The sequence below is a fragment of the Serinus canaria genome, chromosome 3 (genome assembly GCF_022539315.1).
Source record: "Serinus canaria isolate serCan28SL12 chromosome 3, serCan2020, whole genome shotgun sequence".
Taxonomy (NCBI): domain Eukaryota; kingdom Metazoa; phylum Chordata; class Aves; order Passeriformes; family Fringillidae; genus Serinus; species Serinus canaria.
Genome location: NC_066316.1, coordinates 40781659 through 40844573, shown reverse-complemented (window position 1 = coordinate 40844573; position 62915 = coordinate 40781659). Strand labels below are relative to the sequence as shown.

The 62915-nt window shown below is 38.5% G+C and overlaps 1 protein-coding gene and 1 long non-coding RNA gene across 3 annotated transcripts; both read left to right on the top strand.

Moving 5' to 3' along the window:
• Positions 1-11071: 11071 nt before the first annotated feature.
• Positions 11072-43821, top strand: THBS2 (thrombospondin 2). 2 transcript variants are annotated; one of them, XM_050972470.1, is made up of 22 exons: positions 11072-11098; positions 12457-12531; positions 13443-13999; positions 15466-15550; positions 19910-20103; positions 20890-21030; positions 21260-21356; positions 22017-22187; positions 23082-23258; positions 24003-24176; positions 24618-24745; positions 24855-25007; positions 25995-26213; positions 29195-29302; positions 30983-31142; positions 32579-32697; positions 33107-33341; positions 36185-36412; positions 36893-37164; positions 38153-38250; positions 40516-40655; positions 41312-43821. In XM_050972470.1, the coding sequence occupies exons 2-22, from the start codon at positions 12462-12464 to the stop codon at positions 41317-41319; spliced, it is 3534 nt and encodes a 1177-aa protein (XP_050828427.1). In that variant the 5' UTR covers positions 11072-11098; positions 12457-12461; the 3' UTR covers positions 41320-43821. The 2 variants fall into 2 exon arrangements, with proteins under 2 accessions (XP_050828427.1, XP_030091982.1); XM_030236122.2 differs by lacking the exon at positions 11072-11098 and adding an exon at positions 11217-11336.
• A 4573-nt stretch (positions 43822-48394) lies between these two features.
• LOC108962431 (uncharacterized) lies at positions 48395-62177 on the top strand. The gene is made up of 3 exons (XR_001991057.3): positions 48395-48820; positions 60905-60954; positions 61663-62177. It is a non-coding gene; the product is annotated as an uncharacterized LOC108962431 (long non-coding RNA).
• The last annotated feature ends 738 nt before the right edge of the window (positions 62178-62915 follow it).

Sequence of the window (62915 nt, the reverse complement as noted above, 5' to 3'; positions counted from 1 at the left end):
GTCATGTATCACTTTTAGAACCTCTAAATAATGAGATGTGGTACAAGAGCTGGAATAATTTGCACTTTCTACCCTTCCAGCCTATCAGTCTTGGTTTATCTTGCTCTAACAGAGCCTAGAAGGTCAATTTCCTTTAATGAAGGAAATTAACTGCCCTTCAGAATCTGAGTCCAGCATTGACTTAATCATCTGAATCTATACCTGAATCTAGAACATTCTCTGCTTCTGTGTTATGGACTTAGTGTCCTCATTCATTCATTCACTCGGGGATTTTAGACATTGCTTCTTTGTTCTTCACTGTTAAATTTCATTAACTGCATTTTTCACATTTGTTCTTTTGGCCAAATGTTGAATTGTGAGAGGAGGTAACGACTTGGTAGTCAAAGAATAAATTATTAACTCAGAGATTAATCAGGAAAGACCCAAAGGGCATTCAAAATGTTGAATACACAGCAACACTAAGGAAAAAATGGTGTTCAGGCTTATCAGAACAATGTGTGAACTCTGACAACTCAGTCATTTACCGTCACTGCAACATTTAAAGTCATGTTTTGTTAATTTTGGTCTTTGGTAAGCATTTTGGATCTTGTTCATTTCAGACTAGCTTTTAAGAGGGGGAAATTCATCCTCTGGAAATGCCTGTGTCTCTCTGTTAACCACAGAAAGACTAGAAGTTGTACAGCTAAGTGTTGTATAACCAGCTTCTGAGTTAACTGAGAAAAAAAAATATATTTTTATAGTTAGGGCAGCTCTCAATACATCACAATTGGAATTTTCCAAAATCTCAGTTTCCTATTTGACATTTTTTCTTTCTCAGCAAGCATAGTCCCATTAGTTTAAAAATTCTCCTTCCATGGTGCTGTGCCATGACCTGCTTACTGCTTTTACAATGCACAGACGTACACCAAATGTGCTTTTTATCATGAAGACAGATGACTAAATGCAGTTGTGAAATAGGTTGCCTATAAAGCAATCCAGTAAAGATCAAAGAAGATCTTGGGCTGGCCTTCTGTTATGAAAATTCTAAAACACATTTCCTTTTGGCTGTGTGTTCAACCTAACACAGACCTCAGTGATGCAGAAATCTGATGACGTTTTAATTATATCTGGGACTGAATTTCTAAGAAAATCAGCATTCTAACCAGCCAAGCCTCAGAAAACAGCTTTGATTGTCTTTTTTCCAGCAATAAATTGAGATAATTTTCTTTTGCGTTCTTGCATAGATTCGACTTTTGGAGACCATATATATAAGGCAGTTAGAAGCTACCGATATTTTGTTAAAACTAATCATTGCAGATTTATACGCCAAAGTCAGACTGTGTCTTACCAGGAGAAGAAAACACTATTGTGTGCTTAAAAGAGAATAGAAACCCTCTTAACTGAGATTGTAGCAATGGTCAATGAGCAACTTAAACACCTCTGGCTACACTTCTCACTTCTCACTTCTCCTGGAATTAGCCAGGATGTCTTTCAAGCTTTTTTGGACTAAAAACTTTTAAGTTTAACTGTTACTGTCTCTCTGGGATGTGTTGAAGCCATCAATGTACAGATCGTATCAGGGCAGTCTTCTAAGCAACACAAAACAACAGAGACATAACTCAAATTTACATCCTATTTACACTGGAGTGCTGCATGCCTCTGAGGAGAAAGGAGGGTGGAAAGACAAATTTACACTTCAGCATAAAAATGCAACCCAGTGAAAGCCACTTAGGACACGTGGTGCAAATAACCTCATCCTCTGGTTATGTGTCATCCATCAGCTCCCCTCAGAAGATGGTTTAAGAGACTGGAAGCAGTATTTGGCTGAATACATCCTACTCCATATAAGGAACCCCAGGCTGGATAAAGAGATTGCACCACTTCCATTTACAGAGTGAAACACATTCTTTTAGAGGTGGTGTCTAGTTTTACTTTTCAACCCAAGAGGCTAAATTACTAATTCTAAACAAAGCTCAGGAAGCTAGATTTTTATTAATTACTAAAAATTTGATTTCCAACAAACAAAGAACCTTAATCTAATTTTGGATTAAAATATGTAGACACAACTAATATTCCACTAACTTACTTATACTGGAAATTATTCTGAGAAAATCACAAGTGTACTGAGAAATTAAGAAAGGACACAAAACAGGACTTAGTTAACCATCTCTGATGGTGTAAAAAATAATCAACTTTTAAATATACTATAAACTGCCATTGAATTTAAAATCATAAACTTTATTACACTTAAAATGGCTCCTCTTAACATGTAAGAATGTGTCTTGAGGGGACTCGGTTATTAGTTATTGAAAATTGTAGCTACAATTCTTAGTGAAAGGTTGATGCAGGGAATATGTCTTAGCGCTTACTTTATATCTGAAGAGAAATGCAGAAACAGTTGTCCAGGAATGTTTCTTCAAGATCAAACCTGAACAGGACTATAGACTATCTGGTAACATCTTCTTAACACAAGTCATATGTTGCAAGCTATAGAAAAAACTGAAATGATAAGGAAAGTCTTAAAAGTCCTTAAGAGGAAGTACCCCAAACAGCCCTGTTGTTTTTCATTTAGTATCCAAAATTCAATGGCAAGAATATCACTTTCTCTGCAGAGTTTTATAAAAAAATTGAAAAACAACCCCTCATAAAAGCCTGTCTCTAATAATTTATAGAATTACATTACCACAGACTTACGCTATAGGAACTAGTGACTGAAGGTGTGTTGAATTGATTAAAAAACAGAGGTTCAGTCACTTGTTTATTCCAATGTGGGAGCCAAAGGCATTTTAGTATGATTTTGAGGGTCTGAAACAATAAATAAAGATATGTAACCAGCCCTATGTAAAAAACACTTCAATACTTCTGGGATGCAGAGGGTGGTAGTTGGGTACCTCCCTCTGCCACCCTCGAGTGCCACAGTAATTCTGGGGCCCAAAGGAAGGAGAAAGTATTTGCAAAATTTTACAAAATAATTGATCAATATTACATTATTTACTTTGGAAGAAAAATATGGTTGACTTTTTCTATCTCAGTTCTAAAAGAGCACTTATTAAGAAATTTAGTAGGAAAGCTAGTACAAAAATAGTTCTCCCAGACAGAAACTTAATTTTCTTTGGAAGCAGGATCAAGAAAATAATTAAAGGCTTTTCTGAGCAAAATTTAAATTCTTCTGCTGACATTTATATTAAGAGTTTGTCATTTATTGTCTCAAGAATCTTTTCACCATAGATCATAGATTAAAAGCAGTAGTAAATAGAGCATAGTAACTCTTTTGGTTGCAGTAACAGTTATAAGGGAAAGATCTTCACTGTGGGTGGCTGAAGAGAGTATTGCAGAGAGGCCCTACAAGGGGCTCTTCTCATTGCAACCACCTTCACTAGTTGCATACACCTGAAACAAAATACCAAAACTGCTGAAGTCTTCAGATTACATAAATATTTGACGTGTATGTCCCTTAAAAACACACAATTTAATCCAATGAAACATGAGAACATAGGAAGCAGTGACTCTAATCTTTGTAAAGGGACATACTGTAATAGTTAATTGAACAATCCATCAAGAACTACAACAGGATTATGAAAAAGCACTTACATCTTGGACACATACATAGGCAAATACCAAGGAGAACAGGGAAAATATTTTTATCACATATTTCACTGGAAAGCTATATCTGCTTCTGGTGTTCATATTTCAAAAATATACATGGATTTGGAAAGCAAGGAGGAAAAAGAAAAGGGAAAAAAAAAGAGAAAAAAATTAAATTAATAAAGGGTATTGAAAAAGAATATAACATCTTAGGTAGAAGAAAAGGCTAAACTCCCTGAGTCAGATATTCCCAAAATTTACAACACCAAATAATTTCTGCATCAGGATTTTGAAGGAATTGGCACCAGAGGTTCCAAATCCAGAATCTGAATCTGTCTTATCTGGGACAGTCTCACAGGAAATGGGTAAAATTAAAAAATAAAGGAGGAGAGCAAATCAGATTTTAGTAAAGCACAGTGAATTTTAAGATGCTGAAACCAAGAGCAAATGAAGATGGGGGAAAAACTGGAAAAAGCAAGATCTATTTGCCAAAAGATGTTCATGGTGGTTTTTATGCTAAGATAGACCTTGTAGAGAAGGAAAATGCAAAATATCTAATTCTGCAGTTGTTAGCGAAACATTAAGGCCCAATGGCACATGAAGAACTATCAGTTAAATTGCAGGAAATGAAGATTGCTACAAGAGCTGGAATTTTGAATGAAGAGTCATCCAGGCTGGCAGATAAGTAGCTAGGAAACTGCCTCAGGCACAACTTTTTCTGATGGCTGGTATTAAGCTGATGGTTTTTGAGTAGAGTTTTATAAACATGCAAAGGATTAGACCTTTAAGTGGGTGCAGAAAAAAGAGGAATAACAGTAAGAATAATTAAAATTAAGTGAAAAATTTCTTGTTTGGTATTTTGTTTTTGAGAAAAAAATGTATTAAATTCAAATTAAAAACATACGAAAGGCATTCTGCTGTATTTGAACAAGGGGTGTCTGATGACAAGATTAACATGTAGTATATATTTTAACAAAACAAAAAGAAGTAAAGCTACATGTTTGCACCCAAGCTGCATCCAAAATTCAGTGCCTTAGCACAACATAGCATAACACAAGGAGCTTACCAGGTTTATGGAATGGACACATCTTTGAACAGTTACACATTTGTGCTCACACAAATGCATTAACAGAACCCCACACAAGCCTCAACAACATGCAGGATTCCACCACCAGTGACATGCGACACAGGATCACCCCAACATCTGCAAATCATTCATCCAATTGCAAAAGAGCCATAATCATCAACCCTACTTCTCTTTTCCTTATTGCTGTGAACCATGCAAATTGCCATGTAAATTTAAGATGCATTATGTGGTTATCTGAAAGACAAATTAGAAGCTTTATGCTCAGCAGAACTTTTCTTGAAGTAGAGCCAGCTTTTTTTTGGGGGCTTCATAGAAGTAAACATTAAGAAACATAAAATAATTAACTAAATAAATGCAAGACAATAATAAACACCAACGTGCCTCTTCATCTGACCAAGTAGTATTCCATTGCTGTGCCCCCCTTTCCACCACCTCGTTGCAAGCATTCATGGAAAGGAAAGTGAAGAAATTCTAAGAAAGCAGTATCACTTCGGAAAAATGCAGTTAATTTCTGTAAGGGAAGTAAACAAGTAAAAATAATGATATCAGTAAACCTTGTATAGGTTGAATTACATCACAGTTGTTTAGCTTATTATTTTCTTATTGTCAGAGAACGAGTATAGAAACAGCAAGAGAATGTTTCCTAGCAAGGGGAACAAATCGCAAGGGGAACAAAGTTTCCTTTTAGTCTATCACTGATGTGAAGGCAATCAATCCTTGAGAAGAGCAAAACATAAAGCTAATCACAAATAAATAAATAAATAAATTAAAGACTAGCAACTTGCAAGAAGTGGCAAATCTGCAATGAATATGTGTGAAAATACATGGCTTTGTTCCTGGTGTATGTTGTGAGGAACACTTTTTCAGCACTCCATTATATGACTACACGAAATTGAGTAGTCTACAGTTATCATCAGAGCAAATTTCTCCCTGTTCCCTCTTCAAGAGCAGAGACAGCTACAGTGGAACACAGAATATAAGAGCAAAACTGACTTTCTTTACCTTTGAACTCTTTCAGAGGATGGTTGAAATTATTTAATTCTACGTGGATGATGTCTGACAGAGATATTTCAGAGCAAAATGGATGTTTGTAAGCATAAGTACCATAAAAGGTCCTACTTTTAACATGCATAGCCAAGTATTTTTTGGTAAGTGATGGTGTGCTAACTGGGGAGCATGAATGCTGCCATCTGACTCTTCTAACCATTTACAGCTAAGCAAGATGAGTTGGATTTTAAATATTTATCAAGAATGCAAGTAACAGCTATATGACCACACCCAGATTATTAATGCGCTAGGGGAAAATGTGGTCTGAGTGTGGATATTCCTAGGAGGGGAAAAGGAGGCAAAAACATATTAGAGTAAAAAAGAAATAATATGGGAATTATTTGTTCAGCTTTAATCTTCATAATCATTATCAGGCCACAGCTTAAGGATGTTCTTTCTCCCAGTTACAGACAGCCAGCAGTAGCAGTTTCATGAATTGCTTTCTTTCATCTCTTCACTTCATCCTGTGGGACTCATGACTCCATCTGTGGGAGTTTTGAACATATGGAGAGATATCAAACCCCCAGACTGTTCTCTGAGGCCTTTCAATTTTTTTACAATCAATTTCAAGTCTTTTCAGTATGATTTTTTTTTCTTGGCCTGATGGAGCATTCAGTTTCTCTACCCAGTTATGTCTCCCAATCTCTCCAGACTCTGTGAATCCCATGTTTCAGGGACACACTGTACCTGGTGAGGCCATATTTTGCTGCCAGCTAGCCAACCTGCTGTACCTATAGACAAATGGGGCCCAGGGGAAGAGTTTGGATACCCAGGCCCCTGCTGGAAGGAGAGAGAAAACATAGCAGAGGCAGCACCCTTGGTCAAGGGACTGCATGTCTGCCAAGAAAAGGGGTCCTCTCCTATGTTTGCACCTCCAGCCCCCAACAGTCACCATGCAGCAGTGGGAATAATCCACATTTCAGAGGGCAGTTATGCAGGTAAGGCAAAGACCCACCATAATTCTGATGAAACCAAGGTGTGAGTCTCATTGCAATAAAAAATTCCTTTTAGACTAAGATCATTCAAACATTTGTTACAGCTCATTGAGCTCTCAGTGAGCATTTGGCATTTTGTTTCTCCTACTAAATGAAAATAAACTAGGTCCAAGCCTTCAAAAGTGGTTTGGCGCTACATCCTCCTGAAATGAATGGCATCCATTCCCCCATACAACTTTTAAAATCCAGCTGGACCACTGAAGTCATAATTTTAGTTGTATTCACTTACTCCTCAGCTAAAGCTACTGTCAACTTCAGCATGTTTTACTTCTAAATACGGATTTAATCCAAATAATTTAAAAGCTTGGAGATTGGGTTGGCTTTGAACATATGCAGATACAACAGAACAAATTCCATTTGACATACAGAAAGCATGGTATTGGAAATATAATAAAAATTATAATATCACAGGCTGTAAGGGTAATCTTAGTTGTTTAAAAGTCAGGGCTTCAGTGACTTTTTCCTGTTGTAACTGAAAACGTCAATACCTCTGTGATAAAATGTGAAACTATGTAACAAAGTTGAATAAAAGCAGGTCTTTGAGTAATAAATCTGTCCTGAATCTGCTAAAAGGTTTGGGGTTTTTTTTAACCCAGAGCAGCAACACGGGATTTACAGAGCATTTCCAGTGCTCAGTTGCACTGCACTTGGTGGAGGAATGTTCCTTTTTGGAGGCTCAAAATACTTGGTACTCTCAATAGGTTCAGCAGCTCACGTGGGGAGAGAGTACAAAAATTCTGTAAAATGTTAAAGGACACAGTTAACTGTTTTTAGATGGATATTTGTTTTGTCATATGTACTGCAAGAACAGGGAATAAAAAGGGTTTCCATATCCAAGTTTCTGACCATGAGTTAAGAGTCTTGGTTTCCACTTACGAAAGGCTCTTTCCATAACTTGCTGTGGGACACCAGTTAAACCATGTAGGAATAAATGTAGTAAAACACTCAGACATGGACTTAGCTTTAAACTCAAAGTCTTCCTGCTGAAACCGCCGCACAATTTTTTGTGTACAGCCCTTTTCAAAGTAAAGATGAAGTTTGCAAATGGGTGGTAGCAGTATTTCCCTCTTTGACAAGTTTATTGTAACAGCAAACCAACTGGGGCTTGTGCAGTTGATGGCCATTTGTTCTGACAGAATGCATTAGCATTTGTATCTGGATATATTTTATACCTGGAAATTACTTAAGGGAAGGTTTAAAACAAGCCCAAAACACTTCTTCCTCTGAAACAAAGAGCAGAAGACTAAGTACCTGATTATGATACCCATTTTTATCTGGCACCAGAACTTAAACTAGAGCATACATAAAGCTTTGTCAAAACTACCACTCTCCCTCATCATAGATGAATTCACTCTCCCTTGTGGATTCCATTCCAGGACTCAAAATATGCATTTAGCTGAAGTTCTTACAACACGTTATCAGAGGAAGCACTCAGGTCTCTCTCCCTGTCCCTACTAGCTCATTCAAAATACTCAGTGACTGAGTCACACGCTAATCTGAAGCTACCTGTCTCAGTTTTGGAACCTCAATACTGTGAATTATGAAAATCAAATTCAACAACAGGAAGAAAAAAAGAAAAATTCTTCATGGATTTTTGACAGCTTTTCTGTGAGAATGATTATCAGGTGAAATCCAGGACTACAGGACAAAACCTGAAGGACCTTATCATGCTCAGGCAACTAGATCTGTTTCAACTAGTGGGGATGCTTTTGTCAGAAAAAGGAAAAAAAAAGAACAGAATTTTACCCAGCAAAAGTCACAGAATTTGTCTTTTGGATCATGCCAAAAGCATGAAGTTTCAATTTTCACAAAAGCAGAAAAAGAAAAAAAAAAAAAAGCATGTAAAGCATATTCCACTTTACTTGGATTCCTTCTAATGTAGGAGAGTTCAAGTCTTCTTCAAAGTCAAGCTAAGCCAGAATGTCAGTGAAAAAGTCCTAGGCAAAACCATGGAATATTTGGTGGACATCCATCAAATCACAGTTCTTTCTGAGACAGTGCCATAACAGAATCCTGACATTCTCCAGTGATTTTCAGTAATGCATGTTACCTTGTACATTGTTTACGCGATCCAAAATGGAAAGTCCCAAGGGCTAGTACAGCAGGAAAACACAAGCCTGAAAAAGGCAAAGGGAGGTGCATAAAGAGATGAGAAGTTAAGAACCTGTGCTCATGTCCGATGTGCCGGTCTGAAGCAGTGAAAGGTAAAATAATACAAAAACCCATCAGTATGAGATCTACTGTTATCTCAGTTGTGTTCCTGATTGTTAGTAAATCTGACTTTACAATCTCTCTAATTACCATTGTTCACTTTCCCTTTGCACTGAAAAATCAGGTAAATTGAGACACGTGAATGTTATTCCAATGTCTGCATGCGTACATTGCCTCACTGTGCAAAGCAGAGCACGTATTTGTTTCTTTGAGACTTTCCATCAGGAATCTTGGAAAGAAGATGTTTACCTCTTCCAAGGTGGCCAGAGGGAAAGTGAGCAAGCAAGCATTTTTATGGTTGTGGAAAACTACAATCAAAACTGTCTTCTAAAAGGTCATCATCCTATATATAAACCACTCAGGTCAAAACAATATGCTATCGATCCTTCATTCCTATAACACTCACAGAGACTGAAAGGAAAGATTTGCTATGAAGCAGCTGGTTAGAAGCTGCCACAATAAAATTTGTCTCTTTATTGTTATTTTATTGACTTAAAATTTTCTATTGTAAAAAGGCTTTCCATATAAATGCACAAATAGTACATGAAACTATCTCAAAGATAGTTTCTTCTTGGTCTCTTAAACACTTTGCTGCATTCTCTTCTCCAGCTGTAATCCCAGACCAGCTTCCTGATGAGAGTTATCCCAGCACAGTTCAATCTAGTGGAAAACACACCACACAGCTACATATATAGATATAAAGACAAAGTCTTAATATAGCAGGGGGAATGAGTAAACCCACTAGAATGTGAGGTTTTGTGAACATCATTAACTATTTTTTTAAATTCTTGAGGTTTTGCAAAACTGAAAACCAAATGTCTTAGGAAGACAAAAAAGCCCTCTCCCTCCTCTCCTGGCTCAGTCCCCTGGACCCTGTGAGAAAGGGGAAGGCTCCTTGGCTCCTGCTACCCTGCAAGGCCAAGGCCAGCCAAGTTGGAAGGAGGTTGCATGGCAAACGGAAAGGGAGGAGTGCTTGCATTGGCATTTTATGCTGTAGTGACAGATTGAGTCTTTTGAAGTCTTCTGAGCTCTGAAATATCAACACCTCTTCCTATTGGAATTTCAAATTGTGATGGGCAAAGTTAATGACTTTCCGGGCTCTGTTTTTTGGTTTTTGTGGGGTTTTTTGTGTGTTTTGTGTGTGTGTGTCGGGGGGGGGGGGGATTTCTTTTGGTTTTGTTTGGGTCTTGTTTTGGTTTTTTGTGCGTCAAGATTTGTGAAGTTTGTCCACCTATGCATTTGACAGGGCTACATTTCTTGGATTCTGCGGGCAACTGAGCCAAATCCATGCCTCTTCACACCAGATGCAGGATTCTTTCACAGCTATTCTGCAACCCCAGTTCAGGACTCAGCAGCCAAGATCATGGTCTTCTCCTTTGACTTCTGAAATGTATCAATGTGCCATGGCAGGTTCTGTGTGTAGACCAACTACAGGGATCCATCTTCCTGCTATCTGTGGAGCGTGCTGCTGGAAGCTACGCTGGCTGCTCCTCAGGACATTGACCTTTAAAATTCAATGGTTGTGACTGGAGTCCTTGCTTGTGGAGATAGTTCCCAGTTCTCCTAGCGATCAGCCTAAGAGAGAGGTTTCTTTCACTAGCCATGGCCAAGGCTCCCTCCTCAAGGAGCACGCCTCAGTGAGCCCTCAACGCCATCCATGGAATGAAAGGGGATGGTGCTTCTTGCGCAGAAGAGCAGGACCGAGGTGCTTGCTCTCACTTGAGGAGCCGCTGGCTGACATCCAGAGAGCACTCTGCCAACTGACCGGGAGACGGGGAAAGTCTCGGCTTTGGGCTGTTGTTCAATTTAAAAATAAAAAGCATAAAAATGAGATAACTGAGCCCTGGAGAAGGTCGGATTTTGCCGCGGTGGCCGCAGGAGCACCGAGAACTCAAGCGACAAGTGTCCCCGGGAGAGCCGGGCCGGCCGGAGGGGCCGCGGACACACTTCTCGCCCGCGGGAGCCCGGCTGGCCCCGACGGCGGGTCCCGGCCGCGCTCCTGCCCCGCCGCGGGGCCTGGCGCCGCCTCCCGGGGGCTCCGCCGCGCTCGGCCCCCGCCCCACCGATCGCGGGCTCCCCTGCCCACCCCTCCTGCTCCTAGCCCGGGGGGAAGGCCGCTGCCGCCCTGCCCGCCCCCCGCACCGCCCCTGCACCGCCCGCCGGGGGCGGGCCCGGGCCGGCGATGGCCCCGCAGGTAGGCGAGGTGGGGAGGGGGCGGCGGGGTTTGTGTCACCGCCGCGGAGGGGCGAGCCGGGGGCGCGCCCCGGCGCCGCTGATTGACAGCGGGGCCCGGCCCGCAGCCCATAAAGGCGCGGGGCGCGGGGCCGTGGAGGGACTTGCGACGGCGTCGGCAGCAGCGCCTCGCATCACGCTCCGCTCCCGGCCGGCCTCGCCCCGCAGAGCCCCAGCGGCCGTCGGCTCCCCGATGCCAGGTGAGGTGCAGGGCGGGGAGGTGCCGTGCCCGCCGCGGGGCCCGCTCGGCGGGCGGAGGAGGCTGTCAGCCCGCTCTGCCGCCGCCGCTCGGAGCTCGCCATGGGCGGTCAGCCCGCTGCCCACGCCGCCGGAACGCGGGGTGCGGGGAGCAGCCACGGGGCAGGCGGTGTGTGGCACCTGCCCGTGGCAGCCCTGCCGCCGCCGCGCCCGCCGCCCGGGCAGGGTCTGTCCCGCCGGGAGCCCCTGGGCTCGAGAGGTGAGAGAGGCATCCTGGCGGCCGCCTCTCGTTGGCCGTAGCGGTGGTACCCCGGAGATGCCAGGTAGTAAGAGCTCCGTGTAGAATAAAGAAAATGTAGACAGCAAGCGCTGGCGGCATCCCTGAGTCTTTGCAATAATGTGCGGAGTTGGCAGTGCTGAAGTTATTTGGCTGTACGCAGAGAACTGGATTTCTGCGCGTTCCGGGGAATGCTTCATTCATTGTGAGCTGAGACACATATGGAGATGCAATTATGTGGTTTATAACTGCAGAGAGCTACAGGGCAAACCCGGCATCACGTTAAGAGTCACTTTATCCAGCTGTGGTTGGGTACAGAGGATTGTACATATTTTTATATGTATGGAAGAGAGTGTTCGTATCCTGGCACTGAAAAAGGTACTGAAAAGTACCCCTATTACTTGGAGCTGTCATCCAGTTTAGATCCCAATATCCTACAAGGATTTTTGGCTGAAAATTGTGCTCCAAAGTAAGGATGTGCTACCAATAAGGTGTATCTCCTGTAGTGTCATACAGTCTCTATGCCAGCTACTGAAATTTCATTAAGAAAATAATGATCTATTTTCTCTATATTTTCTCTATATTTTCCCTTTCCTTTTTATTAGAGACATTTCCATAAAAAGGACCTTCAACTTTTATAATTCCTCTTCCCTTCACCTGATATCACATTTTACTTCTGCCATCAAGAATAGACCCAGAATAAGTGTTACAAGAATCAATCAAAATAAAAATTCTGATTTTATATATATAGTTGCTGTTTATGGCATTTCATGAGGAAAATTGTATTATTTATAGTTGATAAATATAATTTCCCTAATACTTACTACTTTTTGGATTATTCATAGGAGTTATGCTGAAGAGGAGAGAGTTGTTGTGGCTTGCTGTCTTGATAACCCTGTGGGTTTCCTCAAATGCTCAGGGTAAGTTCCAACACCTCTTAACTGCATACAGACTAACTCCAAAAGCTAAAAGTTGTAAAAAGTTGGCTTACCTGAACTACAGTGGGCAAAGTAATCATAAAGGATTTTTTTAGAAGTGCCTGGGATATTTTTAGTAGATATACCTTGCCAGTGCTAAATGAAGATTTCTCAATATATCTCAAACTTGCTTTCTTTAGAAATTACTGATTAAAATGTATATAATCCCAGAAATAATTGATGTTATACTTTTCTGTGTGGTGGAAATGTATGGTGAAAGTAACATAAACAGAATCACTGAGTGTGATCAACATTTTAAAAAGATAAAGGTAGAGAAACAGACATCTACAGACCAATATAGTTAGAATACAAATTGGCACAGTGCCAGACCCTCATTTACATCTGATTTTTTGGTTACAGTCTTAAAAGGAAAATCTCTTTATTTTTGGCATCGTTGTGTAGGCACATGGACTCTCATAATTTGGTTTTCCATTATCTGGTAATCAAAATGTAGAAATTACCTCAAGTTCCTTATTCAATCATATATAAAAAAATATTTAATGAATAAATTGCTGCATGAATCCATGTGTAGGCACATACATGGCCTACAGAATAGATATATATGTACAATATAGTGCTACAAAACATGAAGCTATATGTATAAATGTATAATGAAAAGTGTTTGTACACACAGAAGGAGACAATTTTCATGTAAATGAAAATGCCAGGCAGAAAATATGGTTCACCTACCTTCTTGTAGGAACAGTTCCATTTGTGGAGGCCAGAAAGTACTGGGCTTGCTCTGCTGGTCCTTAAGGTCTGTCATACAATTGCAGTTACTAAGTGTACTGTACTGTGCTGTTTCTTGTAAGACTTCTTGTAGACACATTGTCACATGCTGTTAACTTTTCCAGATGGTGACAAGGAAGAGGAGACCACCTTTGATTTACTTCAAGTCAGTAACATAAACCGCAAGACCGTTGGAGCAAAGGTGTTCCGGGGCCCGGACCCCACGGTGCCAGCGTACCGGTTCATTCGCTTTGACCACATACCTCCATGTAAACCCGAGAAACTAAAAAAGATCCTAAAACTAATACGGCAGAATGAGGGCTTTATCCTCTCAGCCACCCTGAGGCAGGACAGGCAATCCAGAGGCACTCTCCTTGCTTTGGAGGGTCCTGGCATCAGTGAGAGGCAGTTTGAGATCATTTCCAATGGCCGGGCCAACACCCTGGACCTTATCTATTGGGTGGATGGCTTCCAGAATGTGATTTCCCTGGAAGACGTGGACCTTGCTGACTCCCAGTGGAAGAACCTCACCGTGCAGATAACGGGGGAGAACTACAACCTCTATGTTGGCTGTGACCTTATTGACAGCTTCATCCTGGAGGAGCCTTTCTATGAGCAGCTGAAAGCAGAGAGCAGCAGGTTGTATGTGGCGAAAGGGTCCACTCGGGAGAACCATTTCAGGGTAGGTGACCTGCAGAACCTTGGGCCTCTGGTGTGGTAAGAAGGTAACTGCAAGTAGTTTGGGAAGATGCAGTGGGCACAGTTTTGTTGTCCCGGTGCCTCTTGGATTTGATGGGGTCACGGGTGTTCCCAAGCAGACTTTCTTCAGAGTGTGCTTTTATTAACTGCTGGATCTGTGTTGTATGATTTTGAGGTTTCTGAAAGCAAGGGCAAAGCAAAATCTAAATCCAGAAAAGGTGTGCAAAACCAATTTTTGGGTTTCCTGTGCAACCATCCCTTTTCTCTTCAGGATGTAAAACTTCTAGAGATGTTGGGTTTTTGTGGTGATCTGTTGAATTTTTTGCAAATTTCCTGAAGAACTGTTTTTACATTGAACTAATCTATTCAAATCATGAGAACATGTCAATATTTTTATTTTTCTATTTGAAAGAAGAAGAAAACAAAGAATTTTTAATGGAGCTGAAGCATGTGGTGTTGGTCCATCCTGCATCAGAACATCCTGTTTTGCCATTTTGAATGTTTCTTTTCAATTTAAATTTTAAAAAGAGGAAAAATTTGAGAAAAGAAATACAACAAAAAGTTTTGATCAGTCCTGTAAATGAAATTGTTTTCCTTTTTGTGGAAAACATTTGAGATGAAGCAATTACCAGCTTTTTGGTTTTCCTATCAAATGAAAGTGACCTTCTGCCTCATAATCTAGTGATGTGATCTGGTCCAGCTGCTTTAAGGATGGCTTCTTTTCAGTCACAGCTGAAGTCAGACTTGAACTCATGGCTCCAAAAATTTCAAAAAGCCCTTTCTTTCTCATGTTGTGCCATCTAGTTTTCAGCCAGAGCCTGACATTCTGGAGTTTGGCTCCATGGGATGACCAGTTTTGCCAGGGACTTCAAAAGTTCTTGCCCACAGCCTCTCCATTCCTGCCTCCATGACTGTGTTACTCTGGTTCTGAAGCTGTACAGCTAAGTGGCTCACTGAAACAATCTGGGTTTTAATTTATAATTTTTTTTTTCTTTGAGGGTTTTTTCCCAATTGAAATAGATACCAGTCTGGTTTTAGAGTCTTGTCTCAGGATAGAGTCAGCACAATTGAACAGGCAGTGAACTGTGGTGCATGGGAATGATTGGCTAAGGATGGAAGTGTGATGGTGCAGAAAAGTTGGCTTTGACCCTATGACAAATCTAAAATTTACTATGAAAATGGAGATTTGAGCTTGTAGCAGATTACTATCTTTTATAATTACATGTTTCAGAACATATCTTTGTGGCTTGTAATACTGAAATTGTCTATAACAAAGCTATAACCACTTTTTTTTTCCTGTGTGTCAGGTTTAATGCCTTGTAGATTGCTTTTTATGTGTTTGCTTATGTCTGAATCCAGTCAGTAGCATGGAATTGAGATAGATCAGTCATTAGTTACTCAAAAATTGATCTTACTGCTGTTAATTGATTTTTAAAATTATTATTACAGGGTCTTTTGCAAAATATTCAGTTAATCTTTGATACTTCAATAGAGGATGTTCTGCGTAAGAAAGGATGCCAGAGAAGCCAGTCAAGTAAGGCTTTTTTTATTTGGTTAATACTGTTCAGTTGAATATGAAAATTAGAAATGTCAGTTGTGAAATATTATCCTAAAACCAGGCAACAGATCCCTTTGAAATGAAAAGGAGAATAAGTTGCTTTTTTGGTGGTAAGGGGAAGAGCTTATATGTTTATATTATGTCATTTCTACTTTCTAGCCTATTATTTCAATTCAGTTACTTAGGTTTATAACTCTGAACCTCTGTTTTTAAGTTGGGGAAAAAAATCTGTTGAGCAATAAATTAGTAGAAATGAAAGGGAAAAGAGCGCATGTAGGAAAATACATATTTTCTTACATGAGTTTTCTGCAATTTTTTGCACACCAGACAGGTAGTGTTGCTTCTGCTGCTGTCAATGGGCCCACAAACTAGTCTGCCATTTTTAATGATGCTGAATTCTTTGGCAATACCTTTGGCTGAAAGAGGCTTTGGGTTTGATTCCCAAAGTATTGTTAATCAAGACAGCCTCAGGAAAATAAGAAATCAAAGGAAGAGATATGGAAGGCTTGCATGTTATGGGCTGACGTGTTCTTGTTAGTCCAGTTCATGCTTACCCTGGCAGGAGGGGGAGCACTCTGTGTGTAGTGGATTCCCTATAAAAAAATTAGGATTATTTGTTAAATATGTGCTAAGGTTTTCTACTCAAGCTTCTAGGAGGTGCTGACTGTTTTACATCCCAGTGCTTGTAGCTGACAAGAGCTCAGTCAAGAATCAGAGCCAGCTCAATCTGTCAGAGGAATGTTGTGGGTGCACAAGACAGGACTTCAGGGTTTTGTTTGAAACTCCTGCCACCTGAAATGTCATTATTTCTGTTACTTTGCTCAGATATATAGTATATAGAAAATCAGGTAAGTAGATTGAACTCAATTTTTTCCTTGTTTATGCAAAACCCAGAAACTAAATGATAGCAGATCTTGACTTCTTCAAAGGAGTACTAAATGTTTTGAAATATCACCAAGTAGAAATGCAATGTTACTGTTCCTCTGCTATGAAGAAGAAACCAGTGGGAGCCTAAAGGATTAATTGAATTCTTCATGCTAATACATACCTTTGGAGGAATTCTTCTACAGCTGTAAGCTGCTGATAACCAACAGATAATATTTCCTTAATCTATTTTTATCACATCTGTCAATTGCCAAATTTTCAGTGCTATAAATTATACAGATTTGGGGTTTCTGTTTTATCCTTACTGGGGATTATTTAGCAAATAATTCAATTCACAGTATTTCTGCTTTTACTTTGCAACACCAAGAGAATAATACAAGATGGAAATTTCTTGTGCAGTAATAGAAGAGAATGAATAGCATAGTGAGGCCATCAAAATTACTTGAAGTTTTTATGTGCATGTCAGAGTCTGACATTGCCTATCCTGCTTAATTACATACTCATGGAATGGGTCAGGCTGAAAAGGACTGCAGGGCATCATTGGTGTAACTTCCCTGCTCAAGGAGGGTCATCCAAGGGCATGTGGCACAGAGTTGTGTCCAGATAATTCTTGAATATCTCCACTGAGGGAGTCTCCACAATCTCTCTGGGAAGCTGTTCCAGTGCTTGGTCTCCCACACAGTAAAGAAGTTCTTCCTCATATCCAGGTGGAACTTCTTGTGCATCAGTTTGTCCTTTGCCTCTTGTCCTTTTGCTTGGCACCACTGAACAGAGCCTGGCTCCATCCCCTTTAGATATTTATACACCTTGATGAGGTCCCCTTTCAGTTGTCTTTGAGGCTGAACAGGCCCAACTCCTTCAGCTTTTCCTCATAAGATGGAGGCTCCAATCCCTTAATTAACTTTGTAGTCTGTGGTTGGACCCAGTCCAGGGTGGGTATGGATATATTTCTTGTACTGAGGAGCCTAGAATTGGACACAGCACTCCAGCTATGGCTGAGGATGATGAAAAAGGGCAGAATGGCTCTTCTCTGCCTTTGTCTCCAGCCTGCTGAGGTCCTTCTGAAGGTTGGCACAGCCCTCGGGGGTACTGGTCACTCCTCCCAGCTTTGTGTCATCTGTGAACTTGCTGAGGAGGCATCTGTCCCTTCACCTAAGTCGTTGATGGATAAGTTAAACAAGACTGGGCCCAGTATTGAAACTTGGGGCATGCTGCTAATGACAATTACCACAGTTGAAAAGCCATGAATGATCTTACTGACTAAAAGATATTTTCCCATTTTGGTGGCAGACTTGTTGAGCTTAAGTACAGGCATTAAGATGACATATTTGTGTGTTAATGTCCATGACAGCAAGGCTGATGTTACCAATGAAGTTCCCTCAGCCCTAAGAATGCAAAAGGAGACAGGACTGTGTTTTCCCAATGTGTCTTTAAGCCTAATATGGGAATGTGGCATATGGTGAAATGGTGGCTTGTGATTGCTGTTTGGTTGAGGGTAGGAAAGTATGTCTGTAGTGTGGTGACTTCTAATCCTTTAGGCAGGATTTATACACTGCACTGGATAGGAAAGATGACAAAAACACACCTAAGTAGGAACATCAATAAAATCCCTTCTTGAGTTGTATCAACAGAATGATATTTGCATATGTGAGACAATGCACATTTTATTCTTCTGGTTTCTCATTTTAATCATCTGGTCCTTAGGAAATTAGCAGGAAGCCAGCAGCAGAGAACTGATTTCCCAGTGATCCCCAGGCATCTTCTTTCAGTCACTGCCAAGTACCAGTAGGAAGTGAGGATTTAGTTCTTCTAACATAGTTTTGGTTTATGTTTCCTGCTGAGATTGCAACTTTATTAATGTCCTCAGAATGTTCCGGTCAAGGCATACTCCATGTTGGCTTGAAAAATATGAAATTAATGATCTGAGAAGTGCTGTGGGGGGATCTGAGAAATCTAGTGTTCCAATGTGGTAGGAAAATTGCATTCTTTCCAGGGAATCAAAAAGCAGATGAAATAAACTGTTATGACACAGAGTTCTGATCTGCTATGTGGTTTTCTACCATACTGTAAATGAAGCTGGACAATTGCTTCAACTTTGGAAAACTGAGAACAATTTTTTGTAGACCTTGGCTAGTGGCAGATGTTTCATAGCTAATTTAAAAGCACATCAAGCCAATAATTTTAAGTTTGGTTGAGAAGTAATCACTTAATGTCATATTGTGGGTTGGTTCTTTCTTCTTTTATTTTTAGCCTTCCAAATGAACGAAGAATACTTTGCTCCTGTTTTTATTTCCTTTTATATTTATATATAATAATTTACATTGCATGGTAAAGCATCAAATCAAGCTCTTAACAGTTCTGAAGACTTTCTGCCTTTGGTGATTTGTCAACATGGAATGATATTGGGGTTTTGGCACAACTTCCTGTGCTGATTTCTTTTTTTTAAATTGCTATATCCTTTACTTGTCTTCTCTTTGGTAACCTTGAGCTATTCCAGTGTCACTACATCTGGTAAAGAAGTCTTTATGAAGAGATAGGGAAGTATGGATTGCTGTATAGCTGATACCAACTTTGAGTTTCTCATGGAGTCCTTAGAGAAAGTGTCCATTGAATCCATAAGATATTTACCTGATGGAGACTCAAATGCTTAACAGAACATAGACTGTTTAATTTAGTTATCTATGTGCTGTGTGCTTTTTTATTAATTAAAATAATGCATTCTGTTATGTTATTTTTCAGGAATTTACTGTAGACAGGGATGTCTCTTAAAATTTTATTAGAATATGTCCAGTTCTCCCTGTCTAATTCATGCAAAGTTCTGTTTTAATTACAATCTGCCTTTTGGAGGAGTCTTTGGAGTGACAAATTAAATAATCTGTCTGATCTTAGCTTGACCTCCATTTCACTTCAGAATGAAACTGTTTTTATAACAGCTCCTCTGAGCTTAACACTGGGCAGTGCAATATAGAGCAGCCCAGTCTGGTATACATTGCATGACGGTCCAAATTTGATACAACCATGGAATTTATGGAAGAACAAGGACAATGACTTTCTGCAAGGAAACTTTCTCCTGCCTTTTTCTCTGCCTTGAGGAAATGTGATAGGTCATGAAAAAATCTGAAACCTTTTATGTCTGAGTGGATAAAATAGGATTGTTTTTTTGATACTGCATCCTTTTGTTAGCCTTCTTCATAAATGAATGTGTTGCAGTGCCAACAATTTTAAAGTGAGACAGCTTGGTTCTTAATTTTGAAAAGGGAAAGCCTATAATTGGAACCAACTGACATCTAACCCCTCTTTTATTCATGGGTATAATAAGCATGAAGCTGTGCCAAAATAGATGTGTTTAAACCCTACCTATGGGTGCCAGTCTGTGATTTCAGCAGGAATCTATAATCTGTGGAAGAGCTTTGTATATGCTGCTCTTCTCTTTCATTCTCTTGCTACCAGCTGAAGTGAACACCATCAACGAGAGCACTGAAATCCTTCACTTGAGCCCCGCTGTGACAACGGAGTACGTGGGTGAGAAAGCGGAGAAGGCCGAGTTCTGTGACCGCTCCTGTGAGGAGCTGGGATCCATGTTCACAGAGCTCACCGGCCTGCGCATCGTGGTCAACAACTTGGCTGACAACCTCCAGAAAGTGGTAGGTACCTGCAAGTCTGGAGAGCTGATGGAAGTCTGCTGTGCAGTGCTCTTTCCTTCCTTATTTTATGCTGGGGTATTTAATAGAGATTTCTATATTGCATATGAACACCTGTTAGTATATCTATGTAATGTAAAGATGTCCTCTTTTCATTGAGACTACTTTGGTAGTTCTTGAGTACAACTCTTTAATCAAGGCTTGGTTTTAACAGACTGGGTTTAAAAGAGCCCACACACACACAGGGGCTCTTACACAGGAGAAATCCTTCTAAAGGTTTGGAAATTGAAAGCTAGAAATTCCAACCTTGCTTGCATTCTGTTAAAGCCTTATTACCATGTTTACACCATTTATGAATACCTCAGTAAGTGGCTACATGGGGCACCTAAATTGTGAGTAAATGTATGGGATTTTCATAGTTGAAGTATGATGGTGATGTTTTGCTGAAGTCTGCCCCTCTTCTTATTCTGAATCAGCTAATTATTTCTGAAGGAATTTTCTTAGTATGCCATATGTGTCAGGACTAAAATCTTCACACCTAAAGATAAGCTGTAGTAGAAGAAAGCAAAAAGACTAAGAACAGATTTCCCTTAGTATTGTGTGACTGTGTTTGAACCATTGTTACAAGAATAGCTATTCAGGACTGCAGTATTTAAGATCATCTTCCTTATCTACATAAAAATAATTTTTTTGATGGAAGAATTTAGTCTGGTTGTATCTCAGTTTTGTCTATTTAAAACAGTTTGCTTATAAAATACACAGTTTGTTTTCATTAAATTCATCTTCCAGTCTGAAGAGAATCAAATTATGTGGGAACTGATTGGGCCTAACAAAACAACAAAGAACCAACCGGTTTGCTGGCAGGATGGTCGTGTCTTTGCAGATAATGAAAGCTGGATTGTGGATAGCTGCACCAAGTGCATTTGCCAGGTAAGGTTTTGGAAATATTCTTTTCTGCAGAAATGGAGTTCCAGCTCAACTGTCCACGTCAGGTCATATTTACTTAGAGCTTGCCTGGACTTAATGATGTTTATAAAAAGGAGTCCCCATGTCCATGATAGAACAAATCAAAACATTTCCGCATGAAACTTCCCCAGATGCCCACCTTCGTTTACCTCTCTGTGAGCATACATCAGTGAATTGATTTCTTTGCCTGTAGGATTCCAAAATTGTGTGCAATCAAATCACCTGCCCAGCAGTTTCCTGTGCTGATCCAGTTTTTGTTGAAGGCGAATGCTGTCCAGTCTGCTCTCATTGTGAGTATTTAGCTGAGGAGAAAGATAGATAGTCTTTGGCATTATTTAAAATCACTACTAGTGTTTTTGAAAGTTCGAAACAAGATGTCAAGGCAGGTAAGATCAAATATCGAACTTGTATGTATACAAAGATCATACAAAATAACTTGGGTGCTTGAAGTTACCCTCTGAAGGATTTGGTCTGTCTTCATTGATTATATTGGTTACTTAGAATTAAGGTGATAACCTGCTTAGCTACTTTGGGCATAAAATGTTAAAAGCATGCTTCTCCCCAGACATGTTTCACATTTTTTTGCCCATTCAGAGCATAGGGCATATTCTTAAAATGTGCTCTTGATAATGTTCACCATTATGCAGCTTTCAAAGGTGGGGCCAAAATGATTTTCCTTCAAAGATCATTGCTTCTTGCTTCAAAGATCAGTGTGCAAACACACTGCACACACGTTCATGAAGATCCAGGATTCTTATCTGAACTAACCTCTCATTATATTACACCATAATTACATAATGACGGTGGCAGCTAGGGAAAACAAAATTAGGAAAGGAGAGATCTAAATGTTAAAGTACATGTTCTGCAGAAAAAGAGAAGAGAATATCTTCTAAATAGGATAACAGAGCAACTTTCAAAGCTAAGACTTTTTCTTACCTTTTGCTCTGCAGCTGATGACAGTGAGGAGGGCTGGTCACCGTGGTCAGACTGGACAAAGTGCTCAGTTACCTGTGGCTCTGGGACACAGATGCGAGGAAGGTCATGTGATGTCACCAGGAGTGCTTGCACAGGTCCTCACATCCAAACAAGGATGTGCAGCTTTAAGAAATGTGACCATCGCAGTAAGTAATGCATTTATTCCTTTTTAAAAGCTTCTTTGGACATTTCAAAGCAAAACCAAGTTTAGTCAGGACAGGTATGTATAAACGAAATCCTATATGCACTGTTAAAGTAGCTGTCATTAGATGCTTTGCCAATTTTCCCCTTTCAAATATGTCAAATGTCACTTTCCTGACAAATTTTTAGGTATGTACATTCTGGGCTTAATTATGTTAAAAAGAAAAAGGTGACGAATGATCCTTTCTTTAACATTATGACCTAGAGTCTTTTGTTTGAACTCAGTTTGGAGATAACACTTAGTTTGTAAACGTGATATTCAAGGCTGTCTTTACATCTGCCATTCAATGATTGTTGGGCCATTCCATTAACTTAGCTGTGTTTAGGAATACAGTAATCATGGAAGATTTCTGAAAAAATTTCAGAAATTTCTGAAGATTTCTGAAATTTTCTGAAAAATATCAAACTGCTTTTGTTTTTAAGGCACTTACAAGGATGGTATTCCAGAAGTTTAGTTAATGCTGTTGCAAATTACCTGTGATATTCAGGATTATATAGTACCTAAGGCAATATATAGCAGCTGAGACTGCTAGATGTCCAAATGTGCATTTTGAATAAGTTTTTGTTTTATTGGAAATGTTTATTTTTAAGTGAAGTATCTGCCATAATTGTTAGTCATACGGTGGTTACTAAAATTCCTAAGAAAGCTGTTGAGTACCTGAGGTGGCATGCCTCTCACCACATCTGATACATGTCCCATCTCTTTCCCAATGGTGGGAAAGAGATGGGACATATATCAGATGTGGTGAGAGGCTCATTGGAAGGCTGGCCTGACAAGTGAGTTTGTATTACTGCTGCAGGTGGGCTGTTTGCTTCAGTTGTGCTCTTTTCTCTGGCAGTACGTCAGGATGGTGGCTGGAGTCACTGGTCTCCCTGGTCTTCCTGTTCAGTTACCTGTGGAGTGGGAAATATCACCCGCATCCGCCTCTGCAATTCTCCTATTCCCCAGATGGGTGGGAAAAACTGTGTGGGAAATGGTCGGGAAACAGAGAAGTGTGAGAAGGCTCCATGTCCAGGTATGTATGTGGTCTTGAATCAGAAGTAGCACAGTAATATTCCAGCTGAATTCCTTGTCTTTGTTCAGATCTAAACAGCAGTGAATTTCTGTGATGGAAAATACAACTTTATCTTATGACTGAAATAACACACAAGGGTGTTTTGAAAATGAAGACAAAAATGCAGTCAGAGGTTTTGTAAACCTTCCAAGTTATAATTTGGCTTTAAATATTAAGAGTTTGAGAAGCTTCCATTTTACTGATATGTCTCTGCATATCAAAAATAAAGACTTCCTTTCTAAAAGGAAGCTGTCTCTGTACTTGTTAGGAATACACATAGAATGGTCCAGTAGTCAGGTTTCTTTGATATTTGTGAATATTTTTACACATTTAACACAATTGATTGCTATTATAATTATCTGATTCATCTACACTTTTAAACCTTTTTTAGAGACCTTTCATTCCATACACTTTCACTTTCCTTTCATATAATTTTTCCTCCTTTTTTTCTCTTTGCACCTTTAGTGGCCATGGCATGCTATTTTGAATTACTGGCCAAAAAATGCCTATGATGTAGTTGGGTATTTTTCATTCATTGGTTTGTTTCTGAAATATTGCTATCTCAGTGCAAACATCTGCCATAATTTTTCCACATACATAGCAAGGAACTGTCTCTAGTCAGGGATCTGATGAAAGATTGTTGTCATTGGCACCAGATGTCCCCACTTTATTGCCTGTGATTCTCTGCTCTTTTACATATCTCAGTGAATGGCCAGTGGGGTCCTTGGTCCCCGTGGTCTGCCTGCACTGTCACCTGTGGAGGAGGAATTCGTGAGAGGTCTCGCCTCTGCAACAGTCCAGAGCCACAGTATGGAGGAAAGCCATGTGTTGGAGATACCAAGCAACATGATATGTGCAATAAGAAGGATTGCCCAATTGGTTGGTATCCATTCTTTACTCAGTCTGAGTAGCTATTATTGCTGTTATCTTTTTAATGGGTAATTATGAAATGACACTACAGGAATCTGCTAACTTTACCTTTTTTCAGTAGAGGACATTTAACTATTTTGAGTGCTGTTTAGTGGGATTTTATATGTATTTGTGATACCAACTTTCTTGAACAAGTATGCCTTTCTTAAGTAGGGATTGAATATGCTGTAATATATTCAACTAGATGCAGCAATCTGTAGTTTTTTTCATATTAAATCAATAGTAGTTAGGGATTTTAAGTGCATTTAACACTTACTTCAGGAATTTCATAAGAGCCATTCCATCAAGTGTGATTTAAACTAATGATCAGAGAATCCCTCTTTCTTAAATGAAGTTTTATATGACTTTCATGTTCATTACTTAATTTTCAGTTTTGTGTGTCTTTGCCAGATGGGTGTTTGTCAAATCCTTGCTTTCCTGGAGCAGAATGCAACAGTTACCCGGATGGGTCTTGGTCATGTGGGGCATGCCCAGCAGGATACCTTGGCAATGGTACCTTCTGTGAGGATCTTGATGAGGTATTGGCTTTGTTTCCGTTAACATCAGGAAATGACCATGAAAATTCACTATTTGGGAATTACACAGCCATCTAATTGGTTTCTCCTTTTTTTCTTTCTTCACCTGCAGTGTATAGCTGTGTCAGATGTTTGCTTTAAAGTGAATCAGGTCCATCGCTGTGTGAACACAAATCCGGGCTTCCACTGCTTGCCGTGTCCTCCACGCTATAAAGGAAGTCAGCCCTATGGAGTAGGGCTTGAAGTTGCCAAGACAGAGAAGCAAGTAAGTGGTATTGAAGGGAATTTGATGGCTTTGAGTAAGTCTCATCTGAAATGTGTTTGAATAATGGCATAAGATAAACTTGGGTACCAAACAAAAATGGCTTGAAATAACAAACTGTTGTTTCAGCATACTTTTGTTTTGAGTAACAAACACTGAATTTGGGGTTGGCTTTTTTAAGAGGAGCAATCATTTCTCTGCTTTGCATTCCTTTCTCTGAGGTTAACATACCTGTTCTGGAGAATGGAAACTGAAGAATTTGGATTGTTTTTTTCATGACACTGTTAATTTCAGTGTTAGCAGACACATCTGATGTTCTCATTCCCTAAATTCCATTGGGCCAAAGCTTATCAGTGGTGAAGGACAGCAGGAAGTAGAAGTGAGGTTGAAGACAGTTTCCTAGAAAAGACAAAAAATGTTAAAGTGGAAGTCATGGTTTGCCTTCTCTTTGTTGGTGTTGAATCAATCTATGGTTAGCTCAGCTTGTGAATTCTACACGTGAACCATCTGTGTAAGATTCTCAAATACTGTCAATGAAAAATATAGTGATAAGGAAGAGGTGATAAAAACATACATGATGTGAACACAAGAATTACTTAGGATTTCTTTGATTTAAGAAAATAAGATTGTCCTTTTATGCTGTCAGTCAGAACACTGAAGAAAAGAGGTGAATACAATCTCCTTTCTGTTGCAGTTAATTTCTGGGGTTTAATGACATCTGGAAGAAGGCAGATACAGTTTTGAAATTGTTAACCACTGTAATTGCTTTTTAAATAATGTCCAATTTTTCCGGTGGTTTGTTTTAATTATTTTCATTGTACATATTTGTTGGAGTTGTGAACTGAGAGAGCAGTATGATTTACTAACCACAATCAAAACAAAGTTCTTGTCTTCAGAGCTCTGAATAACTGGTCTGATTTTGACAAGGCTGAGACACGTACAGCTGGCTGTGATTATCAGGTTTCATTGAATATGCTCCATCATTTATAGGTCTGTGAACCTGAGAATCCATGCAAGGACAAGACACACAGCTGCCACAAGTCTGCAGAGTGCATCTATCTGGGCCACTTCAGTGATCCAATGTACAAATGTGAATGTAGGACAGGTTATGCTGGTGATGGACGCATCTGTGGTGAGGATTCAGATTTGGATGGCTGGCCTAATAACAACTTGGTCTGTGCTGCTAATGCAACGTACCACTGTGTGAAGGTAGGTGAAAAAGGTTGATAAAAATCCTATATGTTAACAACATTTTCACTTTTTTCCTAAATAAGTGTGAGTAATCCTTTTAATTCATGAAGCTGCTGGTTGCTTCCAGTAAGCTTTGACTGTTACAGCATGCTCATTTTCTACTGCCTTGGATTTCTTCCTACTCAGAACACATGGACAATTGTGATGCTTGTGAATGGAGTTAGCACACTGAGCAGGAGTTGCCTAAAGCATGGGTGTGAAGCACAGAGCTCCTAAGAACCAAACAGGGATCTCAGGGCCCAGGCAAGTGTGAAATCCTGCCTGCAGGGCTTGTTAAAGACACTGACAGCCGTGTAAGGGCTAGAGTTCAAAATGCTGTCTTGAACTACACTTCCTTTTAAAGAGTTAAGCAGACCACACACTGTGACAACTGGATTCAGAGCCTGAGAATTTTTAACAATAGGAGCCTAAGAGAGGAATGAATGTGACAAATTAGAGGTGTTCTCCTTATTGCAAAGGCTCACAGGAACAGGATGAGAGATTAAGCCTCTCTCACCCTTCAGAGATGTGAAATCCCAGCTCTCACTCTCTCAAGGGGAATCACCTGACCTGCCTGCCCCCATTGGCTCTACACCGGGCAATGGGTACCTTTTCAATCTTGCTGCACAGCTCTGCTGTTGTAGTGAACAATGAAATGAGACCAATGACAAAAATCAGCATCAAGGAGCCTAAAAATGGTGGCATGTGGGTTTAGTAGGGTGTGTCCACCAGATATGTTCCCTGGGACCTGGTTCTGTGCTCATCTGAAGCACACAGTAAATCCTTCTTGGTTTCATGGCATGAGGTTCCTTCCAGTGGGAGTTGCTCAGAAATGGTGAGCAGCCTCCTTGTAGCTCTTGTCCTGATGCTGTATGAAACCAGGCTGAAAGCTGTTCCACCAGTTTAACAATGGCTCAGATAGCTGAGGGGCAAAGGCAGTTCCCTGGATCCTAGTTTTGAGTGGTGGCCTTGCTGATGGCTGAATGACAGGCACAATACAGAGGGGCATACACTGTTTGCAGCAGCAAATTAAGCAACTGGGATGGAGGAGTTTTGTCAGAGTAGAAGGCATGTGCAGGTGTTCGGTTTTAAACACCTACCTGCAGGGCCACTGACAACACTGGATGACCTGCATATGATCACTGGGCAGATGCTCAAGCATTTTGCTAATCAGTCATGGCTGTAAGGGCAAGATTTTCTCTTCTGAGCTTTTTGAGGGTTTCTTTTCCCAGACCTGAAACATTTTTGCTTCTCCTTCTCTGTGTTAAAGTGATTTGCCTATAAATCTTCTTGAAGTTCTAGCACAAAAACTTCTACTTAAAAAAAAAAAGAGGAAAGAAATGCAAAAATGACTGAACTCTAGACTACTGTAGTGGTTGAAACAAATGCAGACCAAGAGACTAGGAAAGTTTGAAATCAGGCTGTTGAGAGAAGTCACTTGTGTGAATCTGGGCTCTATCAGCCGAGGAGTTTCAGATATGGATGGAAATTTGGGCCTCAAATGTTGGTCTTCCTCACTGTAATTGATGCCTGTTCATTTTGGATTCAGCCAACTTAGCTGTTGCACTTCATATATTTTTCTTTCAGTTCCTGTCATCAGAATTTGCACGTGTTCACTCTTGATGTAACACAAAGCATTAGTTTTGGTTAAACACAACATGCTGAACCCATTCAGAAAAAAACTGTTTCCAAAGATTGTTTAATGCTTTGTGTAATATGTGTTGATCTAATAGATACAAGATTTCATTTAGGAGGACCTCTCAACCTGCCAAAGAAAAAAAAACCCTTAAAAATACCACAAATTTTCAGGCCCTTGTATTCTTTACAAAATATCCTAGTTGAGTAATTTAATTTTAAAATACTTCCTTCCTTGAGCTGATAATGATTGAAAATTAACTTACTCTTGTGACTATTTTCTTCCATTTCAAAAATCTTTTTGTATTCCTGCTAACCAGGGTTGAGGTGGACAGTCAAGACTCTTTGCAGGTATTTGATAAAAATTTGGGGATTTGATATTTATCACAATATTTCCAGTACTCTTTTTCTTAAATTGTCTGCACTCTTAGAACCAATGAGATTGAAAACACCTTACTTTAATATTCATTTTTTAGGGTATGTGTTACAAAGGAGATATTTATGCACTCTTTTGACAGATTCAGTTTTGGGAGAGGTAGATCTGGAATGTGAGTAAAAATGAGAACAACAGTGTGTTTTCATAAATGTATTTATTCATAGCAAGTAGTAGAATTGAAATCCATTTTAGCTGTTCTTAGTATTTAAAAAAATGCATAATAAAAGTTTGGCAAGCTATTTTACTTATTTTTCAGTGTAACTTAAGAGTTTTTTATATAAAATAACCATTCTTTACAAAGCTGTGTTACAAAATAAAGAGATCTGTTTGACTTTTATTTTTAAAGCCATGGAAGTGCAAAGGTACTGTTTTGCAGAACACTATTAACACACTTTTTTTTCAAAATCCTTTCTTAGAGTGTTCCCCTTCATTGATGTGTAGTACTTTCCATTGCTGTGTAGTAATTTTCCATATGAACAGCTGTTTCTGAAGACCTTCTCTTGGCTTGGTTTTTTATTTTTCTGGCAACAAAACTTGGTGATTTTTTCTGTAATCTTCAAACATATCTCATGAATTGTCTACAAAAAGTTGGTGTAAGATTGCATGTCTGTGCGTGTGGTGTGTTTGTTCTTTGCTAGCTCCCTCTAAAATTTACTAGAAATGTCACACTAATAGCAGCTGGGAAATAGAATGATTTGCAGCTGCATTTCCCTTACTTTACAATATGAAAGCAGCAAATAAATTGGCAACAAAAAAACAGGCGCTTTCTAAAATACTTTGCTGATTGTTCTTGTTTTATAATCTCTGGTGTGTCATATCTACTCTTCTGCCCAGGCAAGTTATCTTGACATAATGTAAGCATAATGTATTGATTATTTCTTTTGGCCAGGATAACTGCCCCCTTCTGCCTAACTCTGGCCAAGAAGACTTTGATAAAGATGGCAAAGGAGATGCCTGTGATGAGGATGATGACAATGATGGTGTTGAAGATGACAAAGTAAGATGTCTGCAGTACATTTAACCTAAACATCTGATTTTAGGGAAAACCATTATAATAGGTGTGAACTTTATTGTTCGGAGCTTCAGCTAAATTATTCTGCACTTCATTCCCTGAATAATGTGTAGTGCAGAGTAAAGCCTTGTTCAGTCAAAGGAGAGTAGTACTGTGCAGAGCAAAGCACCTGGGGAACCCCAGGAACTGTGTTCTCTATCGGTTTTGAGTTCAGTTATGTATGTGAAAGCAGGTTAATGGAAAGTGGTATTGGATTTTTTATAGCTGGAAAATATTATGTATATGATATTATTTTTATTCATTGTGACTTTCTTTTAAAACAACTATAAACACAGCCAGTATCAAAGGAAAATGATGGGAGGAAAATACCTAGCCTGGTTCATACTTTCCTTCAGATCTGCCTGGAAGACAAATTCATTTACCTGCAGAGCCTAAAAGATAGCCACTTAGTCTAAAACTGTTGCCCTGTACAGTCAACAAAAAGATAGAGATATTTTGAGAGTTTGCTTCACCCTGGCTTTTCATGTTTAGGATGAGTGAATTGTTATTAGAATTTTGCTGTTTGTCTTTGTTCCCTTCAGAGGCAACATAGATGCTCTAGAGCTTCAGATGGATAAGAGCTATGTTCGTTTGGTCTCTATTTGGAAAACTTTAAAAAAATTTAATAAAGAAATATCATTTAGTATGTGTATTTTTTGAATTGTAGCTAGAAATTGTTTTATGAACAGCATAAGATTTTGACTTGCCTCTATATGTTGCCCTTGATTATATGAAATGTATTTCTGGGGAATTTAAAATATTGTGCTAAGAAATATTTCCTATTAAATGTGGGGTTTTTCTATTTAGCAGAGAAAAAGAAAGAAGTTTAAAGATTTTTTCCTTATGACCTCCCTTCAGATTCCATGCCACTGATGTAGCCCTCACTCCCACTGTTTTGGTTTTCTTTCTTTGCATTTCACACTGAGTATTTCTTTTGCATGTGAAAAAGTCCATGTGCAATTTGGGAATGTGTGAAATGTAAGAATTATTCTTCTGGCAGATTTTTAAATTAAAATGATAGGAAATTTTCAAAATTCCATTAAAAAGTCTCAGGTAAGAGATTTTTGGTAAATGAGAGTATTTCATTTTAAGCTTTTTAAAAACTTTTTACATTTTATTATCTTGTTCAATAGAACACAACCAATAAAAAGTCAATACTTGTTTAAATTGAAAAATCAAAATATATAATATAAACTTGAAAGTACCAGGACTAGTTTGTTCCAAAAAAGTCAGAGTAATAATTCTAGTTGTTTACTTTTTGTTTTTTGAAAGTTATAAAATGCAGCTGAAGTTGACCTGATTTTGCAACGTGTTCTGATATTTTAAGTACATGTGCCAGTGATACACCTTTATTTAAATGTCTGAGTACTGATCCAGTTGCTCTCCCTGTGAGATATGGAACACAATTCATATGTTTTGTACAAAACAGACTGTGAGCCAGGCTGTCCAGGTGCCATCCTGTTACTGGCCTAGACCTTCAGTGTATGTACAGCTTGTCCATTGAAAAAAAAATGGATTCATATTTGATTTTTGAATTCTGTCTAAGATGAACAGGAGTTACTACTTCATAGTATGCTCTCAAGAGTTGTGATTTATATTGTGAAATCTATTTTTTTTCCTCACTAGGACAATTGCCCTCTTCTGTTCAACCCTCGCCAGTTTGATTATGACAAGGATGAAGTTGGTGACCGCTGTGACAATTGCCCCTATGTGCACAACCCTGCTCAGATTGACACAGACAACAATGGGGAGGGTGACTCATGTGCTGTGGACATTGATGGAGATGGTATGATTTCCCTTTTGAGAATTAGGTGCTGTTCCACAAGTGCACTTTGCTTTATGGCCAGTAAGATGGGCTAGTTGCTTTTATATGTGGAATAAAATTGGGTCTAGCAGCTCAAAAGTGTAGGACAAGACAGAAAAGGTTATGGTTCATCTGCCCTGTGTTGTATGGTTGCCTATACAGTCCCTAAACTACAATTAATATTACTAAGAAATTAATTACGGCATGTCTTTATCAGTGTAATCTTAAAAAAAAAAAATTCCTTCATTTGTGTTCCAAAATAATAAGGGTCTAATGTGACAGACACTTCTGTTGACTTTTTCTTTTAGGGAGGGAAGTGAACATCAGAACAGTCACACAGTTTGGACAATATCCATAGTAAAATAATTTGCTTTTTTATGAATGTATAAGTATGCAAAACTCACAGTAATCCAAATACACATTTTTTAGCATGTCTTAAAATATTACACTTATTTCCTCCACCAGTACATTCCTATATAACCCCATTTTGATCAGAATTAAGATGGGGGAAAAAAACTTAAATCTTGTTCAGAAATCATATCACTGTGGCATTTCAAATGTGTGAGGATACAGAAATACAAAAACTTGAAATGTAGCTTTGGGTTTATCTCAGTAATGTTTTAAACATTTGGATGCTCATCTGACTTTAGGTTCTTAGCATTTTGAAGATCTCTTATACTCCTTCTGATCATCAGGCTCATGCTAGTACTTGTGGTAGTTCTGCACTTGAAGAAAAATCCAATCATATGCTATTGGCTGAAAGATTATGCAAATATATGGGGACCATGTAATACAGGGAAGGGTCCTTGTATCTTTCCCAGAAAGATATGCCAACATGTTTGTTATGTTTCGTCTTATAATTTTGTAGTAGATTGTTGGTTTTATAATGAAGTTTCCTGAGGAGGAACAGTTTCTTTTGAAAATTTGGCACACTATACAATTAATGATGTTCTGGTAAAATTAAGTTATTTAATGGTGAGGCAGCTGAATATTAATACAGTTGTTTCTATACAAAAGTTCAGAAGTTTGAACCTGATGTAGCTGTGCATTCTATGCCATTTCTTAGAATAGGGGAATAAAATCCCAAACAAATTATTAAAAAAAAAAAAAAATCCCCCACCCCTTTACCTGTTATTCAATGGACAAAACCTAAATGCTTAAGACATAATCAGCCCTTATTCTTCCATAGAATACATACAGAAAATTTTGTCATAATAAGAAAATGAAATTGTTACCATCATTTTTTTTTAATATTAGTTTTAACTATTTGTGGCAATGATGTTGTAGCAGACAGAAAGCTTATGAGCCCCTTAAAAGCCTTGCTTCTTCCCTGGTGATTCCTACAGTCTATGGCTGTCTGCGATGTATGTTGTAGCATTTTAATTTTTTCAATATTTTGTTGGGTTTTTTTCCCCTAGACATTTTTAATGAACGAGATAACTGCCCTTACGTCTACAACACAGACCAGAGTGATACAGATGGTGATGGAGTTGGTGATCAGTGTGATAATTGTCCATTGATGCATAATCCAGACCAGGTAAATGAATTCAGTTTCCTTAATGGTGACATCAAAACAAGGGCAGAAAGAAGACCACAGGGATTGCTGTCAGTCCCTGTACTGAACAGCTGAAAAGGTGGATCTGTGTTGCTCACTTTCACATCTCGTATTTGCATCAAATGAAAGAAGTACAGTGATGATTGCTTTAATACATCTGCAATTAAAGCCCTGCCCTGCAAGTGTCCTGGGACCAGATCTTTACCCACTGATAGAAGAATAAGTTGCCATACTAGCTTGAAGTTATGCTTGTGCTTTAGCTGGGTTGTCATTGTGATATTTGTCACTTCAGAAGCCTTTGAAGAGAAGTGTTAAGTATTAAGTACCATGCTGTACTTTTGTATTGAGTAAAAATAATAAAATTACTCTGTACAATTCTTTTTTGGGGTAGACTGATGCAGATAATGACCTTGTTGGTGACCAGTGTGACAATAATGAGGACATAGATGAAGATGGCCACCAGAACAACCAGGATAACTGCCCTTACATCCCCAATGCTAACCAAGCTGACCACGATCAGGATGGGAAAGGAGATGCCTGTGATCCTGATGATGACAATGATGGTGTCCCAGACGACAGGGACAACTGCCGCCTCAGATACAACCCTGACCAGGAGGACTCAGATGGTAAGAGCAAGGTCATATGAATTTCATTTAGTTCTTAGTATCTGATTTTGATCTTGGAGTATTAACATCTGGTGAAGAGAGACTTCACATCAAACTGAGCTGCTTTTGACATCTGAGACATCAGGAATTTGATGGAACTGTGCTGCTTGCTTTGGTCAAGGGTTAGAGCATTAGGAAACAACTTTGACAGGAGCTCAGACATTTACATACTTAACTATAGGAGAAAACCTTTAACAAATTTTTTAAAAAACAAAAAAAATCTGTTTTTCTTAATATTCTTATTTTTGCATTTAATTGAAACATTAAAAGTGTCAGAAAATATTTCAAATAGCTTGAATTATAAATGTCTTAATAAATAAAAAGTGAGCTGTTTCACTTTCCATCTGAAAATTAAAATGGAAATAAAAATGTTTTACTACTCTGTTTCATTTTGAAAAACAGACTATTTCTTCAGGATTTTTATGTCAATTATTTTTTTTAGTTGACTCCTGAGCAGCTTTTCTCAAATTTTCTTTACAGACTGCTTTAAATATGTCTTGATACATGTCACAGTTTAAAAAACGGATATGTAATTGAACTTTTTTTTCCTTTTTTTTTTTTTTTTTTTGTAAAGTGTTGTTGGTCACTTTAGACAGTACTTCTCTGTGCTTGGCATTATTTAAGTAATAAAATAGAGATAGCTTCATATATAATTTTAATTTTGAAAATGTTTATGATCCTTTAAAAACCACCAAATATGTTTAAATAACGACCCTTGCAATACATGCAGGTAAGCAATTTCAGTTCCAAGTTATACAATTTCCTGGAGCTGTTCCATGGCTGTGCTGTAGAAGTTGAAAGCAGAATTTATTACCTGCACAATATGTTTTTATGTACATTTAGAAAGAAAAAATGCTGAGCCTTGTCTGATTTCCTAGTAAGACAGCTGCTGTGAGAAGGAAGTTTCTGGTTGGTAGTCAGTAGTAACTCTTAATTTATATAACCTTTCAGTCCTATGATGTGTCCAGAATATCTTTGTATTTCCAGTCCCTGGAACAGCCCCTTGATTTCATAAATCCAGAATAAGGGTGACCCTGATATGAGATAGTTTGTTATCCATTACCTGGTTCTTCTAAAGGAAACTACACTGATGTATGGATTAACGATTCAGAAAAAGCATATATTTAATCAGTTTAGCCAGATCATCACTGTCATTAGCAGCAGGTCCAACAGAAATCTTGGAAAAGGGGTAAATAAAGCCAAAAATTGCTCCCATGCTCTTGAAGATGTGAGTTTTAGCACATAAAGATGAGGCCCTGGAGAGAGCTGTTGGATGTGACTGGATAAACAAACACTTTCTAACTTTCCTTGACATGGAATGAATGTTGTCAGCAGCAACTCACTACCAAATGAACTTGGACTTCTAGTGAATAATTAGATTCTTCTGTGAATTATCTTTTTGATTTGGCAAAGAAAACAGAAGAGGAAATTAATTCCCTTTTCTCCAGTGAGTGCTAAGACAAGCAGGTGGAGGAACACACAGCTGGTCAGGATTTGGAGTTGTCTATGGCAGATATCCTGGGTGGAAAATGGGACCATTTTACCACATATCTAAGCTGCAGAGAGCCCTGAGACACTAGATGTTTCAATTTTCTCTAATTACTCTTTTCCTTTTGGCAGTTGCCTGACACTCATTCTGTTTTCTGTCTGAAAGCTCCATACTTGGGTAATGCTGTGTTGGTTAGTCATGGTCAGGTAGCTTTCCATTTTTCTGTGAAACATCTAGTAGTAGGTCACTACTGAATGAGCTGGGTCATTGCTATTTCCCACTGTGTTAATTCCCATGTTCTTAGGGCAGTCATAAACACTGTGGGGGAAAAACCCAAAAACCAGATGCTCTGCTATGTGAGGATAGAAACAAATTAGTTGGCAGCATTGATTTTGCATTAGTACCCAATGTAATATCCAGTGGTTTCTGTTGTAAAAGTTGGAGCCATTTGGGAATTTGTTTCTATACTTGTCTAGCCAAGCTTTTCTACATTATTTTCAGGTCTTTGTGCTATTTTATGCCATGGAGTAATAGAGTCATTGGCAATGAGCTTTTTATATAGATGCCTCCTTTCACTTTTTGCTATTTGAGGCAAGTCATGTCTCCTGGTGTCCATTAATATTATAGGTAAACTAAGAAAGCAAATAACTTTTAGTTTTTCTAAGATATTTATTGTAATTGAAGTGTTGAGCAGAAGCACAACTATAGATGAGCTGTACTTTTTTTGTTCTCTAAAAAGCTTCCTGCAATCCATATAACAAAACTTAATTTTTTCATTCTTCTGAGGCTAGTCCTGTTGAATGCAGTGCTGCCTTCTTTTCCCATGCATTTTTCTGAAGCACTATGTTATTTATAAACCAAATTGTTACACCTACAAGTGAAAGTGGCTAAGCATGTATGCACATTTTATTGCAACGCTCTCTCCACTTTCTTTTGACATAGAGGTGACACATCTGCAGTCTGTGGCATCTTAGATGGATTGTTGCAGAAAGAATCTTGAGACAATGATAAGGGTCTGAAAAATAGTTTAATATGATCAAGAATATATAAATATTTAGTAACATATTATATTTAGTAATGTGTGGAAGATTAAGATTTTAATGCTATTCTTTGAATTGATTTGCACGGCACATATTAAAATGTGGTGTTGTATCCGCATCTGGAACAAATCACACTGAAAATGTAATGCAAGCATTAGTGAATTACATCAACACAGCAAACTTCCAACTTTTCCCACCCTGATTCCAAAGTGATGTATAAACTGGGGCTGGATAAATTGCTAACAATTGCCTCTGCTTATTCACATTGCTTACAGGTGATGGCAGAGGTGATATTTGCAAAGATGACTTTGACAACGACAATGTTCCAGATATCTATGATGTGTGCCCTGAAAACAATGCCATCAGTGAAACTGATTTCAGAAAGTTCCAGATGGTCCCTCTGGACCCCAAGGGAACAGCTCAGATTGATCCCAACTGGGTTATTCGCCACCAAGGCAAGGAACTGGTGCAGACTGCTAACTCTGACCCTGGAATAGCTGTAGGTGAGTATCAGATGTGATCATCTTTGGAAAAGTAACAAGTGATTCTGTGATAAGGAAAGGAAAGAAAAGTAGATAAGATGATAGAAAAGGTAGGAAAAAGGGTACATAAATGCACCTCTTTGGTGCTGCAAGCATTGGACTAATGATGGAGGCAACGTATATGCCCAAAGTATGAACAGCTCAATGCTGTCTGCATTTTTTGTCCATTCATCTCATCACTGACTGTAACATTCATAAAATACCCAATTGAAAATATTTATGTAAGTATAGTGCCTGCTGTCTTCAATGCCTCTTGTAAGCAACTTATTTCTCTCCAGAAATATCCATGCAGGGAAGTGTAATTACCTCTTCTTCTACAGTGAGGAAACTGGGAAATGCCACTTACGTCTCCTGCCAAAATACAGGGACTGGGACTCTTGGGTGTGTGTAACTGGATCCACCATTGTAACTCAATGCTTTGTCTCTCTTGTCCTCTTCCAGGCTACGATGAGTTCAGCTCTGTTGACTTCAGCGGGACGTTCTACGTTAACACAGACCGTGACGATGACTACGCCGGCTTTGTGTTTGGCTACCAGTCCAGCAGTCGGTTTTACGTTCTGATGTGGAAGCAGGTCACTCAGACCTATTGGGAGGACAAACCCACCAGGGCTTATGGCTACTCTGGTGTGTCACTCAAAGTAGTGAATTCAACAACTGGTACTGGTGAGCACTTACGAAATGCTCTCTGGCACACAGGAAACACCCCTGGACAGGTGAGAGATTTAAAACTTTAGGCCAACAGTGCATGACTAATTTTTAAAAATAAGGGACATTTTTCAAAAATAATTCCCTTTCACACCTCAATTTTTGTGGATGTTTATCAGTTTTTCTTCAATTCCCTTATTAGTAGTGTCAATTGTAACACATGCATTTTATTTCAAAGACAATCACATAAAAGGGAAGATGAGGTGTGATCAAAAGGAAGATGAGAGAGATGTCTTAGTTATGCACAAATCCTTTGTTACTTCTGTACTGGCACTTGCTTCTTTGGTGTTCCAGTTTGTTTGAATTATACATGGTTTAGAGTACAGTAGCAGAAAAAGAGAAAAGACATTGAAAGAGAGAAAAACTGCTGCTCTTCCAGATAGGGTCCAAGCATGGAAGAAACTTGTGCTTTTTGGAAATGAGGTTCGTAGGGCTTCACTTGTGGATAGGAATTCACAGGACTGTCACTGAGTGGAAGTTTTCAAGGAGCAGCTACAGGCAGTATCATCTGTACAAGCTGCAGTTCCTCTCCCTCACTGGAGGCACTCATTCAGCATCAGCTCTGTCAGCCTGGTTGTGTGTTTGTGCAAACCCCAAAGAGTTCCAGAAGCATTTGGACAATACTCTTGGACACGGGGTGTGACTCTTGGTTGGGGGTGGTGCTTTGCATGGCCAGGATTTGGATTTGATGATCCTTGTGGGTCTCTTTCAATTAGGCCAATTCTATGATGTCAAAAGGGAAGTAAAGGTTCAGTGCCATAACTGTCTTCAGTGACTCTAGCTGTGAAACTGCAGGTGAATAACTGATCAAGACTTTAAGACAGAAATTCCCATTACTTTCACCCCATAAAAGAAGTCTTTTGATGATACAGTCAAATGTTAAACTATTTTTAGTTTCATACTCTGCAGAAAACAAGCTTTGGCAGTTGCTGTGGTGGATGTGGAGTTACTGCGGCACAGTGTGTTTCTAACAAGGCATTTGTATTCCTGCTGTAGGTGCGTACTTTGTGGCATGATCCCAAGAACATTGGCTGGAAAGATTATACTGCTTACAGGTGGCACTTGATTCATAGGCCTAAAACAGGATTAATAAAGTAAGAAATATTTCTGTACCTCTACATTTTCTAGTAGCAATGCTTTTGTCTTTGTTGATTTAAAAGCTATGTTCCCGGTTTCATTGTTGTTTCTGATTATAACATTACTTGTGTGACAGTTTGTCCAACATTTTGGGAACATTTTATTATCTTCAGAATAATTTATTTTCCTTTTCAGATGTATTTAATTTAGTCTGGATGGTTCAATATTTACATCAGCTAAATACCCTTAAATTAAAGAAAAAAAAAAATAAGGCCGCCTCTTTCTCTTTTTTCTGTAAGGAGACCAAAAATTCCTGAGCAAAACTCAAAGCAAGATTAGAACATGAGATTGCTCCCCAGCCTGTGGAATTTCAGTGAATGAAAATAATTACAAACATGAGCATTGCCTCAGGGAAGTAGGCCAAGGGCCTGTCTACTTCAGGATCCTGTCTCCTGTAGTGCCTTACACAAGGCACTGCCAAAGTGGCCATGAGCGCATCTGTAGTGCACACAAGGAGCTGTGGCAAATGACTTTCTGTAGAGCCCAGCTGTTTAGCTGATGTTCCAAAGACTGAGCATTAACTACCCATGTCAGTTTTATCTTCTACTAACTGCTGGAACTGTAAAGGATATTTTTCATGGGCTAGAGTCAGACCCTACCTCCAAAGGTCTTGCTTTTGCTTATGTGCAGGAGGTTTTCATTTGTCTGTGAAAGACAAAGTGTAGACAAATTAGGATAGACTAAGTTACCTGTTTTTGCTAAAGAGAGCAGTTTCTTTATGCTTCAGTGTATTGCAGTGCAAAGCATTCACTGATAAAGGTCAAGAAGAAACTTTAGTTTTTTTCATTCATTTTGCTGTTACCTGTAACTTCCTTTACTGAATGTACATTGTGTCAGGCAAAAGATGTTACCACTGGTATCACATTAGATTAATCTAGCATGGCAAATTCTGTGGTTTGGGGCATTAAATTCCTTCATACTTTAGGGTGTTCTGATAGAAAATGAATTAGTTATTTTTCTTACTAATGAAGTAATGAAACAATTAAATTTGTGCAGTAATACCAATTCCATATAAACATAATAAAAGCTAATAGTTCGTTCAACCCAACAAAAAAGTTACATAAACTCTTTCCATACGTTTTAGGTTCTTGATATTTTTAGAATTATATTAAATAGGATTACATGAACATGAAAATCTGTCATTTTTTTTTTTTTACTGTTCTTTTTACCATCCATTAAATACTGATCTCAGGGAGCAGTTTCATACTTGTCTTTTTACACTTTTCAGGAAACAGAAACCCTTTTTTTTTTTTTTTTAACAAGTGCTGGACATGTATTTCTGTCAAAGCAGAAATCTGCCCCTACCTAACTGCTGGGTTCTAGGAAGCTGCTCAAGTGTTTTCATCCTCATGTGAAGCCATCATGCTGTGTATAAATAATCTATTTTCAATTGAAGCAGGACAATAATCCCTGACTCCAAAGACTAGTCTAATTAAAAAACTATAGAGTAATTTCTCATTTGGCCAAGGAGACTGAGATTCTAAAAATCTAGACTATCTCAAGGTCTCCCAGGAGAAGCAGAGGATCCAAGTTTGCAGAAATGCAGTCTCTCTGATAAAGAAAGAAAATGAAGTGCTGAGTTTTGAGGTCTTTTTTCTCCAGGGTCAATGCCTGAAATACTAAAAAAGACCTCCAAGAACCAAAAAAACAAATTCTCCTTTTCCAATTTATTATTAGTCTAGTTCTTTGTGTCCTAATCCTTCCAGCTTTCATTAAGCTCTTAAAATGCCTGAAATTGAGATTCAGCATAATAGTTTGTTTGAATCTAAAGGGATGGTTCTTCCAATTTCTGATGTTGGCCCTTGCACCTAAAGATAAATAAATCATCTGTTCACACAGCTGCAAAGACAGCTTTGTTCAGTGATGTGACAAGGCTGTGTGCTAACCCCTGAGTTCACTGGGACAGGGGCTTATCAGTGAATGCTAGTACATGACATAGTTCATTCCAGGAGACATGACTGTTCTAAATAAAGAACTGGGAAATCTTTTGCAGATGGTGTGCATGAAAGCACTAAAGGAGCAGCCCCACTGCTTCTGATTAATGTGTTATGGCTGCCAGCCACGTGGGTGTGAGATAGAGATGAGAAGTGATCCCTACAGTGAGGCTGGGTTTTCTGGTGCCTTGTTAAAATTAGTTCTGTTCCAGTTTTTAGAGACTGTTACCATCTCTTACACTGGATACTGTATATTCCTCCTTGTTTAATTTATGTTCTTCTTTACAGAGTTCTGGTTTATGAAGGGAAACAAGTCATGGTGGATTCTGGACCAATCTATGATACAACCTTTGCTGGTGGACGATTAGGTCTTTTTGTCTTCTCTCAAGAGATGGTCTATTTCTCTGACCTCAAATATGAATGCAGAGGTTAGTTACAAAAAATGTCTGGAAAAAGCTTAAGCCTTTCATAACTTGTGGAATAAGTACAAAGTGTCTAAATGAAAAATAGCCTATAAATGAAAAGCAATCTGTAATATCATAGCATGGCATAAACCTTTGGTGAAATGCCATGAATGCCCCTTGCCCCTAGAATAATCTCAGTTTGAATAATAAACCCCAGATGTTTAATAGTATCCATCTGGAAAAAATGAGGTAGAAATTTCTGAGAAGGACTTGCTTAGAATTCTCTCTATATATCCGCTGTCCTCTGTAGGATATTGCAGTATGACCTGCAGGCAGAGAGATACTTCTGGATCACCCCTCTTTCAAGAGTCATGGAAGAGAGGCAGATATTTTTAATGAGCATGTCTGTCTGTAATGCCTTGTCTGAAATGTTTTGAAATGCAGATAATGCTTTTCTAAGTTGTCTTGTATATGATTTTGTGCAGCTAGATACATAGCTGCACATACACATGCTTGTCTCTCTCTATGTAGGCACATGTGATTTTATATAAATGTCCTCCCATTTGTAGGAAAATGAAGAACAGAAGTGTTGTGCTGCATCTCTTAAGTGTATCATGATGATTGAATTCCTAACCAAAAAACCCCAATCACAATCAATATATTTTTCACATTTCTTTCAGATGCTTGAGCAGTGGTTGCTGCATTACCAGCAAAGTACTGTAGATGCTATGCAACCCAGACACCTCAGTACACCCTGGTACTCCCAGTTGCTATTTTTGTGTGCCTCCTGTCCTCTCTCCTCATGCTTCACTCTCCAGGATCCTCCCAGCTGCCAGGAGTGCCTCAGCCACCCTTCCACCCAAGTGCCTTCTCACAGCCAGGACTAAAGCAACCTAAACGTGAACGTCGGACCCACCACTGAAGCAAAAGCAGATTGATACATTAGAACACTTTTGTAGAGTGAAAACTTAGCAAAATGTGTTTGTTTGTTTACTTGTCTCTTTAAAAGAATGACGTTTACATATAAAAATGTAATTACTTAATGTATTTATATATATGGAGGAAGAGGGGGGATGATGATTGTCAGTTATGTTTAAGTGAGGAAAATGTCTTAATTTTTTGGGTGTATGGTTGACACTTCCTAGCTCTGATCAAGACTGGACTTCAGTACACAGAGCTTCTGGGTCTAATTTTAGCAAAGTAACAGAGGGCCACACAAACAGTGAAAATTACTTTGGATATTAAAGATCAATTATAAACATTTCTTGATTCAAAAAGGTGCTTAGTTGATAAGGATGCTCTTAGTAACACTCTTTAAAATTATTATTGGTAGAACTGTCAAATTTGCAACTTAAAGCATTCTTTAGTAGGGGTTTTATTCAGGCCAAACAGAATTGAACTAGAAACTCTCATGTGAAAGGGAAGAGTGATTCATTTAAACATCTGAAGCTATCACTATTGTCTGACTTTCAAAAAATTATTTCCAGTTGCTCTGTTTTCATCATATTCTGCATTGCCTTGTAATAAAGACTATACCGTGACTATGTGGAGCAAAATGAACCTGAACCACTTTTCCACCTCTGCTGCAAAAAGCACTTTGACATCCTGAATCCTGATGTGGGTTTTTTGAAAAGGTAGCAACGCTGCCATAACTTAATTTGGTAATATATGAATTTAAGGTTCCATTTATAAATATTTTGTTAGTATTTATTGTGATTATCACACCAAGCTACCTTCTCTGATAACTGATTTTAAAGCATATAATCCATCAATAGTACATTCATTAATAATGGTACTTTAAAGCTATTTTTGAAAGCATATCACAATATGTAGATATTGTCAAAGCATGGCCTACACTTAAGTATAGTTCCATGGGTTATAGTCATATATACTCTAAAGTTAAATGAATAATAATAAGGAATTTACAAATGGAACCTTAATATATATCCAGTTACCCTAATTTTAATATTTTTGTATTGTTTCCTATGTCTGCTGTATATAGAACTTCTTAAATAATGCTGAAGGGGTACCAGTGTTTATTCTAAACAGATACAACAGTTAATCAGATAAACAATAGTATAGACGTGTTTAACATTTTTTTTGTTTAAGATGTATGAGCTTTGTTCACAAAAAGAACACAGGCTGGTGTAATTTTATTCATGGATGCGATACCTGATGGAAGAATACAGTACCTCTGCCTTCTTCTAGGGCACAGTGAGCTAAATGTTAAATCAACTTTTTCTCCTTTGAAATAGGTTTTGTGGCTATATTCATTAGAAAGGAATCAACAGTTGCTGGCTTTATTGCACATTTTATAGTATTCATATTATCAATTTTTTTTTTTATTTCAGTTTGTTTTGTTGCTGGTTTTTCTTTTGTTTTGGATTTTTTGTTCTTTTCACAAATCCTCTTCATGAGGTTTTAAATATTTCAGTTTCTTTTGGTGTTTCAAATGGCATCCCCAATTTCCAAGTGGAAGGGAGGATGACTTCATTAAATATAATGAGTAATGGCTGTGTAGGGTTTTTTGTTTTGTCAGACAGAGACATCAGTTTAGGGATGAAGATGTTAATATTTGGACTGTATCATAATTTTCCTATTCTATGTAAATTATTTATGATGGGTTTTTAAATTTCTTTTCTTTTTTTTTCCTTGCAAGTGTGTGTGAGTGAGAGTGATGAAATTTCATTTTGTTTTGCCAAAGATTGTAAATAATTATTTATTTGTTTACAAGGACAAACATTTATCAATTGGCGTCCTGATTCATTTAGTCAGATCCTCATTTTTATATATATATATTTTTAAGAAATTAATAATAGGAAATAAACTGTAAAAAGGTTTTATAATCCAAAATCTCTTTACCTTTTTTATAGTTACAGTTTTTCATTAAAGAAAAGATTCCATTCTGCTAAGCTCTTAGCTAAGCCTCTTGCCTTGCTGGAAACAAGTTCATTTCAAGCAAACCAAGAAATCTGTTGCTTTGCTAAAAAGTCACTGACTGTCTTCTCAGTTTGTAAACAGCAGGTTTCCCAGTATCTCTGACAAGACATCATTCCCCATGAAGTCTTTATCTGGCAAACAATCACAAGTTTTATTTATAGCATTGTGAATGAGAAATTTTGGTCCTGCTTCTCTGTATCGTGTCTTGGCCCATGTGTTTGAACAAATATATCTTATTTTGCAACTGCTGCTTCTCTGAGTCCCATCTGAGTCATTGGGATTCGTTGGTGTGAGTGGGGATTGCCTTCCTGCTGGAGAATTTCGGGAACCAGTGAATCATCACAAACCAAAGAGAATAAAATACAAGAAAATAATTCTTAGCATGAGACATCTTTCCTATGAACATAAAAAACTCCCAGGGAGGGGAATTTGAATTACATTAGGAGGAATAAGAATGCCGAGCACGTCAAATGCCAGTTTTGAGCTGTGAACACAAGTTCTAACTTTTCTTGGCCTTACAAATATCCCAACTATTTGGTTTCCTTGGCTTTTCATTCCTGTGAGAGTACTTGAAACATTACACAAGAAAGCCATGTAGCCTTCAGTACATTTCTTTGTGAGTCCTTTAAAACAATACAAATGTTCAGTCTTGTAGACTTCTGCAAGGACATCAATGGCTGACATTATTCGGCTAAGAGTGTGATCAAGAACTTATTCTCCACTTTCTCAAGAGTTCTGTAAGCTCTTCAGTATGTATCTTCATGAGAGTTTTGAACATGAGCACTTATTTATGGTTCTATAGGAAAAAGATCTCTTTGTGGCTCCTAAAATCCACCCAAAAAACTAAAGACAGGGAAATAAAATGACTGGAGATCCTGTATTAGCACTAATACAGGATCTCTCAGAAAAGCAGAAGGGAAAGGACCAAAAAAAAGCAGAATTTCTGGGAATGAGCAGGTTCACCTAAACCAGTGGCATCCTCTCACCTGTGTCCATTGCTCTTACCACCTTTTTTAAGGCTTTTGAATGTACTCAGAAATATTTGCATAATCTGGTAAAAATACATATTTAAAAATTATACAATGTCTGTGCATCTGGTTCCCAAAAAGAGATGGGTATGGAAGAAGGTCTGAAATTCCTGTGGAGAGGCTTTTTTTTCTCACAAGGGGAAGCTGAGTAGAGCAGGTGAGTAATACTAGGCAGAATTTTTTTCGCTTCCCTGGGCATCATGTTCCCACCTACTAAAATTTAGTCATACAATTCCTCACCTTTAAAATACTTGTTATATTGTGTGTATCTAACTGGTTTTGGGCCAACCAGAAAACCAGGAAAACCTGAAGTCCTGAAATCATCCTAAAATTAAGTTCTGATGAGACTTCTTGATCACTTCTAAAATGAGGGGGTTTTGGGTAAACTTCAGATAAGCCACTGAATTCTGAACAGTTAGGATGAGCTCACAGTATTTAAGGATTAATCCATTATAAGAGAAGCAGATTTGCCATGGTTTCTTCCAGAAAGAAAGGAAATAATTCCACCCAAGGATTATACCTGTGATTTTGCACATCAGGCAGCCCAAATAATAGATCATGAACACTAACATCCGTGTGTACTCCCTGCTAGCCACAGGACGGGACAGGAGCTGCCCAGACTGTCACAGTCAGAGGGCCAAGTCCTCATCCTGGGCAGCTCAGTGGGAGTTTTGCTTGAGTGATAGCTGGATGAGATTCAGTGTTTGGTTTGTGCTGCAGACATCCACAGAGCAAGAGCTCTAATGCTTGCATGGGAACATCTGCTCTCTAAAGCCATTTGAAAAAAAATTATAGCTATGTAATAACTTGGCACAGCATTGTTTCCATTGTGGAGAAGACCACCCTTGTAGATGAGGAAGGGGGCCTTTGAAGGAAAAGAAACCTGGTGCTGATTAAACCAAAGGTTCTTCTAGTCTATTATTCTACTTCTTGAAAGCTGCCTGTACCAAATTCACTAGAGGAAGGTGTCAAGTATTTATCATTAAAAAATGTACATTAGCACTCCTAGAAGAAAAACATAATCTTAGCCCCAGGCAATAAATGGGTGGGTCTGCCTTTGTGCCTGCATGGTTTATTTTGCACTAACATAACTGCAAATATTATTGTTATTCATAAAATATCCCAGATTTTTAATCCCAATTCTCCTCCTATTGAGAGCTCTGGAGATTGATTATACATTCAGTACAGTATAAATTTCCTTTTTACCAATTTCAGGTCTGCTGCTGTTTAATTTCATTGACAGGCTTGATTTTTCCCAGACTTTGGAAAGGAATTAATATATATTTCATCATAAAGCTGTGTGTGAGAAAAACAATATCCTACTTTGCTTTTACTGCTTTGTACAAGTGTCTGTAGTGGGTTCATGTGGTACATCAAAGGTAGAAAAATTTCCTCTGCTTGCTGAAAAGATCAGCTGTTGTGTTGATATTTTGTTGTAGGTACAGGATTCTCCCCATGTTAATGGCCTTCTCCAAATCTATTGTTTTAGCTCTTGGGCAGATATGTTATATATATATATATATATATATATATATATATATATATATATATATATATATATATATATATATATACACACACATGCACACACACAGAGAAAAATCTACATATTTTGCGAAGGTTAAGTATTCTGCTCTTGACTTGTTCTTAATGCCTTCCCTAGCCAGCTACTACTGGCCACAGTTGGAATCAGGCAAATGAGATGGATGGATTTCTTACAACCTTTCCCCTTGTCAATTATCACTGATCATTGCCTGGTCTTCTTGATATATTTAGAGCTAGAAGTGTTTGGTTCTCTTTTAGGAGCAAGTGAATTTCTTATTAGATACTGCTGTCATTTCTGAATTCTTTTCAGCACCGCTAAATGCACCAGCCTCTGGAAGCTGGAGGGTTGCGTTCCAAATCACACTTCAAATCTTAGCAACAGCTGTTCAAAGGTAACTTTTAATTTAGAAAATTATTTTAGTCATTGAGATTACATAGTCATTCAGTAACTTCTGGCAGATAGTCTTGACACCCCCTTTATGAGCTGATTGTTTTTCTCTTTAAATAATAGAGATGGAAAAGAAAACAAAGGAAAGGATAGCAAGCTGCAGGCACTGTTAGCAGCTGAAAGGATAATTTTTGATCAATGCTTTTTCTTCATATGAGTGAAGAAAAAGAAACCTAATGGTTTCAGTTTCATGCCAGGCAGTCTTCGACTGATCATTCAGTCCAGTGTACTTCCTGGAGCTGCTGCTTCTACCTTCTTGCAAATAGCAATAACCTCCACTAGAAAGACATTAAGGCACTCCTTCCTGGTGAGAATGGAGTACTTTTGAGTTTACAGCATTTCAGAGCTGGAGCCCAAGAAAATTAATCTGTCCTGGTTTTCAAAGATTCAGCTCAGTGTCTAGGTTTTTGCAACCAGAAGCAAAGGACCACCCATCTGGATGTGGATGTAATCCAGTGGGTTTCACTATATGCAGTAGCTCGCCCTGGATGCTGAGGAAATAGGGACAGTGTTTTGAGCTGAAACTAGTGACAACTGGAAGATCAATTGCCTTCTCAAGTGAGATAAAGTTCCAAAGATATTGTCAATCACTGCTCTAGAGAAAAACAGTTCTCCATTTAAAAAGTTCCAGTGCTCCTAAAGGAGAAGGAAAGAAAGCAGAACATTGCTAAATGCTCAGATTAAGATCTGCACAATTTTCAGAGAAATGGAGCATATACAGGCAGTAAAATGGCAATAGACCACATTAGTTTTTGGTTTTTTTTCTTCTTGGAAATTCTTCCTTTTAAGTAATTTTTTATAAGACAGAAATAAAGAGTCACTTTTCTTTCAGATTTGTTATACATGAATGTAAAGTTCCCACTTATTTGAGAAGGAAGCAAACTCAATTTTAAGCAGAGGACACTGAGACAATTATTTTTTTCTGCAGTTCCAAATCCCTCCATAGGATTTAATTAATTGCCTTTTGTTGAAGACTTTATATTTTTTTATATTTATATAAAAATAGACTTTATATGTATTTTTATATTTTAATGTTTATTTAACAATATTTAAATGCCATCAATGATAAATTATCGTTTTGGGTCAGCTTATTTGATGTCTCCATCAAAGAGGTGTCCAAACTTGAAATACACCTTAAATCAGTATTATTCATTAAATGGAATGAAATTAAGCCTTTCATGGTTATAGACAGGAAGATTTCTCAACTCTGCATAGAAACTCTATTGTCCATCACTGGACAATCAAACTTTGTGCCTAGCATCAGCCATCGCTCTGGTGTGAGAAGATAATATCCTCCTTCTCCTAAACATAAGGAAAAGGGAAGCTGTAGCTGAACAGAAATGAAACAGAGAGATTCTGAATGCTAGGGCAATGACTTTATCACAAGACCATCTGTTTTAAAACATGAAGGCACAAGTCATTATGACAACAATATGAAAAAAATCAGCTCCTGCTATTTCCTGTTCAAGATTTCCTCTAAAAATGAATTGACATTCCTTTAAGAGAAATTAAGATAGGCAATCTTAACTGAATGCTTCCATATTCCCTTGTTTACCTTCTACTTTTTCATTCAACCATGGGGCACTATGCTGGAAGCATAGAAGAAAAGAACTCTTTCCTGCTAACTTGTTATATTTGGCAAATTGAGACCAATACACTGTAAGGTCCAGACTTTCAAACATATCTGCAGTTTTGAGTACAGAAAAATGTTTTGGAGCTAATGCCTAATTAAAAAAAATGACCCTGGTATTCAATATATTATCTGAGTTTATTATTATAACAAATAATATATATGGAATAGTTTCAAAGTGGGGGTGAAATATTTGCTGTATTATATTTGAAGATGTGTGGATAATATCCACTTTTTTGCATTGATTGAAGGGTCTTTTCAGTTCTCAGGGTTGTTTTTTTGGTTTTTTTTTTCTGTTTCCATCTACAGTAACATAAAAATGAGGAGATCATTTTTGTTATTAGCAACCATTCTTAACTGCATGGAAGATATGAAGTCTGGTTTTTACTGAAATCACATGCCCTGAGCAGGAATGTTCTATCCAGAACCATTTGACTCATCTGTGGAGGGGAAGAACTGTTCTCTTTCAGTTCTCTTCCAGAAGGCATCAGCAGCCTTCTGATGAGAGATCCAGTACAACTGAGTTACTGAAATCAGAACCCGGCATCCGTGGCACGAATCCACTTGACCCACCATGACAGCCAAAGAAAGAGCCAAGGTGAGAGTCCTGCCTACAGCTGTCCTGGGTACAGTCTTCTGCAGAAAAGGGGGGAACCTTTGCCAAGGCCATGGATGGTTACTTCACCCACTGAGGTTTGCAGATCAGCTCCGTGGCTTCTGTGTTGCCTGTACTAAAAATATGTTCCCCTAGCCTTATGCCAATGCATCTGTGTACAATCTAGTTCCAGATTTAGCACCTGAATACTGCACTTAAGATTTATTTCTTTTCTTAATGATGCATACAGACTAAAATTAAACAGTCTCACTTGCTTATTTCTGCAACATTTGTGCCAGCGCTGCTTTTTTTTCCTTCTATGAACTGGGGTTTCATAGCACTCCTGCATGTCCCAGAGAATGGATTTACTTGAAAGACTTCTTAGAGAAACTCCAGTGCAAACCCCTGTAGTGTTATAATACTGGAAGGATCTGGAAGGATCATTGGTTGTGCATTTTTAATCCTGTCCAGGACAAGTCCATAATATGATGGGTCCTATTTCTCAAAAAATGTGCATTGATTACCTAATTATATGCATACTTTCTTCCCTCTGTTGATTCTCCTGACAAAGCATTAAATATTGTGATTTACCAATGCAGTTGGTAAATCACAATCTATTTCATATCAGCTATTACTTCATAATAACTTCTTAGGTCATGCACAATTCCCAAAGCAGAGTGGAGCCACTAGTTTTTGTAGTACTTTCAGAAATAAAATATTTTTTGTAAAACGGTTGCATTAATTTCTATAGTTTCAAAAGAAATTAATGTGTGTCTTGGCACATATGGCCTTCTTATAAAGAGGAAGTTCACTTTTCTATCCAATTTTGATGCTGAATTTCCATATGGATATGGAAAAGACATTATCAATGCACATTTTTGTACCCCATCCTGCAATATTCTGGTAAAGTTTTAACACTGGGGAATGGCTTGGAAAACCTTTGGGCTGTGACATCTAAACAATTCAAGACACAGAACTGGTATTTCTCAAGAAGAAAGATTGATTTTTGCAAGAAACTGTAAACATTTCACTGTGATTAATAAGGTAATAAATGAAAGTATCTTTACCTCTTCTACTGTTTATTCAGTAGTCTCCATGGATGTGTCCTTGTGGGATAAGCCAATGTTGGCAATTGGCCTTATCATGACTGCCTGCTTTCCATTGACATGCTCAAAATGTTGAGATACATACATCATTTTTTAGCAAAAAGCTTGACAATTATGTTGCAAATGTTTTGCATTTGAAATGTAAAATATAACTGTAACTGCAAAAAATTATTAATTGAAAAGGAAACCATCTCAGAGCATATTAATTTCCTGCCATCACCATAATATTCTTTCTCATCATCTGGGGCTGTGACACAGATTTATGTCTGTAATGTCCCTATTGTGTGAGAAGTTGTTCCATTTCTCTTAGGGCACCTATAGGAAAGGTAGAAAATCCTCCCCTTTTACCTGCCACAAATCTCAGAAGTGCATAGCAATGCCAAGGTGGTGGGAGTCACTCAGCATTGCAGACCATCAGGTTCTGAGAAGGAAAAAAAGAAAAATTAAGACAAAAAGGCCCATGGTAGGAATTGCTACTGCTACTTGACAGGTCTAAGAGCATCAAATAGCGGTTCCTGATGGGAGCTTTCAGGTAGTTCTAAATTTTCTTCAGTTTAATTTCCTAAAATATATTAAGCCAAGGGGATTTTTTTGTAAAATTTGTCTTATATAGACCTTTGAATGTCAATATATCTGTTACCTTATCTATTTGAAGTTCTTTTTCATTCCCTTTCTATTGATGATATTTCACTTCAGGGAATAAATTGCAAAAAAATAATCCTCCTTATTTTCCTAATAAATTAAGCACATTTTGTGCACTATAAAAAGAATTGTTTAACTGTCAGAGAAAACTTTTTTGCTTATTTAGAAAGTATTACGGTTCTTCATGAGTGCCAGAGATGCTGACATGGAGGAAGGGAAAAGTCTGACCCATGTGGTGAGACTAAGATAATGCATGGTGAGGAGCAGGGGGAGTGCATCTGGATTTGTGTGGTTTAATTCTGAGGCACAAAACCTTGGGAAACTCATTTAATAAAGTCTATTAATATAGGTTTTATGTTGATTATTGAGTCAGGGATACTAACTTTACTCACTTTACTCACCCTGTGAGTCAGTCAAAAAGCACTTTTTACAATGTCTGTACAAACAGACAAAACTGTATTTAGACATATTCAAAGTAAATGCTCATGTGCACAGGGCTTAGCATGCAATTCACAATGAAAAATGTACTTATTGCACAGCTCCTGTTAACAACAGCATAGCTGCTGACTCAAAATAGTCATAGACAAAAAATATCAGCACTAAACTTTCAGACTCAGTGGCAGATGGAGACATATTGTGATGATTTGTGCTGCAAAGGGGCCTCCACGTTCTTACAGTATTTATGCCAATATCACTTTGCTAAAGCTATTGAAAAGCCAGCAGAAATCTGTCAGATGCAGACATGTAACATTCCAGATGTGGCTTAGGGGAATGAGTACAGGAAAAGCAGCAGCAATAAAATTGCACGAAACTTTATAGCAACTGACAAACCACACAAAAGAGGTGGGCAGAGCTACTAAAATACTCTGCCTATGTCATACTCAGTACTTGCAGAAATGTATGGTCTAGTCTGCAGAGACTATCAGCCAGTATCTGAACCACCTAAGATGCCTGGCAGGATACCCTGGGGAGCTGCTGTGCTGTTTCCATCAGCATCCAGCTGCTAGGCTTTCTTTGTTGCTGTGCATTTTTTATTAAATAACTATAAAACCAGAAAGCCAAATTCTTGCTTCAGTTGTGCAAAAGCAGGATTAAGAGTTTGATGTATGCATAAAATACAGACATTATCTTCCTCAGAGAGAGTTTACAGAGATGGCAATCCTCACTTATATTCCTTTTGCTTGGGAGATTCTTTCTATTTTCTTAATACTTTTAGAACAGTATGAAGGCCACTGATTCATGCTCATAGCTAGGAAATACTGAGGGTTCTTAGAGATGAAAACAGAAATGATTGGAGATTGTTTATGTTGAGCTGAGAGCAACTGTTAAGTTTCCCAAAGGAATGCAGGTCATAAAGGGTTGGCCATTCCATCTGGGCTATGTACTACAATGCCCCATTTGCAGATATAGCTGTAGGTAAAGATTTAATTCCAGATGTGTGAGACAGAAGATGTTACAGTAAATAAATGGTGGGGGGGTGGCAGGGGTTGCAGGGGGAAGAGGGGAGAAGGCAAGAAAACCAACTACCAAACCCAACCAGAAATGGCATTTAGCCATCTAAGTAGATATCTACACCTGACTTAACTTTTTATACATTTTATCAGTTAGGGTAGAAAAACAGTCTTTTCTCGGAACAATTTTTTTGTTTTTTAATTTAGAGCTATAAGATAGGACAACTAAAGCTGAAAAGGTCAAGACCGAGCCAAAAGAAGACTTGAAAGAAGACCTTAAAAACTGTTCCTTTGAATGCAGAGGGAAAAAACCATTTCTGTTGTGATCTACTCAAAAGTGAATATAAAATCATATTAATCCATATCTTTCTGGTACAGCCTTTAAGTGAGAAAATTTATCTTACAAACTCCTAGTGGGATATAAATAAAACCATTATTTTCAAGGTGCACTTAATTTTATCCAGGCAGACAAGAGCAAGTGTTTGTTTGACTATGTAGATTCGGGAGGCTTCACCACCTGTGTTCACTGGAGTGACTTCATCCAAGCTGACCTCGTGTTTGACTCACATTCCTGCACTAAGGCATTGGAATAGAATGACAGTCCTTCTGATCAGACAGAAGGACCCAAATGCTTGTGATTCTGGATCCTAACAGCTGCATTCACCTGACATTGCTAATTTTAGAGTTATTAACAATATTGGAATAGATACATGTCATCTCCTAAAAATTTAGTAATGCTGCTGTGATATATAGGCCATTGCTTGGATATAAGAAACCTCATCACTAAAGCAAAAATCAGTTTTGAGTAACTGCTCCAGCTGGCTCTGCTTGGAGCAGGGCTGTCGGGCTAGACATTTTCCAGCAGTCCATTCCCACTTCAGCCGCTCTGTGACCCCATAGAAAATGATGGAAAAATAAAGGAGCTCTTACACAGACTGCTGGAAACACTGGATTCAGGTGCTTCATTGTTAATGGCAAAGTTCAACAGCAAATTAGACTGAGCAGGAAAACCTGTAATCAGTGGTGGACTTAAATCTGACTTTAAGACAGTGATATGTGAGAGGCTGTACAGTTATCTTCTATTTAACCTGTATTTAGTACACATGCAGACTATCAAATTACACAGGTCTTGAAGGAAGACAGAGTCCTGACTACCCTATTAGACAGATGCAGAAAGTGAGTACAGTCCTACTTAGACCAGTAGATGTCTAGAGCTGGAACTGGCTTTAACCACTAACAGAACTACCTGAGTGGTCTTAAGATACCTGCTTTCCATCAGAAAAGTAGACACTTGGAGAGAATTGTGATGATGCATCTTTGCAAAGGCTTTCATCTCTTTATTTCTCTGACTGAAAAGAATTTGTTTTGAGAGCAGTCGTAATAAGAAAAATTTAAAACAGAAAAGAACAAATACAGTCAAAAGAAGTAAACTATGAAGGATACAGAACATGCTTTGTGTCATTCTTACTGTGAGAAATTAACTGGTAACTGGAGTAGGATTCTTACAAATCCCAGTTTCTCAAATAAATGAAGCTGGCACAACCATGCTCTCCATCTGTCTATCATCTGCTAGTAGACTTTCTAGTAGAAGTTTTAAGTTCATTGGAAAGTTTTTTAATTGACTTGACAGAGCTGAGTTTGACAGACATTTTGAAGATTATAAAGTACATATGATTTTTGTGCCAATAGAATTGATTAAGTTTTCCATGCGGATTCTCTCTTTTTTACTAGTGAGTTACAAAAAGACTGAAATCTTTCCTCATAATTAGCAGATCTCTAATCTCTTTCTCTTTGATGTCTTATGAAGCTCCTGAGGAATGAAAATTCAGCTAAAAGAGTGATTGGAAGCTAGTCATTAGTTCCAGTGCCCCTGGAGTTGCATGGGTCCCTGGAAATACCTCAGAACCCTCATGAGTAATTTATTCACGTGGAACTAAAGCAAATAAACAAAAACAAGTTGCAATTTCTTTGTTCTGTGTTAGTACTAGTCAAGCCTCTTGGGCAACTTGCTAGGTACTGCACAAGCACAGCTGAGGTGCATATTGCAGTCCTGGAAAATCTGTTAAGTGCCCAAGATAGACTAAAGGTACACATGCTCAAACCTGTGTGGAAGTCATGAGAGAAGAGCAGGTGCAGAACTGTGTAATAGGCAGGTCTAGGGGATTTCCCCAGATTTCCACAGAAGGCCAAGGAGGAACAGAACACAATTTTCCCAAATGCCAGATTTTTCTCTTTCTCATTAGTATCTAATAGGAAGTCTTAGGCAGGATTTGAAAAGCTGAGAGGAATGAGTTTAGTTTGTCCTCTAGCAGGTAAGATCTTTTCGGCTAATAATCTTTCTTCATGGTATTGGACATCGAAATTGTCCATGGTAATACAGATAAAAGTAAAAAGTATGCATTCAGGGGGAAAGGTAGGAAAATATTTAGGGGGAAAAAAAAATCACATCATTCAAGGGTCTGCTGCTTCTATTTCAATGAAAAATAGTTTTATACTATATCAAATTATTGCTGTAGAATAGGAAAGATCCATGATCCAGATCCATGCTTCCTCCTCAAGACAGGGCAGCCTCTATCTAACCCATTCTTGACAGATGATTTTCTTCATCTGCTCTTCAGAGAAGGAATTTCACAAGTGCCCTAGGTATTATGCTTAAACACAGCTACAGACAGAAGAATTTCCCTAATTCATGAAGTATTTTTAGCTGCTCTTTGAATCAATTAATTCTCGTCCTATCCACAGTGAACACAGACAATACTTCACTGCCAAACTCTGTGGCAAACTTTTACATATTTGAAGACCCCTTTTTTTTATATATCACTCCCTCCCATGCAATCCAGTATCAATTTATTCTCATAAGTAACACATTATAGGCCCAGAACACCTTTTTTGTTTTCCACTCCAGTATTCTCAGGTGCCCTGGTTTTTTAACAAGCTTGTTAAAAAATGCCCCAAATCTGATTAGAAGCAGAAGAGAAGGATAGCATTATGTGTCTTGCTAAACCACTCTCCAGTTTATAAATATCCAGTATTAAGTTTAATTTTTTTCAGAAGTTTACTTTGTGGTCACCCTCTCATGTACAGTACTGCCCAAATTCTGTGCAACTACTTTCTATTTGGACAGTTGGTTGCTTTTCCACCTGTCTATATCAGTTGTCCCCTCCTATGGGTGTACTGGAGGAATGGTGGCCCCTTAGGGAGCAGGACTGTTTTGTTCTTTCAAGATCTGGATGTCCTTTGCTGCTGTGATTCCACTCACTGCTCTGAGTTCCTTTCTGAACCAGCATGGTCATAAGGTAAAGACATTACAAAATATGTAATTTTGATTTCTTTCTATAGTTGAGCTTAACAACGCCTCTGGTCTCTGTAAAAAAAGCCTAGCAGTCATTCCAGTCTCCACTTGGATAATTAGGTAAGAACATGGCTACAGATGCTGACTAGGTCTCCTTAAATACTTCTTGCAGTTTCTGAGGTCCTTTTTGGTAAAAAGGTGGTTTCTTTAAACAAGAAGTAGTTTTGTCTTAAAAGGTGGGCATTGTTTCAATCCAGCAATCCCAGTGTGGAACAGCTTATCCCAAAGAAGGAATCTCATTTGATTTATGTCTACAAACTAAATCTGATTAAAGAACTTCCAGGGAACCTAATTAGCACTGCTAAACTAATACTACTGCATCTATTGACTATAGTACCAATCATTATCCTGGGAGAAGATGAATGCTGAGAAGAAACTGTGCTATTTATTACACATGAACTGCCCCTTACAATTTGGCATCACAGCAGGTGGACATAGAAGAAGTAGGAATGTCCCCAGCAGATCCTGCTGGCCAAAGATTTCAAATTGCAGCCCCATACTGTGTGTGCATACCAGTAGAGGAGTACACATATGGACAAATACTCATAGTGGAGATTAATGTTTCAGCAGTCACACTTCATAGCAGTAGTGAGAATCAGAACCTCGTGTTTGCACTTCTGTGTGGGAATATCTGAATCCCTTAATTGTCCATGGACCTAATCATGAGGTGATGATCACTGCCAACAAAGTGCTGAGAGCTCTCACCGCAGTCAGAGTGGGGACATGAGGACACTTGGTACTTCACAGCAACAGCAGCATCGTCCTGCTGCTCCAAACACATGCTGTTTGCTGAAGTTCCTGACTGAGAACAATTGTTGTTCCTAAACAAACAGCAGCAGCTCAGCTGGAGTCCCAGCTGCGCTCAGGCCAACAGCCTCAAATCCCTAGTGACACTTTGAAGCAATCTGTTTCTGGCTCTGGTGAAGAAAAAACACATTTGACCTGTGACTGGAAGAAGACCATTCTTGCCTCCATCCTCCTGTGCCTTTCACATCTCCTTGAATTGCATCTCCTACCACCTGAGTCCAAGGGAAGCCAATTCTGTCGACAGGACTCCTCCAAGCAGGCCATGTGTTGTGAAAGAGCTGCTCCTCCTCGGAGACCTGGAGCAGCGCCTGGAGTGAGCACAAGCTGCCAGCCTCGGAGAAACATTCCTGCTCTTGAACAGGGTCAAGCGGCAGTGGCAGCCCAGTGATTCATCAAATCAATCAGGCACCAAGGAGCAATTCCAGAAAAAGGCTCCAAAGTAAACACTGTGGTCCTGAGAACGATAAATGACACAAGAAGCCAAAGGAGGCCTTGAAGAAATGGCACGGTAATATTTCATTAGACCACCTATTGCCACAGTCAAACAGCTCCCTTCTGCACAAGCTTATGCTTGTAGGTCTTGAATGATGAGGTCTTGAAAACCAGAGAAGCTCTGCAGGAAGGATGGGATGTGTTCTCATTCACAAAGTAGACTAAAAAACAGCTATGGATATTCTAGTCCTGAAGCTTGCTTAAAAAAAACAAAAAAGCAATTTTGCATACAAGAGTTCTTTGAGGTGGTTGTTCTTTCTGAATGTATATTGGCATTAGCTGTTTGGATTCTTTCTAATACACAACAAATGTTTACTGATGCCAGGGCTATGATAATGGGACTACTATCAGTGTTTTAAATATCATAACAAACTGTGCGTACAGTATATTATTTTCATTCTTACTGGTGGATAGAAAGGATATGTGTTTTTTTTAATGCTACTTTCCTCAAAATCTGTTAGGCTAGATTTATTCAGAAAAGTGAGACTCTTTTAAAGCTAAGTCCCATATTACTAAATTCATTATTATCTTGTAGTCCTAATGCTTGTGGTCCAGATCTTTGACTGATCCTTCTGACAGTGTGGTGATTTTAAGGGGTACCACAGCCCAGCCTCCTCCCAGCTAAACCCCTAGGAAGAAACGAGGGAGGGAAGAAAGGAGCCACGCCACACAGGGCCCTGAAAAATTGTTATTCAGATGCACTCAAATCTTAATTCTGAACTTCTTTGGTCTGAAAGACTTGGCAGGGCTGACTCTCTTGTAAACTTTGAGGTTATGTGTGGTTCATACCGGGTTTGGTGGTCTTTTAGTGAAGCACTGGAACAGGCCTGCCATACCAGGTGGTTCAGAGATGCAAAGACTGTGTGAAAAGTTTCTGCCAGCCATACACATGAGTTACAGTTGCATTCATGCTCACTTTTTCAGAAACAAGAAAATCAAATGCGTAATCCCACACAGGAATTGGAGCCAGAATTTTTATCTGTTCCTTAGAGCTATTTTCCCTGCTGTGCTCTTTCAATATGAAGCTTTGCCTTCCAGCAGGACAAAAGCCATCCCACTGCATGAATTTCTGCTGCTTCTTCACTAGGGAATTAAATAGGACATGCTGTGTTGCAATGTAGCTTCAGCTTTGCTGTCATCCCACTGGAAATGACCTTTGGCTTTCTCACACAAGTCATGATACTGACACAGGCTGTGCTGATGGAGGCTTCATCCTTTTATTTCAAGAAATTCTGTAATGGAGAAACATAATCTGTAGGGTTTTTTTGAATGTCATAAAAACTGTTTCCCCATTTTCATGATAGTCACCTCTACCCTTACTGGTACACTCTCAGAAATGAAACCTCAGCCCTGCTGTTCTGTTTGGATGGATGGATGGATGGATGGATGGATGGATGGATGGATGGATGGATGGATGGATGGATGGATGGATGGATGGATGGATGGATGGATTCAACATCACACCTGTTGAAAGGGTTGTGAAAAGGTTGTATATGCACTAAAGATTCCACAGCAACCAGGTGCAGGTGCAGATCAGTGGTTTCACTGTGTTCTGAGGAGTGCAAAAAGTTAACTTTGTAGACAGGTATTTATACAATTAAATCAACACATATTAAATGTATGATTCTATGAACTTGTGGCTTGGGACAGTTCTGCCATGCCTAATTTCAGTGAGATGGTTCTGCCTACCAATAATACTTATGGTTTACCAAGGTGTTTATTACTTTATTAATACTTATGGTTTAACAAGGGCATCATTTATAGTTTCTGTGTGGCAAGAAAAGTGCTTAATATGAGCACCAGCTGATAAATAGCCTGGCCTCAGATTGTGAGCCTGTAATCAAAGAGCTCTGGAGGCAGGGGTGGGATTGGGGTTGCAGGGACTGAAGAATTGGGTAACAGGGAAACCTGTGTGAAAAGTGTCATTGAATACCTGCTGTTTGATATTTAGAAATAAGTGGATCACAGTAACCAGGAAACATTTTATATATTTTATTAGATACCCAAAACCAAAAGTGCAGACACAGGGCACTAATTTTAATTTTTTTTAAATAGAACTAGTTTGAATGGAAAGTAGAATTAACTATACATGTTTTGCAAAAGACGTGGGTGCATGACCATATGTGATTTTCTTTTTCAGGTCAGTGGATGACTTTGCAGGTGTTTCACACATTTGTGAATTTGACATGACAGGAAGTACCCATATTATCATAGAAAATGTCACACACAATTAGTGCAGTTTTATATTATTGAAATGAATATAGTAGAGATTGAAGTTCAGACACTGGAAAAGAAACAAAGGGACGGAAGAAAATACAATTAGGATGAAACAATAAATAGATTTTTCATTATTGTATAGGCACATAAATCATAGTTGAGTAATGGACAAGAATTAAGTAATCATTTCTAATCCGCGTTTGAGTAGGAAAATAGGTGTTGTCATACACAAGACAGAGCTAACTTTGCTTGTCTCCTAGATATTTATCATTAGGCAAAAGACTTTTCTTTTAATAAACTCTGAGAAGCAATTTAGGATTTTTCTGTCTTCCCCTGCTTTCTGCCAATCTCAGTTTGTTTAATCTTTCCTTTTAACTCAGGTCTTTCCAGACAGTTGATCGGTTTTTAACCTGTCTCCAGTTAGTTCACATCTTTCTTGAAACACAGAGCCCTCTCTCCTACGTAGCCCTTTATTAAGCAGTGTCTGCACAGTGTAGCAGAAAGCAGAACAACTTCATTTATTTTTCAGGCTGGATTCATATTTGAATATGCAGACATGCTTTGTTTGGGTTTGTTTGACCGGTGGTTTTTTGCATCTGTATAACAATGCTGACAGATTCAGCTGGTTACTGTTAGTCCCACATCACATTCTTTAGTAGTTGCTCTCCATCTCATTTATGTCAGCTTGATTATTTCTTTCAGACACTACCTATTGCTTGCTCTGATAAATTTTATCCAGATTTTTTTTTTGAGAGTAGTCTACACTGTGATTTGGAACTATTAAAATTAGTATAGTTTTTTTTACATTCTGCATGGGCTAATTTGGTTTCTAAAAAGGCATGTAATAACATATCAGCAACACATATGGTAGAAAAAGATTTTTCTTTCATGACTTTTGAGGTCGCAAACCCAGTTTCAGCTGCACTCTCTACTGTGCAGACAGGAAAATGTTTCTCTTTGCCAGAGTTCCTTAGTCTGATTTACCACACTCTTTAGTCTAGGTCTCCTCTGTTTATGAAAAATTACCTTGCTGACTCCAGTGTTTGACCTGAGCTATCCTCTTGTGCACTAGTGCACAAGTCAGCTCTTGGAGAGCTTGGTCATGTAATCAGACTGGCTTCCAAGAACAGTGAGATTTGTATAGATTTGTATAGATAGATTTAGAGTTTTTGGCAAAGAGACACCCTGACAACTGACAGCTGGAGCAAGCTCTGCATAAGTATCTCAATAAACTTTGTGGAAAGAGGAGGAATAGCTACCATCTGAATTTGTGTCTTATAACTTAAACAAGTCTTCAGCTTGGGTAAAAAAGAGTGGCATGTCTGGGTTTCTTAGGGATGCTGTAGCAGTACACTCTCTTCCTTTAAAACTCTCTGCTATTATTTTTCAGGACATGATAAGAGCTTTTTATTCATTTTCTTCATGTCTCAAGCAGAGTAAAATATGTGGAGAATCTGTAGTATGCACTTGTACTCATTAACCTCCCAAGCTGCTTCATAAACACACAAAACCATCATACTGTGAGAGAACTGTACACTGCTATTTAATAATTCATCTTAACTCTATAGTCTCAAATGTCATAATCTTTGGAAATCTATATGAGAGATATAACCCTTGTGAGATCCCAGAATTCTTTTCTCATGGCTAGTGAAGGTTAGATAAACCATAGTGGGGTTCTGTTATTTATCTATCTTATATTTGTTTTATTTACTAATTTTTTGATTCACTCCCCTGGATCCTTTCAGAATGAAATAGTATTGCTTAAGTCAAGGAAAAAGAAATGCAAGCCAAGGTTAAAGAAAGAAATAGGAATATTTATAGTTCAGACAATTCTGTAATTGTTTGGTCTGGGTCAATATGATCTACAAAAGCTTCCTTGGGAATGAAAACTCAAATGAAAAATTTTGGTCAAATCTGATCAAATTTATGCAATCATGATAGGAGAACTAAATTCCTCTGTCTGATAGACACATTCTTCTCTTTTTGCATTATTGTTTTGCTTATTTTTTTTGCTATACAGTGGTCCTTGGAGGTACCAGTGGTCATGAAGTCCCATTCTGTCAGCAGAAGGTAAGAGAGAGTCTTTAGAAAGGTCCTGCAATGGAAACAGCAGGATCAGGAAAGGGTAGAAATGCCAAACCCACATGATGATTTACAAATCTGTTGTTTCAAAATTATTTATTTGTTTAGTCATTCTTGTTTTTATCCACAGGTGGATTGGACTAGAGTTTCTTAACTGTATCTTAGTATATCAAATGTGAGCTGGAGCAATGGTGGGCATAAAAGGAAAAAAAAATAGATAAAGCAAAGGCAGAATCAGGTGAAAGCAGGGTGGGTGATGATGGTGAATGTATGTTCTCTGGCCAGATAGGTAAGCTTGTTAAGGACCAGAAGGAAAAAGTTAACTACATAGAGAGTATCTTTTCAGAACCATATCAGTTCCTGAAGATGCCTCAGAAAATGTTTAGTGCTGGAACCAAATCTCAGTTCATTTTTCTCTCTACTGTACAAGTCCCTCCAGGGCAAGAGTAGAAGAATGCCTCGTTCTATTGTTACCCTTGTCTGCACACCTTCAGTGAGTGAAGAAGAGAGGGACTATTGTGTTATAAAATCACTTTATTCCCTCCTGACTGTATCTGCTGAAATTTCCAAGGTGTAAGTGAAAATCCTAGCAAATGAACTCAGACTGACTTTAGTGCCTTAGGTGACCTCAGCTGTGTGTGCTTTTCATGGGAATCTCCTGATCTCTCTCATTATTCATAGTGGTTTTTGTTGCAGAATCATCCTGGAGTGTGTGAACCTGGTGCCTATGAGTAAACTGAAACCAGCAGACACGCTCCAGAAGCAATGATCTGGTCCTGCCCATGACCTGCTGCTGCCAATGAGATTTTAGACCACAGGACAGCCAAAAACCAGAGCATCCTGTCTCCCATCCTTGGAACAAATGCAGCAATATGTCCTGCCCCAAAATGGCAGATCTGTTGGTCCTTCTTCCACATTTTTGTTTGCCTTTACCTTCTGAATAGAGGTGTTATTTCTCTGAAGGCCCACTGGGGTTGAACTCAAATCTTGCTTTGGTTTCATGCTGTGAGCTAACTCCTGGGTAACTTGGGCTTTGAGTCAGGTGGCCAGAAATGCTGAGATAAGTCCATTGCTACTTGTAATTACCACTGGCTAAAACGTTTGCATGCCTCACACCAAGACAGTATAACTGACTGATACTTAAAGGTAGAGAAAGTAAAAATATGGAGGAGTGCAGAGGTAATAAAATAGTGCCCTCAACATCCTTCTGCTTCTGCTGCATGTTGAAGCTGAAAAACAAAACAAAACAACAGCTTAAGTAAACTTCAAATAGTGAGTAAGTTATCACTGGAATAGAGTTAAAAATTCAAGCTGACATGAAATTTGAGCTGACATGACTAAAAAAAAGTTCTCTCTAGAGTTTGACTTGTATGGAGACAAGATTTTACATATTTTTGTCCTCCCATCTTGGTTACTGCAGTAACATTGTCTTTCTCTTTTACTGTAAAATTTACAAATTACTTGGGAAAATACAAGCTCACTCAGTCATACAAGGCAACACCAAAACAATCCAGGCAAGTTCTGAAAAACGTGAAAAACAAGAAAACAAAAATGTATCATTCATCATCTTTGCATCTCTATGAGTCTGTAGATCAATCTATTTCACTATAAATATGCAATTTAATAAAGGACTCAAAGGATTTCTTTCATGTGCATAAGGAGATTTGGTAAAAAAACCCCCAAACAATCGTGTAGCAACAACAAAATGGATTTTAGCCTTAGCCTATTTCTCCAAAAGCATTTGGCCTTGACTCCTGTAGCAGGGTTCATCTGGTAGGTAGTCAACAAATTCAATTTTTTTTTTAACTCTTTTCTTTCTCTAGTGTGTATGTTTATGCTCTGGTTTTCCACTGAACCTGGTCCCCATGATATATTTTTGGTGCACTCCTAAATTTGTTTGTCAGAAATATTTCTGTTTATGCTTAGGTCAAGCCCACAAAAACATGAGA

Bases quoted from the DNA above. Each gene is read 5' to 3' on its own strand.
- THBS2 (XM_030236122.2), top strand. The intron at 21,031-21,259 runs GTAAGGTTTTGG...CTTTGCCTGTAG, and splicing joins GCACCAAGTGCATTTGCCAG to GATTCCAAAATTGTGTGCAA. The intron at 32,698-33,106 runs GTAAATGAATTC...TTTTTGGGGTAG, and splicing joins TGATGCATAATCCAGACCAG to ACTGATGCAGATAATGACCT.